At 35.3% G+C, this 71,897-nt stretch overlaps 3 protein-coding genes and 1 long non-coding RNA gene across 4 annotated transcripts; 1 reads left to right on the forward strand and 3 right to left on the reverse strand.

Moving 5' to 3' along the window:
• Positions 1-677: 677 nt before the first annotated feature.
• On the reverse strand, positions 678-12,466 carry LOC105449490 (zinc finger protein 90-like). Its single transcript, XM_011688745.1, has 8 exons — positions 12,448-12,466; positions 12,120-12,314; positions 10,467-10,676; positions 7,588-7,778; positions 7,468-7,529; positions 4,730-5,031; positions 2,367-2,591; positions 678-922 (listed from the first exon to the last, which is right to left on the reverse strand). Exons 1-8 carry the CDS (start codon positions 12,464-12,466, stop codon positions 678-680), a joined length of 1,449 nt encoding a protein of 482 aa, XP_011687047.1.
• A 20,680-nt stretch (positions 12,467-33,146) lies between these two features.
• Positions 33,147-37,886, forward strand: LOC105449233. The gene is made up of 2 exons (XR_974315.1): positions 33,147-33,360; positions 33,458-37,886. It is a non-coding gene; the product is annotated as an uncharacterized LOC105449233 (long non-coding RNA).
• A 6,877-nt stretch (positions 37,887-44,763) lies between these two features.
• Positions 44,764-51,205, reverse strand: LOC105449491 (zinc finger protein ZFAT-like). The gene is made up of 6 exons (XM_011688746.1): positions 51,124-51,205; positions 49,954-50,169; positions 48,046-48,418; positions 47,067-47,260; positions 46,487-46,597; positions 44,764-45,122 (listed from the first exon to the last, which is right to left on the reverse strand). Exons 1-6 carry the CDS (start codon positions 51,203-51,205, stop codon positions 44,764-44,766), a joined length of 1,335 nt encoding a protein of 444 aa, XP_011687048.1.
• Positions 51,206-55,407: 4,202 nt separating this feature from the next.
• On the reverse strand, positions 55,408-55,956 carry LOC105449492 (zinc finger protein 524). Its single transcript, XM_011688747.1, has 2 exons — positions 55,800-55,956; positions 55,408-55,757 (listed from the first exon to the last, which is right to left on the reverse strand). Exons 1-2 carry the CDS (start codon positions 55,954-55,956, stop codon positions 55,408-55,410), a joined length of 507 nt encoding a protein of 168 aa, XP_011687049.1.
• Between the last annotated feature and the right edge of the window lie 15,941 nt (positions 55,957-71,897).

A 71,897-nucleotide genomic window follows, 5' to 3' on the forward strand; every position in this document is an offset into this window, starting at 1 on the left:
TTTTATTGCATATTATATCGTTTCTTATATATATTCCGAAAAATGAAATAATAAGTGTATTTTATAAAATGCAAAGAAAATTTATATTTTACACGATCTTCCCAGAGTACTAAACATTTTTATTTCGCGATACATACATTATTTTTAGAATAAATGTAAATAATTATTAAGCCAAATCGAGCCCAAGCAAAGTACTCGCTCTTTCGTGTTCATTGTTTTAGCTAGAAAAAAAGCTACATATTTTTCCATGTAGAATATGCGGTTTACATTTTTTAACTGACAACACAAAAAGAAAAAGGAAAAAATATTATGCAATTGGTTTATCTAATTATGATTCAAGACGACGGCAGGAATTCAGAAAATCCTCGCATTTCGTAACGTAAAGTCCAATCAATTCCAGGTTTGTTTAATGTCACAAGAAAGTTTTTTTACTATTTATTCTGCAGCTAGCGTCCACATTTGAGAATAAATTCTCGGAATGGGGGAAAGTATAACAGTAAAATTAAATAAGAGGATAATTTTCCGTAGTACTCCTCAAATGATTACACAAATGAATACTAGACGTGAGAAAACGGACATCTGATGGGAAAGCATCGCTTAGGTTGCCGCTGAAACTTCTATTGGACAGAAATAAAATTTCATTTGTCATTTTTTTTCATCTTACTTTATTATCCGCATTATGCATTCATTGGTTTGCTCATCCAGTTGTGAACGTAAATCAAGTGTAGCTTGAGCTGACGGCTGCGTCGGAGCTTCGCATTGCACACCGGACACGTGTACTGCGGCTCCTTACCGCAATCCTCGCGTTTGTGCCGCGTCAGAGACGGTTTCCAAGTGTACTCCTTACCGCACGCGTCGCAAATGTATCTGCCGCGGTAACGCTTGTGATAATCCTGAGGCCTGTGGGGTCTGTCGTCGTAACCTGAAAAGAGAGCGCGATATTAGCGTGTGCCCTTGTCCGTTGCAACCTCAGTCAGATTTATGATCTTTCTTAATTTTTCGCTACGCCGCCGTGGCAATTCATCAACGGCGCGCTTTTCTATTTTCTCAAAGGGAATATTTTAGGTTTGTCACCTGGATTTTATCAATTGCAAGTCAAATTAATTGAGCTCCTTCGAAGGCTTTTTCCTAAGGACAATTTTATAGAATCGAAATATACATCAGATTCGCAATTTTTAATCTTTCGGCGGGAAGTTTAGAAGTTCGGGAATTTTAGAAGGAACATAGGAAATTATTATAGTGCAGAGTCGACAATCTTCACGTTTTATAACATGATTTTGTTGTTTACTATTGCATTACGTCCCTCGTATGCAGAAGAAGAAGATAACAGGTATACTCGTATTTTATGTATATACAGTTTTTATTTCGATTATCAGTCTCTCCTCTTTCCTCTCAATTATTTCATATAACTCGTACAAAAAAAAGCGTAAGGTCTTCTAAAGGAATGATTGACTAACAGTGGTTAAAAGACGCATGAATTTTTTACAATGTGATAATTATCTTCCGAACGAGTATGATGTATTCATTAATATCAAGATAATTATCAAAATTGTTATTCTCTTTATAAACATAGGTGTTAGATATTATCACAGAAAGAAATTAATGTAAATACAAATTTATATTAAGTGATAACTAGATGTTACGAAAATGCATATTATGAAAAGATCACACATTCGAGTTCAAAATTAGATTATCTTACTTTCTAAATGAAAGGTGATAATTATATACAATATGTACATTATAAAAATTATACTTATAATGTACACAAATACAAATTAATTAATTATATCAAAGATTATTTTAAACAAAAATTACTCTAGTATTACGGATAAAAAATTTTCATGTATAAACAATACTTGAACGAAATCAAATTCAGATAATAAAATTGTTTCCATTAAATTATGAAAACGACAAAGTTATTTTAAAAAATGCAGATAAAAAATATATTAATACTATATTTTTTGACACTATAAAAGTGTAAATTCAGCAAACTGCTGAAGAAGTTTAAATGCTATCGTTTAGAAAACTTTTCCATTATTCAAATAATGGAAATTCCAAATAATATATGATATGTGACATTGTTTTTGTCATTTTCCTTTACAATTTTTCTGTTAAAAAAATTGCTTGAGAAATGTATTCTTCAAAAAATATTAAATTTATATATATAGATGAACAATATTAATATATAATATAATATAAATGAATAATTAATATTAAAAATAAAGATAATAATATCAACATTCAGAAACAAAAAATGTAAATAAAAAAAAAAGAAAAATATGTGATAAAATTTTATCGGTTACATATATGATTGCGATATTATTATGTGGATTTTCTTGATTGTTGTCGGGCGTTCCAAATCTTGCCATTCGGAATCATTAAATGATGGACGTTGATCATGTGCTTCTTCAGCATCCATTTATGTCTAATTTTTGAACCGCATATCGAACAACTGTACTGCGGACCCTTCCCGCACTCTTCCCGTTCGTGCCTGATCAACGACTGCATCCATTTATATTCTTTCCCACATTTCGAGCAAAAGTGTCTGCCCAGTCTCTTGTAGTAGTCCGACATGCTGTACTGTGCTGAGTCTGGAAAAAATAATAAATTACACGTTAATGCGTTCGAACACCTATTGAACGCAACTGCACATTGATGTGGAATAAAGCATATAATTATCTTGTCGCTTTAGATAACGTATTAATTGCTTTGTATCACTAATTTATTTGTGCGACATAAATATAGTGTAGGACATCGATATGTAAATATTTTAATCGTTTTTTTCTCCTAAATATCACAGATAAATTAAATATTTAAATATTACCATTTTAGTTCCTTTCCTCTACATAATTATTATCTCTTGTTAAACCATTGAGATACCCAGACACCGTAAACAAAAATTAATTACATTTAAAAATCTATTTATTTAAAAGAGTAATTCAAGGGTTTAACTATATTTTTATTTTCATAAGTATATAACAAAAAAATACAACAAACAAAACTCAAATGAGCAAAATTATTTCTATTAAATATAGGAACGACAATGTTATTAAAAAAATTCAGATCAGAAAAATGTATCAATACTATATTTTTTTTTACACTGTAATGCTGAAGAAATTTAAATTCTATCGTTTAGAAAACTGTTCCATTATTTTACACGATTTAACGTGTTATCTTATATAATAATTCATTGCCACGTTGTCTTTTTAATAGCCGTAAACCGATTATTATGAGATAAACGTCTACGACTTACTTAGCGTTAAAAATTATTTTACAATATTGCTTATACCATAGACTTGGTAGAGTTTGTGTTACAATAACATTTGTACCACAGACTCGTTACAGTCTACGTTATAATATTGCTTGTTCTCAGTATGACATACACTTAATCCTTACATTCCGCATTCACTCCGTTATCTTTAAATTATATCGCATCAATCTATGTATCAATCAGTTAAATATTTTTCCCTGTAAAATTTGTGGTTTTTTTCATATATCTCTCTCTCTCTCTCTCTCTCTCTCTCGTATTTCAGCCTTACATTGCAATCCGCGACGTACACAGAATACTTATGCAAATATGACTTTCTCTAGGTAAACTTTCTTATCATGATACATGTGCCTTCTGCGACATTTTATAGAAAATACTAAATTATACAGGTACGAAAAAGCGTGGCTGATATCCTAGACAATTATACATTTAATTCTATACGCCATTGTACGTATCGGCGATAAAAAGCTGTAACTCTATATTCATTGCCTCGCGATTTTCCATTTAAGTATATTCGCGGTTACGAATACTCATATTCATAAAAATTACATGTTAATGTAAATTATCGCTTTTCAAAGCGTTGTTGATCTCTGATATTTTAAACTGAAAAATCTTTCGCACAGCTTATACATATATAGTTCTGATCTTTCGATGAAAAATTCTGTTACTTTCTTATTTTTAAATATATAGATTGTCCAGTTCTATTTTCTTTTAAATAAACAATGTGTATACTATATATATATATATATATATATATATATATATATATACACACAATATATAAACATTGTTTATTTAAAAGAATATATATATATATTGCGTTAATGTATAGACATCAATAAAAAATGTTTTCACAAAGTCAATAGTTCATAAAATGAATTTTCATAAGATTGAACGTTGTTAAAAATGTGTATATTTAATAAGATAAAAATGTTATGAAAAGGATTGCCAAGATATGAACTGATACTACCAGCTTCGTTGAATTATGATAAATTCTAGAAGAGACGCTACCACATTTTCTTACATACAATGATCAGTAAAAATGACTAATGTGAATAATTTATTTTATCAAAATATGCACTTTCTATACGATCATTTAATCATTATAATCTGCACCCTTTTCCAGCAGACCGTTATTCACAGTGTTTTCTTCAAAGACAATATATATAGATAGTCATTCATTGTCAAACTAATTAAACTATACTGTCTTTTCGTTTTGATAACTATTTTGTATATTAAAATAAATGTCCGATGTGAAAGATGATCGTTGAAAAATGTTCTTTCGCAACGCGAATAACGCGATACGCAAATCCTGAAAAGACATACAATATGAAATAATCTTCTTTTTCTACTTCAACGCAGAAATCGATCGTTTTCTTATACATGATCTTATGAGTAATTCGTATTTGTTTATTCGGATAGTCAAACAATATCAATTGTAGGACATGGTGGGCGGTTCACATCGTTCAGGTTCGCAGCAATCGCATTCTTCGAGACATATATAGGCTTGATTATTTTCAGTGACAAATTTCACTCGTAGGGGAGAGAATTTTCCTATTTGTTGTGAACGTTGTTCTCGTGGCGTAACAGATAATCCTTGCGTCGGAATTTCCTGCCGCAAACCGTGCAATTGTACTTCGGCAACACGCCGCATCCTTCGCGCAGATGCCTCGTCAAGGAGTCCGTCCACGTGTAACGCTTGCCACACTGGTGACACGTGAATGGCCGCTCGTAGTTGACGCGGCAATGCTCCCTTTTGAATTCTGAAACAAGTCGCAAAAAAGATAGACAGTGAGATAAATTTCGTCGGAGGTCTCTTTTAATTTTCGCACTTGACTCACATCGCAATAGGTAATACCAATTTACCCGAATCGATCGATTTTGAATAGAACAGATAATTGGCGAAGGCCAACGAAAAACATCAAATCTCAGCTTTTACTTTTTTTCTATATATTATAGCTCTAATTGTAATTTAGATGTAATACGAAAAATTTAATTCACGACACTATCGACAATACTCGTAATTATGTCTAGTAACAAGTTCTGTATGTTGCAATAGTTTATATGCACAATAAATAATTTTTATTATATATACAAATTTTGATAATAAAAAATTCGCAAGTCTTTAAAAGTGTGTGTAGTTGCGTGGAGATACTTCTTAATTTCTGAAGCAATTGCAATTTTAATTTTCATTGACTCGCATCTCTTCAGAAATGATCGATTCGTTATATGTTAACACATGCTAGGACGAATAGTTAGATAAAACGATAAAATAAAATAATCGGAGTTAATTAAATAGAGATTTTTAGTGCAATAGTACAATCACAGATTTTTTAGGATTTTTTGAAACACTTATGTGCGAATATCAGTGAATATTGTTTCGTCTCATTTTTTTTCTAAAAAAATTAGATAAACATTACTACTAGTTTTAAATTATTTATGATACAATTAATGCGTTTCATTTAGTTTACAGCTTTAATTTACATAGCACGTAATAAAGCTTTTCTCGCTAAATTATCGAATTGTTCCTCATTTAGATAAAACTTACATCAATCAAATAATAAATTGGCAATCCATAGTTGGTAGCACATAATTTGCATATCTTCCTAAAGGATTATCTTTAGTCGATATATTTCACTCTGCAAAGAAACTATTGGATTTATTATAATTGAGAATAACTGAACATTAAAATATGTGAATCAAGACGGCATTTCTTTTTCTTATCTCTCGGCGCGATTTCTCCCAAAAAATAGATACAATATATAGATTTAATGGGCAAATAGCGAGAGATTAAGGGTTAGTAATAATAAACTCAGTGAAACCATATTTCTATATTTTTATTTTTTCAATAAAATAAATCAAAATATAATGGCAACAAAATATTTGCTTCTACATGTGTCGGATAAGGACATTATGAATTTTTCTTGTCATAGGTAGGAAAGATATAGTTAAAGTAGATGTGATACAATATTGACGTTATATAGTAAAAGTATGTATAACGTATGTCATTACAATAGTAACATATATTATCTCGATGAGTTCATGAAACAATTTAATTTTTCTTTATAGATATGTATTTTTTCAAATTATGTATATTAGATTATCTACTTTAGAGAAATAACAAATGCAGAAGTAATAACTCGTCGTGCATGAAAGTATGAAAGTGTTCAAAGAATTAAACTAAGCTAACGGAGAAAACGTTACGCGTTTTAACAATTTAAAATACAACAAACAAATGTATTATTACATGATAAATAACACGTTAAAGAAATCAGTGAAAAAGATGTTTGTTCAACATTTGAATACGGTAAAGTGTATATAATTATAAAAATTTTTATCGACAATGACAAATATAATATATGTATCTATTAAAAATTTTCTAAATAAAAAACGATATTAATCATCGTGAGGCATTGAATTAACGAATACAAATTGCTCATTATATTCGTGAAGCTATGCTCGTGCTTTTATTTTCTTTTGTACAAAAGTAACAAGATTACGTGATGTGTATGCAGCGTGAATAGTTCATTAGTATTCATTACAATTAGAAATTATTCACTTTATCATCGGCGACGTCGAGTTCAAGACTATAACGCTATGTCTGAATAAAAATAGTGTAACGATAAGAAAATTAAATGTTCACACACTTGTGCACTATATCGATTATGATGCAGCTATATATTTGAAGATAAAAAGGGCTTGAGAGCTTAACATTCACACAGATAAATTGAAAGGCAAATTTTTACATATTGTTTTTACAATGGCACGGAAAGTTATTATGTTATTATTATCACTATTACTAAGCGGTATATCCTTGTTCTTTGAGTATGAGTATAATTCGTGTTTTCGATACTAATACCGAAAACGTGTTCAATATTCTAAAAAACTTAATCCAGTAATTGCAGAGTAGATGAATAAAATTGTCATCGAAGAAATTTATTTCTGTTACCGAGAAAACACGAGCACGATAAAATAGCTACTCTGCAGTTATTACGCTGTAATCAAGTCTGATAAAAAACAGATAAACTCGTTTTCCGAGAATAAAATTTCTTACAACAATTAACATATCTCGGTGATTTCCGAGAGTAAGGCTGCCTTCGAACATTTTGAATGTTCACAAATTTTGATGCATCTTTGTACGGAAAGAGATGCACTTTTTTTTTTAAATATACACCTCAAAATTGAGTAATTCATCTCACTTAATGTAGTTCTCAAAGTAGCTTTGAATCACGTATTTGCGTGGTCGATTGTTCGAAACGATCTGTGAATCAATCGTTATCGAGATTGAGAGATCACATGTATTTGTGAACCGTCCATACGTGTCGTTGAAAGTTGGATCGTTGATGAAACGCCTTCTTACAGAAAGGGCACAAATTTTGCGGAGTCTTGCCGCATTCCTCCCGCAGATGACGGTTTAAGGTGCTCTTGTTGGTGTAGGATCTCTTGCACTTGGAGCAGGGATACGGTTTGGGAAACGTGAAAGCGTTCCGCGGCAACCGCTCCGTTCTACCTGAAAGCAAAATTCAAATAGTGATTAACGCGCACAACGTACACTCAGCATTCTGCTCGTGATCTTCGCGATGCGTTATTTATGCGCGGATCAGTCGGATCCAATTCATTATCTTATCTTCAGTTGGTCTCATTTAAACTTCAAATTCAAACTCAGATTAAAACGCTTGATAATGCTTGTGACTGATAGGGATTAGTTTTGACTATTTATAGGAAATGACATATTTCAAATGACAAATGGCTGAAATGGCAAACTAAAAAGCGTTTTTACTTAATGACATTTAATAATTGGCTTAAATCGGAAAATATTTGTGTATTGTTTGATGTAAATATTTTCCTAATATTAAAAAACATATTTTAAGCATGTGATATTTTGATTTTATTTGCTTCGATGATGATTATATATTTTCCGAGAATGATCTTCCAAGTTTTCGTAGTCGTCATCTTCAGGTCGTGCTCTCGTTGACAAATCATCTCATTTACAAAACACTAATGATAGGACGTAAAACCTTCGGTTATTCAACTGTGCGTATATTATTTATAATATACATATAATATAATTTCATTATAATTTTTTATTATTGCGTACACACATATAAACTAGCAGTTATAATAAAATTATAATAAACTACAATAAAACACCGTAAACGGGGGGTCACATATAACTAAGGCCTCGATGAATGTTCCGCTTCAAATTACAAGAATTAGTCAACTTATCACAGAATTTTCTCGCAAAATCGAATTTAGCGAATAAAGATCTTCCAGCGATGCGGCTATCGATCTTGAGATCATTAGCTCAGCCCACCATTTGCGATTACAAGTCCCCATTTCGATTATTAGTGTCATGCAATGTAATCCACATGAATTCTCTAGAATATTCTTATATGCTAACGTACCTAATATTTTTTTATATAACAGTTCAATTGTAAGATCCCTCTACCAGTGATGAGATTACAGTGTACTTATTATGCGACCGCAATCAATGAATAAACTAGTGTCTATACATATAAGAACAGTGGCGGACTTATAACTTTGATCAAGGCTAACATTTGTCAGAAGGTGAAAAGATTTTTTATAAATATTTGTATATATAACAATTTTATTGTTATGTAGATATTTATTATAATGTACCAAAATCGACAAAAAAGATTGATTTTTTCCAAAAATAAATACAATAGAAAATAATATAAATTTTATTTTAACATAATTTTTTTATATATTTAATCAAATAATTAATGTAAATTTAAAAAATAAGAAAAAATTGAAATATCTTAGATAAAGAAATGATTGTCAGTACATATTGTGTGTCTTGACGTCGTGAAGCTATGAAGTTCAGGTTTCACTAACTTACCGCCACTGATCCGCTACTGTGTGCAAGAAAGGAAATGCTGATTATAAACTAACTGGATGTAATAGCATAATAGGGCAAAAACTATGAATTTCGCGAAGCGCCGTTCTCGATTTCCACGAAGGCTAAGGGTTAGTTAGTCACTGTCCTATTTTGTTTAAAAGCTCTATGCGAAAAGTGCATGTCGGTTGCAACTGCGTTCTTCCTAAGTCGCACATATTCTTATTATTTATTTCCCAATGTATCATCAATATTTATCTTGCAGACTCATTTCGATCTTGACGAATTATATCGAATTATGTTTTAAGCTCGCGAATTTAGGACGTCTCTTGAGCTGTCGCAACAATTTACAAAAAAAAGAAGAAACTTTTATTAATTCCGCAATCTTGATAAAATAGATTTCAATAATAATACAATTTATCAACAGTCAATCAGAAATTTAATTTTGTCTTCAATATTTAATTTCTCATCAATATTTTTCGATATTTAAGTAAAGCACAAAGAGTGTTTATCTATATATTGGCAATCATAAAATATGGCCAGCAATAATTCAAATCATTATGCTCTTAAAGTCAGTATATGTACTTTTAAAATAGCAATATGCGTATTGCTATTTTTCTTAAGGCTATTCTACAATAGCGTGAACGTAGTCGTGAGCCATAAGAAATTAATCAATCATAGTCGATTATTCTCTTCAAATTCGACTGATTGGTCAGTTTCTTGCAGCTTACGACTACGTTCACACTACTGTAGAACGGCTTTCAAAATTTTACAAAATTATTTAGACTCTAATCAGTTCGCCATTTAACGCAAGATACATCTTCCAGACGATCACATTTTCTTAGTGGACCCTCTCTGTACATTTTTTTGGAGTCCAGGGATGCCAATTCGGAATCTTCGGCAGCCACTGACTGCAAGTGGCTGCCAAAGGTTCCGAACACAGGAAAGAACGAATTTGTTGAAAAGTCTAAAAATTTTGCTAAAAACAGATCTGAAAATAATTTTTTGTTGAATCATCAAAATAATTTGTTGGAATGTTAAAACTGATAAGCATTGCTATAAAAGTTTTGATATTTCTAGCAATCACTTTGACTTTCGCACAAAATTTATTCTGATTATTGAACAAAAAATTATTTTCAGATCTGAATTCAGCAAAATTGTTCTTTCCGTGAAGTGGCATCCCTACATTGGACTCGCAGAAAAATGATCTATAACGTCAAACAGTAGGGACTATTTATCATCAAATAGCAAATCTTCAGGGTTGATCGCTCATCTTTGGAAACGCTGGCCAAAGTTCCAGAGAGACGGGTTTCAAGCTGCTCTTTATCGCGGATGAGGTACGAGGGATTTTAGGAGAGTTGCTGTGAACCGTGAAAACGTGACGCTGAAAGTTGGCTTTCTGCTTAAAACCCTTATCGCAGAGTCGGCAAATGTGTTTCGGAGGCTTGCCGCACTCGTCTTTCAAGTGGCGTTTCAGACTGCCCTTGTTCCTGTAGGACCTACCGCAGTGGCAAGGGAACGGCTTGAACAGCTTGAACGTCACGGTCTCATCTGCAATTTTACAGAACGGAAGTGAATAAATTGTTAGATCTAGTTGTGACAAGGCGAAAATGGAAGAGTAAGCGTGCATGATCTTTAAAAGCATGGACGGATATCTTCGAATTCGAAGCCCACGAAAGAATCAGAGTCACTACGTATGTACGCGTGTACGTGTGAATTAATATGTAAAAAATATCGGTGAGAATATTCCGTTAGTACTGTTAATTCTCCATATACTCGTATTACGACATATGATAGAAAGTTACATTAATAACAAAGAAGATCGACGATTAAAATTAACATAGTCTTCCCAGATGCTTTCCCATGTAGAATATCGCTCTCGCCGACATTCCAGCTAATCTTCAAGTGGAAGCTAATCTTCAAAGGAAGTAAATAGTACAATATCATGAAATGTGTGTTACTATCTCTACTATGCTTTTATTTACGAAATTCTTTCTTCCAGTAGATCTTCAATTTTCAATAAAATAAACCTATGACTTATGTTGAAAACGGAAGCATGACCGAGTCTTAAAAAAAAGTGAAAAATCAGAAATTGGAAATCAGATCATATTGTCGATGATCTTTTCGCGAGAACGTTCGAGATTTATTTTACACGGTAGATGCAGGATAGAGCTGGTTGTGTGGAATATTTTATGAAAACACTTCTTTGAGAAACAAACGCGGACTATCGGCTTTGATATCGTTTCTTCGTCTGCAATTTCCTCTTCGCCTGTAAAGCACATAAAAATTGCGAGTTAGTAAAATGAGCGTAATGAAAGAAATTATTTCATTATTTTTAAAATGAGAAATAGGATGCGTGAGAAATTACATTAGTGCAACTTTTCCACGAGAAATCATCAAAACTTACGATCCTTTTCTCTTCAAAGCGTCGCTTCATAATGCTTGAAAATTACAAAATCTTGAGAATCAGGGACGAATTTCGCGACTTTAGTGTAATTTCAGGAATATAATTTCTTTTCTTTAGAAACTCAAAAACAAAAAGAAAACAAAGAACAACAAATCAACGAATAATTCGTAACGAATGATTCGTACTTACTGTAATAAAAACTGTTGAATATCTTATCGAATATCTTCGCAAGCGATCTTTTAAGTTGATTGATCTACAGGTGACATAAAAAAGGATTAGGCAAAAATATTTGTATTTTTATTTGTATTTTTATAGCTTAAACGGTTCAAAGGTATGTTCACAATAAGAATATGAGAGGCAGTGGAAGCAATTAAAAATTCGATAAGTTCCTAAAAAATAGGACGATAAGAATAATTTATAAAATCCATAACAAATAAAAAAAGGAAAAGGACAATAATTTTCATTCGATTAAATTATTAATGATAATTTAACGTTTCTTCCCGATCGACTGATTTTAACCCTTCGAGTTTCTTTTTCCTTGTACTATTTCGTCCAATAGTTGACGTGCTGCTTCAAGTGTCGCTGACATTTCAAGTGTCGCTGAAAGCTGCTACGTTGCTTAAACAGCTTTCCACAGTATCTGCATCTGAACTGCGGTGGTTTACCACATTCCTCTCGCACATGCCGGTTCAGAGAGATCTTCCAAACGTAGCTCTTACCACAGTGTTGGCAGGCGAACGATTTCTGATACGCCGATCTGTCAGTTATTGTATACTTGACAACTGGAAACGATAAAGAGATTAATGACAATCAAATAAATCGTTTGACTGATTTCAAATCCGAAGGATTTTCGACTTTGTTGTAAGAATAAATTACGTTCAGCATTAACACACACTAATTAGTTGAAACGTTCACCGATCAATGAGTATGCCATCACCTGATAACTAAATGAGATTTATTTATTAATTAGATAACACAATGTTGAGATTCCCTCAACTAAAACTATGAAATGCTGAGAGAAAGGAACACTCGTAAACAAAATTCTTTGCAAACGTATACGTATTCGCTAAGCAAGCAATGAATATTTATTCTTTATCGTATAGATCTAAACCTAAAATATTATTTAAAATAGGATTAAAATGACTATACACTCATATACACTACTATTAACAAAAATTTTGCAAATATAAAAGTCTTTAACATTTTACAATTAATTAATATAATTATAATAGATATTAATTATTAATTTTGCAAGATATTTCCATAGAAACGCGAAATAAATAAATACCTATGTAATAAAGAAATAAAATAATTATTTCTACATATTCGTAATTTAAACGTGTATTCGCGTTATTTCAACTCTTTTATTCAGTGATTTTTACCTGTTTTTTAATAATATAGAATTTTACTGATAATAACCTATTAATAACATATACACATTAAAATCGGAAAGGGGGTTGAATAGACATATTAACGGTAATACAAAAACAAACGATTGTAAAGCTATGAAATCCATCACCGCAATGAATCATGTAAATTTCAACAAGAGGCGCTATTGCTATCTTCTTAACATATATCTTAAACCATCGGACTAACACGCATCTTTTTAATCGTGCATTCTCCTTAGTTGTGCATATAAGTTAGAAAATTGTATTTCGACGCCATACCATATCACTAGATTTTTAGCTATAAGATCGCAATATTTAATAGCATGCAGTTCAGTAAATTTTATATTTAAACATGAAGGAGAACATAAGACAAAGTATTTATTTAATTGCAAGTCTTAATTTAAATATTATACATACAATCAGTCATATATGTATATGATTCATCAGAATATAATGAGCAATATAGCTTTTAATTTTGAATTTTTGTCTATAAAAGACCCATGCAATTTTAATCGCATCGTAATTGTTGCGTAGACCTCAGGCAGATTTGTCGATGTAAATTCATCCTGCACCAAGCTGCTTTTCTGGCATGCATCACCTGAAAAAGAGGTAATCGATCGATTAGATCGGTTACTTCGCGCATTTTTTGTCCCAATTATCAAAGACTTACGTGTGGCATGACGAGAAAGAGCGGCACCCTAGTGGTCATTATCGCACGTAGACGTGTCACTCTGTATGATTGCGATATTTAATTTCGATCTTTGCAGAAATCATATAAATCAACAGTGTATAGAAAAAAAACTAAAGTTTAAGTTAAAAGTTAAGTTTATATAAGAAACAAACATATAAAAATAAAGGAAGAAATATACGTATGCTGTATAACGACGTTATAAATATTGTTAATTGTCCTAATGCCGTTAAATCTGAAAATTAAAAAAGTGGATTATAGTTCAGTCAAGTTTTAAGACTATCACGTCACAATTGATATTTCATTTGACAAACGTCAAACGAAACATACAGAATAGTTTACCGAAATCGAGGAAACAAATTTGCAACAGAGATATGAAGGGAGATGCAAATAAAAGCATGTAGTAGAAAGATATAATAGAAATTTGTGTTATATTAAACAAGAAATAAAATAATGAATATATTATTGTTTCACTTTTTATATTTGTATTTTATATTCGTACACAGACGTATTACTACTACAGATATTTTTATCACTACAATGAAAAGAAATGTATTTGAACAAGATCTATGCTTGCATTCGTAACAAATTTGTAATCGAATATACTTTGTCACCTTTTTTAATACAACAGACACTATGAATACATCATGATAAGTTAAGTAACAAAAAAATTTTGCATTTTATGTCAATTTATAACATTTAACACTCAAAAATATATAATTCAATTAATTTTAATTATTGCAATTTTACTACGTTATTTTTAAATCTTACGCTATATTAAATTTTGATTTGTGAAACTATAATTTTAATTTTGTCAAGAAAGTCATATATATATATATATATATATATATATATATATTAATCTATTATTCTGTTTTACAATCCAATGACTTCTTCTCTCTCTCTCTCTCTCTCTCTCTCTCTCTCTCTCTCTCTCTCTCTCTCTCTCTCTCTCTCTAATTTTTCTAAAAGTCATTTAAAATATATGTATAAGTACAATTTAATTTTTTTGTTTCAAAAATCGCTTATAAATGTTAAATCTTTTTCCAAAACATATTTAAATCAAACATAACAGACAATATATATATTTGTACATGTTATTATGTATGTACACATCGAATGCCTAGCATAATGCCCTTTTTTCAACTTAAAATTCAAAATAACTTAATAATTATTTATAAATAAAAAAAATCGCTTTAGGAAATCTTATGATATTCATATTAACAGATATGTGATAGTAATTCAGTTATTACAGACTTCATAATAATCAATAAACATGCTATCTCGTCAAATACTCAGGATATTGACAGTATCATGACAAAAAAAATATCGTATATCAATTTTGAGGCAGTATATCGTGATGTGCAATTTATACGAATGGTACAATATTACATATAAGTATATTATTTTACCATTCATAAAATTTACGAGCTTATCCTAAAAATTCAGTATAAGTAAAAGTGAAAAAATAGCTGAAATCATAGTATCAACGAATAATTGACTTATAATATTCTTTGGCCGAGATTATTAAATTTCTACACTTTCTTAAGGAATGTACATATATCTAAGATTAATAATTTTTATATTTTACAACAATGCTTAATAATTCAAGCATTGTTGTTTGTAGTTGTCTTCGAGCAGAAGACTTATTGTTTATTTTCACATATTCATCTATTTTTGAATGAATTAAATAGTTATGCTTATATAATAATCGTTTCTCATTTTTATATCTATGTAATAATATTTCGATCTACTATATAGATATATGAAAACATGTAATATATATTTTAATAACTAATGGCTTAACATAAAAAAAAATGAAAAACGTGATACAAATGTAAAAATCTGAACAATGAAATCTTTAAACAAAATTTATATTAATAGATTTTGCTTTAAGATCTAAAATAATTTGGATTTAAAAAGAATGATACGTTCATGATTTATAATTTATATGAAAATTAAAGAAAGAAAATGTAACATGTATTATTAGTGCTGACTTTAAATTTTGTAAAGTTATTTAAAATGAAGATACGAGTATATTTAAATGCTCTTTATTCATTCGTAATGTACGAAAAAATCTGTCACAACAATTAATTCTTCAAACATTGCTGTTGTTTTTTTTTTTACTACAGTTAAGGTACAATTGAAATTAAGATTTTTTTAAATATAGGGCTTATATAAAACTGGACCCATATTTTTCATATTTCCGCAGTCTTCCAAATGTTACTTACATCCCTACTATAACCTCATGCCGTTTGCGTCCACGTCTGGGATTTGTGTGAGTTTTCTCATGGCGAGTCCAATTCGATCGTATTTTCGTCTTGTAATGGCAATAGAAGCACTTGTACTGCGGCAACTTGCCGCATTCGTCCCTTTTATGGCAATGTAAGGACGTCTTCCACTTGTACCTTCTGCCACAGCGGTTGCAACTGAAGGGCTTGGTTATATCTTGATCATCGTGGCGACGATGGCGACGATGGCAGCGGCCTACAATCAAATAAATCCGTGCGCGTGAGAATAACCATTGGAATTTATTATTTAAAGATTTTACTCCTAAAATCGATCTCTCGATTTTAGGAGGTGGAAAGCTGCTGCACTACTAAAGAATTGTATGAAATAAAGTGTAAATTCAAATCGATGAAATCACACCTGATTTATTTGAAACATGTATAAATAGCTCCCACGTCGCTGCAAAATAAAAATAGATTTAAAAGAAAAAATCCAAGATGATTATCAGATATTCGATATTTTTCTAATCGAATATTATCGTTAAGCTAGAATCTTGTAATCCTGCGAAGTTCAATAACTTTTCGAGAAACATTTCAAAGTATTGTAAGAAGAAATCTGTTTTTCGCTAAGTTTTTCGTTTAAGGTACAACAAATATTGTTTTATTATTTGTATTGATTTTATTTGTCCGTTGCATCAGTATTGAGAAATGCCCGTTTGTCGTAAAATGTTGCTTGCAAATTTCCCTTTCGGCATCCCAAGATCAGAAAATGCCTCATATCTGAAAACTAAGGCAATTTCACATGCACAAATATGCGTATTAAAATAATAAATTTCATGCAATCGAGGAAAAATATATTATGCGATTCTCACATCGAGCAAAAAAAAAGGTAATACTATTTTCTCATGCGTGTCCCCTTCGATAAAGATTTCATTTTATATTCAGATAGATTCAATGTGAAGCGCAACAAGAGAGATATGAGATAAGTCTACGCGTTGGAATTAATTCGAGATGCAGACGATATGCGAATATTCAATATTTGACGTGAATTTAATAAGATATAAAATATTTCACAGGACAATTACAACGGTAACGGCTCGCGACCTTAGAGTCGCGTCTTTGTTTACGCAAGGTCGACGCTCTATTATTCGTAGGACGCTCGGGCAGACAGGTATATTGGCGCGTGCTGCTCCGTGTATCTTCGCGTTATCTTTCGAAGGGCGATAGCGATAAGGCGTCAAGCGTTATGTTCTGTGAACAATTGTCCACTTTTACGACTAACGCCTTGAAAGCGTATCGACGCGACGGCTACTTACAGACATTTCCCCTTTCGGGAATCGAGCCGATAAAAGATAGGAATTGTAAATTATTTCGTAGTGATGTTTATTACTTCGATGAATAATTATCTCGTTAATTGTTTCTCGAATCCGAATATGTATCGCGTCGATATAACATATGAAACCGAAACGATTCAAGTAACGAAAGACCACGACACATGTAACTGTTTATTAATAATTAATTGCAATCGCGTGACGCGATGAATACTTTCGATATTTATTTGACGGTTAAATCTTTCGTTAAATTCTTGCGAGTAGATTGACGGAGCTCTTTTTTTTGGAATATACCGATAACTGATATCGCATTCTTTTTTTACTGACGAATACCCTCCCGAGGGTACACCTTGAAGTGGTGGGAGGGCTCAGTATCTGGAAGGAATACCTTTATCCTGAAGGAGAAGCCAACGTACCCCACTGCATTAGTACTACAGTCCAAAGGGCTCACATGTGGCGAGCGCATTCTTCATGCGTTGTATTCGCCGTTGTACTAATGCAGTGTTCCGCGGTCGGTTCGTCGCGTTTTAACAAGTACGAAATAATTAAATACGGGAGAGTGCCGTGAAAAGTATCGCGCGTGTCCATCACGTTTTTATTAATTCGCGCATAATTGTAACCAGTATAAGTGTCTTCGCGAGTGTCGTGCTGTTGCAACGAAGTAATCTGAGAGGAGGCGGAGGTCTGGGTGACATCGGGCAACGACGGAGCAACTATGGGGTGAGTAATCTGTTAATTATATATTATTTAATATTATCTTGTTTCACTTCGATCGCTCGTTTGGTTTGATTCAAATAAGAAATAGAAGAGACTTTTTAAGATTTTAAGAAAGCTTTCATTTTAGAATAAGACCTTTTTCCAAGATATATCATTTTTGTAAAAATATTTAACTGAAGGATCAATGAAGAATATTCGCGTTACGCGTAACAATTATTTTCTTGAAATATACATTATTTGTAACGCTACTACAATTTTATATTTATATGTTACAGATCTCAACGTATTTTACAACTTCGCATCAAATTTGTGAGTGACAAATTAACTTTCACTTTATATATTGAGAAATTCTGATCTGTGAATTATAATGTGTGTATATCCTGTAAATGCATATATATATATGTTGTGTAAAATATATATATATATGAACTAATAGATAAATATAAAATTTCATAAATCAGTTTTTCTTTAAAGAATAAAACAAAAATTAAGTAAATTAATTAAATTAATATTTAATTCTGAAATACAAATATTCGAAATATTTTGTACATATGAAAATTCGTATACACACAAAGATTTTTCCTCTCCAATCAATCGTCTAAAATTCATACGGCTTATCTTGCAACTTAAGCAAATAATAGAAAATATTTCACATTAAAGTGATTGCTTAAAGCGAAAAATCGTAATACAAAATATAATGTCGATAACATAATTAAATCAGTCTTCAGAATATTGTAGTCTTAGGAGAAGAGGAAATATCTTGGACACAAGAAAGTTTTCGTTTTTTAAACAGAGAAAGAAACGATTATCGAAAGCTGTTTTTGAAAAAAAGTAAATTCCGAAAAACATCATGTACGAAACATCTTGCTTTCCGAAATGCTACATTTCATATTTGTGCAGTAGAAAAATAGAAAAAAGTTTTTAATTAATAATGCCGATAAATAATGAATATAGTTAAGCATTGCTATTTTTTTCCGTGACCATGAACGTTATTTATTTTTATGTATTTCTTTTATATGGCGGCAACACGCACTCAATTTTGGTGAGCTAAATGAGCAATATGTGCACTGATAATTTGATCCGCATTCGTATCGTAGATGAGAGTAGAAAGAAATAACATTCTTGAAACGGCGACGACAATTACACAGCAATCGACCTGAAAATACAGAATGCAAAGAACACGTCAGTATAATAACAACAGGCAGTAATATAATGTTATAATGTGAATCAATATGATAAAAAAAAGTATCTTTTTTAAAAATATTAGACGTAGCAATATTTGATTTACTCTATAAATATATGCATATATTAATTTCACGTGTAATTTTCTGATGTAATTTGCTTTTCGCGAAATAAGTACATTTACATAAATGTAAATACAAATTTACGATACTTTAAATTATCGGTTATACTAAATTTCTTTTTTATCGCAAAATTTTTCGTATATTTAGTATACATGTAATCACGAATCACATATGAGGATAACCAGGTATTATAAGAATTATAAAATAACAGGGAAAGATATAAATTGATGATAAGAAAGTTTAGCACGCCATGTGCACGGACAAAATCTATCTGGCTGAATAATTAAATTTATTTCTTTATTATTTGTCGAGTATTCTCGCTAACACAACGATTATTAATGATACACTCACAATTGGTGATAATTATGTATGATTTAAATTGCTCACAAAAATATAAATTGAAAAGAATATATCATAAATATCGTATAATGCGCGTAACTAGGTCGTATACATGTAAAGCAAAAGTCGGCAATAACTTGCAAGCCGCGTTTGTTATCATAAACAAGCAAATCATAACTTAAAATACACAGGTATTACATACGAGAAACATAAGTATTATTTTTTTAATTTGAGTAACATAAGTGCAAGTCGTATAATTCATGATCTAATCGGGATCGACTGAATCGTAGTTATATCTCAGACATATTACATTAATGAACAATATTACGCATTTTTTCTCGGCCGTTTATTCAATAATATTATATCGCCATTTTTTAACGCGAATTCTGCATAACACCATTTATATCGTATAGATTTGCGAAAAAGGGAGCGTAGAACGCGAAAAGTGTTCGAACATTTTAACGTGAAAGCACGTCGCGCGCGACGTTTACTTTTAAAACATAATATACACGAGAAAATTGCAATAATACAAAAATTATAATTTTCTACAATGCGGATATCAATTTTTTTTTCATACTGTCAAAGTGCCGCAGTGTGAAAAATCGTACATGGTGTTAGGTGGAATTCCCGTTATATTTTTTTTATCCTCTATTCATATAGTTATGTAACCGGAAGAGCTCCCAACAAAGGAGAGGAGCCAAAACGCTTACGTACTAATTATTATCATCGATCACCTTAACAACTAGAGGTATCTCTTTGGTTTCGCGTTGCCCCTTTGGACTTTTTTCGCCCGCGTGTCCAAAATCATACACGTATATGTATATATATATATATATAGATATATGTATTATAATGCATATTTACATATATAGTTGCGCGTGTGTTCTACGTGTATTCATAATTCATATACGTGTATATATATAATATATGTATATAGAATCTTTGCTTTTTTTATCTCTCTGTATAGATATATATATATATATTTCTTTTTTATCTTCTTATATCTATATGTAAGGTGACTTCAAAATAACTCTATAGGCATCTCGTGTACAGCCATTCTTCATTTGGCTTGCACGATGACTCGAGTATTGCATAATAGCTGGCCTCACTTACATTGGCACAAAAAATCGCAAGATCAACGCGAATGCGTGCGAATTAATTTCTTCTTCGATTTCGCGTCCCGCACGGCGACAGAAATTACCACTGATCTCATCAATGTTGTCATTAAATTGTGTCTTAAATTCGCTACGATCGCCATCGTTATTTTACTTGAAAGTAATTATTTTCAGATTTTTTTCTGCGTTATGTTATTAAACCTAATCGATCAAATTAATTTTAATAGATGGATGCAATGCAACGATGAGATTTTTTTTAATTATCAGAGAGTATAATCGTTAACATAAAAATAGCCAATATTCAGAACTTAAGACTCGGGGAGAGTCTTGTAAATGGAAAATTTCTAGTCGACATGCGAGAGGACAGTTGTAACGCGCAAAAATCGATAAGACAGTCGCACGTGTATTTCGCATCGTCCACGCGCTAGTAACAAATACCTCTCACTTCGCACTTTCCTTCCCACTTCTTTTTTTCTATGCTCAGTCTTTCCGTCACTGTCGCTACATCCCGTTTTGCTCTCGCGTATCTAATCGCAAAATCGCGCGAAATACAGAGTTTTCCTCTCCCTCTCGTGCTGCACTTCGGCTCTACTCTGCTTCGATATCATGGAAAACTTGGAAGACACACTCCGTTCGCTTTCACGTTTTCGTACGGGGTCGATGTTACACTGTATTAATCATCGTATATAACAATTGCATTTTGCACATATACGTATATGAAAAATTACAACAGATAAATGCTTATCTCTGTAATTGTTTTCGAAAGTTTTTCTGCCACATGTGAAAAATATTTTGTTATTTGCTTAAATTAATTAAAAAAAAAAACAGATAAAAATATCTGTTGCGATCGTCTATTCTGAACAAAAAAAAATACTGATGAATTAATGAAATACTTTCATAAAGCTCTTAAAATCGTTCGTTTCGTTCATACTAATTAAAAAAAAAAAACGTTTTTATAATAATTTTCAATTTTGTCGCACTTCTAATAAAATTATTATTTATAGCTCGTGTTTATATCATACACGACTCAAAGATTTTTTCATAAAATAGCAAATTCGATTATATTAATTTACAGAGGTGGTGGTAAAGAAATTCCCTGGACTCTCTAGGATGTCAAATATCTGTATAATAATTTCCGTTGTCCTACATACAGTAAAAAATTCTACCGTTTTGATTTTATTGCTGTAACAGATATTATCGAATAACTTGCTTGTTCGCTCCTATAAATTATTTCGTGCCGAATATCAGAATATTCGCTTTCTCCGAAAACGGAAGCAGATGATAATAATGCGGGGATCGTGACGAATCCCTGCAAGCACAACAAGAAACTTAGACGTTAAAAATACGACGCACGAGCGTCGCATTTTACAACAGCGTGTTTTGATCACATTTTTAGGCACATGGAGTCGATTTGGACGACACACGAGAATCCCCTTATCAGTAATTCGTTATTTTTTTTTTTTCGTAAGAAAGATGAGGAAAGGAAAAAATACAGGACGACACGAGTCGGCGGAAACGTAAGATCGCCCGGACGTGTAAGATCCTTTCGAAATTTTCAAAGTCAACGAGAAGGAGCACGTGAAAGCTGAGAGGTCCGCAGTTGCGCGTTCTTTTTTTTTTTTATCTTTTCACGAGCAATCCCAATCGATATTTCGCGCAAAGAATCCACGATTTCGCTCATTGAATCTTTCACCGCAAAGGAACCGACGATTCCAAATTGGCGCCTCGATCTCGTATCGGGAATACCGATCGGACGATCGTGATCGTGAAATATCGGACAATCGAGTGAGTTTAGTTCAGAGATAGTCGATAGATCAATGCGACCGCATGGACTGCAGATTGATCGTCGATGTGATGTCTACATCTAAATTGAGAGCTATTCGAGACTTCATCAAGATGTAGGAAAGAGCTTAGCTCGAGATTACGAATTCCTAGCACAAAGAGAAGAAAGGTACGAGAAGATAAATACGAGAGGAGAGAAAGACGGAGAGGAAGAGAGAGAGAGAGAAAGAGTAACACTCAAAGATCTTCTAGATCTGTAGAATAAATACGAGATTTTCAATATTCCTAAGGTTGTCTCCTATATGGTGCTCGCTCAGTTCTTGGTCGGGACAAGGCTTGACTAGAAACGAGAGTTCTTTGTTCGATCATTTGGTCCTCGAGCCTACGTTCTCTCGTTGGAAGCTCATACGTTAGGCTCACGCGCGGATTACTTTGCCAAAATTCTCGTAAACTTCTCGGCTACAATTTCTGAAACGATGCCTTGTGTCGCCTCGTTATGTCGGTATTTACATCAATTGTAATCGATCGACATTTTTATTATTAATTATTAAACTAATATACAGAATGAAATGAATAGCTAATTTCATCAATTACCCATGACAGACGGAATAGAAACTGTATCCGTTTTGCCGAAAGAAAAGGGAGGTATCTTCATCTTATGCAAGATATTTCGCGTTTATCGAACTTCTTATATGTATGTCTAAGAAAATATTATCCTATGTCCTGTCCAGTAATTTATTTTTATCTAATTTATAGAAGTTTTCGTTATTATTCAAGTTGTGCATGAATGTCGAGTAACTTTCATTAAATAACGGTTAATTAAAATCATTCAATAATTAATTGCAATAAATTGTCATTTATAAAGTTTTAAATCTTCCGTTTGAAACGGGTCTGAAACGAGTTTAATGGGTAATTTGTCCCGACCAAGAAAGACACTCTTGCTTTAATTACAGAGTAAATGACTTACAATTCGTGTCGTAATATATCATCGCAAATTATCAGTATTATGTCATACGTATAATATGTATGTATATGATGTATATAATACATACGATATATATGTACCTTTTTGATTTAAATATATTCTCTATCTGTAGTAATGTAGAGTAATGTAGAGTTTTGTGTATGCATGCGATCTGCTTTAGACCTGCACATTTTTTTTTTTGTTAGACTAGACGACTCTAATTCTGATAGAAAGACGCGAACAAACACGACTAATGAACTTCCCACGTATTAAATAGAACTCTTCCGATATCAATTTCGTCTTTAGTTTTCAAAAACGTCAAATCGCCAACAATTATAGGTTGGACTGCGGGAAAATTTTTTTCTCTTTGACGTATCTATTAGTTCGCACAATCTACACACAATTCTACGATAGATAAGAATTATTTAATCCTGTCTCGGGCGGTAACAATGAGTGTACTTTCGATACGCAAATATTAGAAATCTTGGCATAACCCGTGGAAGAAAAGGTATCAGTGGAAGGAATAAATTGCTTTATCTATTGCAAGGGTAAATTGTACCTTAGTACCTTACAATTGTACCTATTTTTCACTGCGTAATTATTGCAAGTGTTTCCGAGGATTTAGACTTCGTTAGATTACGATTTCATTAATAGCCGAGGTATAGTAATATTTATTAGCCAATAAGTATCAGTCCACGAGCGAGAAGTTTACTCACTCGTCAAATGCGTACGTATGCATATATATATATACACACATACACGCTACCAAGATCTCTCTTTATCGTTCGTAGACGGTCGCCCGAAGACAATGAGAAAACGCAGACTGGTCTTGACTAGACTTGATTAACAATCCTTAAGCTAGACTCAACTGGGATAGCTGGGATCGGTAATCTACGTGTGTCGAGGGAAGGGGGTATATTTCGTTGCGCCGAGAATTTCGCCCTGCTTAACTGACGATTAAGGTGGGAGGCCACCTTACGTTCAGATCTCACTAGCGACACTCGTATCACTTATAATTAGTATAAAAATAATTGGGCAATTTAGCAATCTGCAGTAGACTCGAAGATGTCCCAAAAAAGTGTCTTTCTTTCGAATAAATTGCTTTTAATTGCCGTGTCTTCAGATTGGTTTGAAAGAACAAATAGAGAGCGCGTAAAACGCTCAAAGAATGAAGATTTGTCCCGGCAATATTTGTTGCCGTGTATAGATAATTCATGTCGTTTGCGACAGTCTTGTAGAATTAATCGTTGAGAAGTGCAACAGGTGGAAGGATTTTCTCACACTTTTTTGGCACCCTTCTGTAAGCCTGCAATATTCAACAATGTTCTTATTCGACTTTTTATCCATTTATATATCGTTAAACGGGAACCAACAAGTACTAGCCTCGCGCCACGATGGCGGATCACTAATGTTTTTTTTTTAACATTTACTTTATCATTTTCTTAATGAAAACGCTCGTTTCTCCTTATCATTTCATTCTATAATATCGTACAGGCGGCAAATAACCCTCGCCGCAATTTTACTCCGAAAAATAAACATTGAACAAGGGACTTTTAAAATCCTAGTACAATATTTAGCGGTTGAAATACATATTGTCTTATGTAATGCACATCGCTAATGTTTCAGTGCCAGACAAAAACGCATCCTTGATATAGATTTCTCAAATGTCCGTCTTACTTCAAATTACTTGTCACAAACACGATACCACGCAGAGTAATACCTTCTTAAAAGCAATAAAATAAAACATGATGAAATAGGCAACGTGAAAAAGAAAAAGAGAGCATAAATTGAAAGACTTAATTAAAATAATTTTTTGGCACTCACTTTGGCTGTAGGATCGCGAATAACATTATGTATTTTAAAGTTAGCTTAATAAGAACTTAATCAACATACTTACGGAAACTCAGTTCGTCGTACAACTTTGCACGACTATGCGACTAATTAGTAATAATATGAGTGGGAACTACATAGTTGTTTATCCATTACAGAAATAATAAAAGAAAATAAATCAAAAATCTGAATTAAAAAAAATACCTTCCAAATTTCTTGCAAATATCCTTTTCCAAGATGCACAAATAAAAATTCGAAAATTATTTTCAATCGACAGGTTTTCAAAAATAACAAAAAGCTGATATTTTTGAATCCACTAGGGATTCAATGTTCAAAACGAAAAATACCATTCAGATATTCACACGAGAAATTTACTATTCTTCGCGTTCGTCTCTAAATATTACGAACTTTTCATCTCGCGAATATCTGAACGACAGTCGATATAAATTCGACTTAAATTTTGACACTCGGATGTATATTGGCATGTATCCTCAAGTCTCCCAGTCGCGAATTGCGACCGCGACCGAAAAAACGCCATTCCCGCTTTACATCGCGACCTCGCAGACTCTGACGAGTCACTCCCTGCCGTGCTGATGACGCGTTTCGCGCTGACCGACGACGATACCCGGTAGCGCCGGCTGCAGGTCAACGTGCCGGTGATTGATATGCGCTTTGAGATTGCGCTCGTACTTGGAGCTGAAAGCGCAGTGCGGGCAGCTGAAGGACGGCGCCTTGCCGCACTCGTACAGCAAGTGCCGCTTCAGGATGTACGCGTTCTTGTAGCTCTTACCGCACCTCGAGCAGTTGTGCCGGCGATCGTGATGCATCAGGCCGCCGCCGCCACCGCCGCCGCCGCTGCTGCTGATGCTGGGGTGATTGTTGTTGCGGCTGGCCGCGTGCCGCGACGGACAATGCAGCCGGGGACGACGCTGCGGCGTCAGCGGCGCCGGGACGTCGCTCGCAGCCGCCGCCGACGACGACGTCGTCGTCGCGGAGTTCGAGCTCCTCGAGACGCGCCGCGAGCCGTCGCCGCCGGTCCAATTCAGGCCGGCGAAGAAACCTGCAAAAGACGCAAGCAGACGTGCCGACGGTACGATTAGTATTGGCGCTCCGCTGACTGTACATGGCCCCCGTTCAGACGGGGGCCACGCGTGGTTACTGTACTCTTTTACAACGGCGCGGGCCATGCCAACAAAAAAAAGACATTCAAGATCTCAAGCTTAGCAACAACGAGCATATGGCGTCGGGAGCGGGATCAAAGGGGTGGGAACTCTCGACGGTGGTTATGATTATCTACTCATCGGGGGCGGGAAGGGGGGGGGACCTTCTCGCGGATATCGAGCTGAGAAAGTCCCTGGCTGAACGTGTGTGAAGTGTGAACCGGTATGTCGTGATCTTTTGTAAAATCCATCGGAATATAACACACTCCAAAATAAAATCAGATTTGAATAGTAACTCTGTGTCAAAATGAATGAAGATTTTAGAGTCACCGAACATTGGATTATTATCTTTAACGCTACATGACTCTAAAATATTCCTTCTTATCTAAGATGCAAAGTTAGTAATTCTGCTACTGCTTTCTTTTAGCACACCGTACTGAAGAGATTCTAGATTGATGACAAATTGTAGGGCTCCTTTAAGTACACCTGTCTTGCCGGTTTCCTTCGACGTCACGCTTATTCTCTGAAACTCATAAGTAATTTTGTTTGCTTTAAATAAAATGTAATCAATGTTAGAAAAGCGACATCAGGATTAGGGCAATAAAATTTGTGAACGGATTTTCTTGTAGCTCTTTATTTCTAATCATATTTTTTCAAAATGTTCCACGATGCTCTCTCGTCGATTACACGCTTCCGAGACTTCGTGAATCTTGTTAGGCGGGGTCCGCACAAAAATTTACGCCAGCACCTGCAAAAAATTGAACTAGTTAGTATGCGGAAACGGTAACTAAATGATTCCGAAAAGGCTCAGCGCTCGTCCTTATAGAGAAGACTGCGAATTTGAATATCACCACTCTGCCATTATCGCAGATGTCCTGCAAAGGCATTTTTGTTTTTATATTTCTATTTTTTAAAGTAAAATAGACTTATTTTTAAATTACTGAAAATTTATAAATTACTATGCAATAATGCTCACAAATTAAAGAAATGAGAAAATTAATATATTAAAAATTACAAATTGATATAATACTTTTAATTACGAATGATAAATTATTTTATTTTAAAATTTCTATTATACTTTAAAGTAGAAATGAAATCAGACGTCGTCCATTGAATTTTTAATTAGATTTTTAATTAGAATCATTTTACTATTAAATCTATCCAATATTTAAATGTTTAATATCACCGACTAATAAAATTGCTACGAAATTGACCGTACACGAGATTATTATGAATCTCACGTCATGTCAAATTTCCTGAAAAATTCCTGAGATTTGAGAATTACGGGGGATGTAGAAAACGCGGCTGGAATATTGCCTTTCTAGACTTTATTTTGCTCTAAATTGAATACAAGGCGCTCTACAAATTGACAAAAAAAAAGAGGGAAACAAGCGTTTTTGGAATGTTCGAAAAATCCAAAAGATGATATGTGTATACAGAAAAAACAAACGGAAAGGAAGCACTGTAATAGAAAGACAGGACTTGAACGTTCGGTCTGTCGCGATTAACGCGGGATCTCGCGAGTCTCTCCTCGCGATTAACGGATTTCTCTTCCGATTTCTTTACAATTCCGGCGAACGAGAGATGAGTGAGCTCCCAATGCGAGTTCGAGACCGACCCAGCGTTCCCTGTGAGTTTCCTTAAGCAAGCGACTCTTCTTACGTGATTACAAACGAATGCCAATAAACGGCGACGCGACGATGAGGTTCGCACTCCGCTAAAAATCACGTTATGTTACCGTAAAGTGGAGTGATCTTCGTACGTGTGTTTTACAAGTCTTCACATATCGGTATTGTACGTACCTATATGCACGTGACGTATACGTGCGTAGTATGTATATATGCCTCTGTTTGTGTGTGTGTATGTATGTATGTGTATGTATGTGTGTGTGTCGCTGTGAATTCGTCGCAAGAGAACAAGCAAAAAAGTATCTAGAAAGATTATCGTTATCATCATAGCGTAGTCGTTAATAATTGTTGCTCTCTAAATAATATTAATATAAAATGAAGGCAAAAGGAAAAAAAATAATAATAAATCATTCGTTCGTTGGCAAATACATGGCGACAAAGAAGTTACGATTACAAGTAGTACGTTTTGCGTTTTGAGGCGCTGAGCGGAAGTTGTAGTGTTTCACTTTTTACGTGTTCTTCTTTCTCACTCACTCACACTCTCTCTATCTTTTTCTCACTCGCTCACACTCTTGCTCATTTGCTCTATCTCTCTTTCACTCACTCAATCTCTCCCTTTTTTTCGCTCTTTCATTCTACCTATTTCTGTACAGTCGAGTACTGTGCTTGTACTAAAGAGTATCATACTTAAATTCGAGTGCGGAACGTCCGTCGAGGGTCCTCTTAAAAAGTAAAGACTTACGATAAGATTTACGATACCTATCTGCGGATGAACTGATTATGTTGCACATTTAAATAAGTCGGTGTGTATTGCGGGTATACTGATCGAGACTGTTGTCTTCGATCAGATCGAAGCGAAAATGAGACAGAGTTTCGGACGCAGATCGATGCGACGTTCCGCACTCGGTGCTCAAATCGCGCGCTCGTGACGCGATTTAGACCTCGCTATTATTTATTACAGATATAATTGTACTGTCAATAAAAGACAAACGAAATAAAAAAAGTCGAAGTGCAAAGGAACCCGAGGAAAGTGTCGCATACCCGTGTCTCGTAGAAAATAATGTTACAAGAACAATAAAGATGCGTAAGAAACATGATTTATGTAGGCAATGAATTAAAAACGGAACTGACATGTAATTAAATTGCAAAAGATCACACACACATGTATTGCGGTTATTGCGAAAGTCAGGAAGGGGAGAAAAATATCACGCGGAGGGTTGATCATGTGGACCGAACGATGGTTGAGTACGTCCTAAACAGATGTATTGGCAGTATAAAGGCGAGTGATTGAGATTAAATTCCGCTTTCGTCAGCATAAATAAATAATTTCTAAAAAATATCACTGGTCTCGAGATGAACGCGGAACATCGCCGGAGATTTCGGCCGATGCAGCTACTCGTCGTAAAAAGTACTCTTATGTCGGTTTCTTTTTTTAAAAAGTGTCATTCTTAAAATAAATTCTTAGGCCTCTTTTTGGACAATAAAAATAAATGTAGAAAACAGGCATAGTAATTAAGTTTTTCACACTTGTACATTCCATTAATCTGTCGTAATTTATTCAAATGACTATGTAAGACTCATAGCGTTTCTTATTGACGGTTTTAGGGCACATTTTGTTAAAATTTTTGGGAATACTCTCTTTCTCTTAATAACTGAAAAAAAAGTGAAAAAGAAAGGAGTCAAAACTTTATATCGGTTTTTTTTTTTAAAGATACACGTCGAGTAGCTTCGCCGCGTGCCGGAATCTTGTACAAAAAAAAAATTGGCGACGCCTGACCGAATAATACCGTAAAAATTCGTTCACAGCTGGACGCGCCCAGCGCCTCTTTTGTTTCGTTTCTTCTATAGCCTAAAATCTAAGTCGTACTTTTGAAGGCACTTAACACAAGGCTCTCTCGGTTCAAAACCTACTTGTCTCGACTTTCTCGTCTCTCCCTCGTACGCGCTATTTGCTCTTGTTTCGCCATTTCCTACTAGCTATTCGCTTATTTTCCCGCGATCATTCCCTTCTCTTCTCTCTCTCGTGTTCTCTGCGAAACGTCTCGAAAAATCTCTTAAGGGGGTTCTGCGATGGACGGTCGAACCGTAGCCACAATCGTTCTCTCGTGTCGTTCACCTTCCATCACTGTCGCACCCCTGCATGTTTCCCTCTCATTCGCACGACACTCTCTTTTCTTACATTATAGATGTAACATACCTTCGAGCTGATTAATCGATCTAATTGCAACACTTTATTCTCTTCTTTATGCAATAGAGTACGCTCGTTATAGCGAATTGGTTGCCCTGCGAAGACGAGTCATCAATAATGATCGACAAAGATCATTGAAAAAAATCATTGAAGTATTATGCAATGTTTCATTTAATATTTATGTTTCTCTCGCGAAGATCGGATAGAGATCTTTCTTTTTTTTTTTAAATTGCATTTCTAACACTCTTCGGTTGACCCAAAGACAATATGGACGTGCATACTTCTATAATACAATATAATGTGCTCGATCGGTGACAAAAATTAATGTTTCCTAAAATCGTTTACCGTCCATTTTGCCGCGCCAACATTGATTTATCAATTTCGACTAGATTGAATAAAATCGCAGCAGCGACTTGCACGTAGGATTATCGTTTCTATCCGATCTTCGAATTCGCGAATTCGAATCGTCCTTCCGCGCGCGGGATAATCTACCAGCGGCTGACAATATAAATATGATTAATAGATTCCGAAAGAAAGTGTATACATAACAAAAACGAAAGCTCTTTTTTTTCTGTCAATGAAAGAGGCCCGCAAAATCATCGCCTCGTCTTCTGTCTTCTCCAGAAGCGGCGAATCATTGTGGGCTCACTCTCCGTGGCGTTGCGCGCCGACGCAAGTTTTAGACATGCCTGTCTATAATTTTCGTAAATAAATCTCTTTTTATGCCTACATAACGCCTTAACATCTAAACGCCGAACCCGATCGCCGAAGAACGTCGATTCTCGATCGCAGGGCCACGAAATTCGCTTCTCCAACTATCTCGCCATTCGAGCCACGTAGTTCCTGCAACTGATGTAAAATCCAACGGCAGCGATTTTCATCTAGTAATAAGCTCAAGTATACAAACTGCTTTGCAATTATATTGTTTGCATAAAATCCGTACTCTTATATTCGTTAAGATTTATTCATTGGAAAATTCAATGGACTTTTTCCATCACTTGGGAACTAATTGGCTCGCTTTACATTCTTTCCTTTGCCATCGCAAAATCTCTTAGTAAATACATCTGCATTTTTCCGATATATATACAATATATATCTATCATATATAGATTTTTAGAATAGAACTTTATCGTGTTTCACTATTTCTTCTCTCGCTTTCTTTCTTATCTCTTATATCTCTTTCTGTATCTCTCTCATTTATTCAGTGTCATTCATTCTCGCCTTCAAACTAAACGTAATAACAGGCTTCCTTGAAAGTAGTACGGCCGAAAATACGATAAAGCTACATGACTGTCTTCAAAATAATCAAAATGCGTCGCATGCATTTATTAACCCCAGAACGACAAACAGATGGGTTTATAAATTAGCTGCCTCATTTCTCGCGATCATTTCAATACTGTTTCCTTAATAATATCGAATAGATTCGAGATATGAACAGTATGCAAAAGAGAATTTATCGATTTAAAATTCCACCGATAAATTCTTCGTAAATTATTCACTAATAAAATCTTCGGTGTTAGTGCAATATCCACTTTCTCGTAGAATTGAATATGAAAACATCGAGAGATATGCGCTGGACCGCGACACGTGTGTGAAGAAAAGCTTTTATCAAGCGATTTGCCGTTCTAAGGATTAAAATTTTCGTTCATCACATACTTTCACCAGGATGCCCAATCACGTCCGTTTTCGCAACTTAAACCAGCATCTGTCCGCACGTTTTGAGAAACGTGAATGCGTGACGCTTATAAATTTTCTCTTTCCCGCTCGCAAATAGAATAATATACTTCTATATCTCTTTCTTTTTCAAAAAAATAAAGCACTGTACTTTCTAAATACCTGGATGGCATGCATGTAACACTTCTTGCGTTCCGTTATTATACCTCATCACACGTATATAAAATCTTTTATCCATCATTTCAATCTCCTCCCTCCTCCCCCCCTCACTTTCCCATTCCTCTCATCACTTTTTAGCCCAAAGACAATTTTTGTTCTCCCTCAAAAAGTGCAACACACAAAAAAGGGCGGCCGATCGTCTGCTACAGGCACTGCCAAATCGGGGGAATTCTTACGTCCTAAGGATACTCCTATAATATTCTACGTAACTTTCGATAAACGCATTGTTAAATAAATTTTTAACGATAAACGCGCCGCGTTTAATACCAGAGAAAAATAAATCTTTTGTTATCTATACAACGCCGAATCGTATTTTTATCCTAAAATCGCGAGTGTCTGTACCGTTCGGACGACCGACCTGAAAAGAAATTTAGCATCTAAATATCACACGTAGCGCATCTCGTAAATCGTTACAAATAGCATAAAACTTTTCTTTGCATTCGAATAGCGTAGTATGATAAATTAACAACGGTCCGATGATGTGCGATCGAGTAATTCAAACTGAGAAAACAAAATCGAGCTATGCTGGAACGAATTTGAAACAACTAATGCCATTCTATTGCTTGAAATCGAGCGACAAGCGGCACCTAAAGTAACAGAATGTATAATATCTATTCCAAGACAGAGAATAATACGAGTTGTTCTAGTTCCAAGCTGTAGATGTATGTATATTGTCAAATAATCTGGTATGTTAAGGAACCAGTCATTGCAAATGCTCTTGACGCAACATACGATTATTATCGCCTTTACCGAGCGCATTTATTTTTTATATTTAAAATAAAAATCGCCAAAATAATTCAATTAACGAAGCGCTTTGTAATTAAGGTATCCAGTATAAAATAATTTTAAAAATATAATTTAGAATTTACTGATTAAAAATTATGGAATTAGATCTTTTATTATGATAGATATAATATGTAATGTAGTATAATATACATTTAATAATATATTTAATATATAAAATAGATATATGTGTATATATTAATATATGCATATATATGTTTTGCCGAAATATGTAATAATATACCAAACGCAAAATGTCTTTTATAAAATAACTTTAGAAAATTATTTTAATATTTTTATTATCTGTTTGGATAAATATAATATATATGAGATTAAAATCTAAAAGAAGCAACCAAATAACTCTACTCTTATTTTTGTTTTATCTCAATAACATTATTATATCACGTTCGAAAATTATTTTGTATTATATATTGAAAAACGTATAACTTCATATATCCCATTATGAACTACTTTTCTTTTAGACAAGAAGGCGATATATCACGTTCGAAAATTATTTTGTATTATATATTGAAAAACGTATAACTTCATATATCTCATTATAAAATACTTTTCTTTTAGACAAGAAGGCGATAATAATTAATTTAATCTATCGCGTCAAGAACAGATTCAATGACATGCCTTGAGAGCAGAAAAAGATATGTCAAAGTAAAACAGCCGTGAATGCGTTTCGCCTCGCTTTCTATCGAGCTTCACCATGATATCTTAGTCGACTTTTGTTCCTTCGTTTCGGTTAGAATTTTCCCAATCTCCCAAACCGACACCAAAAAGAAAAAAAGAAAAAAAAACAATACGTACGTATCTAAAACGTATCTAAAACGCAAGGAATTCCTCGCTTCGCATGGCGCGTCGCCGCGGGCGCGAATCGCCGTAAATCGTAATATATAAAACCTAATTAGAAAGAGATTAATAAGCCCAATTATTACGCGCAAGACTCGAGTTAGACCTGATTAAAAGCTGTATAAGTAAACACAAAGACCGATTCGTAAAAAGCATTTTAAGACGCTTCACCTACGTACTCTTTTGTGTATATATAATCTATATATGTATACATATATAATATTTTTGCTTACTTATATCCCAAATCTACGAAATTTTTATCTCTCCCACCCACACGCTTGTTCTCTTTCTCTCTCGTATGGTCACGTTTCTCGACTTTTCATCTCGTCTTTTATTTATTTTTTCTTCCTTTTGTTTCTCATAAAGTTTTTCGCATCGACGCGGCGGACACGCGAGTCTACGCGTTTCACGCGACAGCTTCGTATAGTCGGTCTTGTCTCTTCTCGAATTCTTTTGCTCCTTTTTCTCTTCCCTCATTTTAATATCCATTACTTTTTGACATATCTCTATCTGTGTGTGACTCGCTATGATCTATAATCGTGGCAGCCAGCCGAATGATTTCGCGCAGACGCTCTGCGTCGCCCTCCCGTTTATCGTTGCCGCGGCTTTCGCGAATCATTCGGACGATTATAAAGATCCTCCTCCGTTCCCTCGCATTATCCCCAAACCCTCTTTCGTTCCCCGTCTCTGTTTCTTCTCCGTGTTATTTTTGTGTTTTCACGCATTTTAAATCGTTTTTTCAAAGGCACATGTATATAATGAATTACAAATATCGTCAGCGCGACGCGGTCGCGCCGTTTTCCCTCCATCATATCGTCGTCGTCGTTGCCGTCGCTCGTCGCTTCTCTTTTTATCCTTTTACCTTTTTTTTCCCCTTTTCGCTTAAATTTTGAACAGAGCTAAGCGAGAGTGTGCAAGCCGCCGTAAGTGCGTGCAGACGTATCGAACGAAGAGAAAACGAGTCGAATATCTTGAAAGAATATACAACGAAGGAAGAATATCCGCGGTTCGATCAATATCCATCACATTCCTTACCTAACATTCTTTTTTTTTCTTTATTCCTACTCATTAATATGTAATAATTATATTCACTTAAATCCAAATTAAATCCCATTAGCGAGGGAAAATACAATAACGAGCCTGTAACGTAGTCAATATTTTTTCCTCGATCACATGGTATAACGTTTCTTATAAATTTCTTCATTATGAAAATAATCTGATAATAAAAATTCGTACAGTTCGTAACACATTTATTTCAAAAATTAAAGACACGATTTGTTCAAGAAACAGTTTGATTTAAAAAATATTAATTGCACGTATACAATCAGTTAGTTATTTATATAAAAAAAAGTCATTGCTGATGCATTTATATTTTAGATTTTTAATAAGTGAAATTTATTATTGATAGTCCAGATATTATCTTTCCTGTTAAATTATAAAAAATTAGAGGATCTTTTTTACCTAATTAAAGTAAAAGAACAACGCTATTCATGGATCGGAGTATTTTCGATTAATAAGCAAAGGAACAAGCTCGGCTCCCAGGAGCAACTTACAGAAACTTGGCACAGCAGTTACGATAACAGGCGACTTATCAACAGGATGTAAAGAAAAATGAAAATGTGACGTCTCTTTATCTTCATACTTTTCGATCTTTCAGATCTGACTCTAACCTAATTCTAATTCTTTTCGTAAGAATTCGTGAATCTCGGCAAATTGGTCAAATCGACGGAATCGTAGATATTAATATCTTATGTATTTTTAGGATATAAAATGGACTAAAGATCTTAAAGAGAACTGTGTTCTTCTAACATACTTCACGTGTAAATTTTAATTCTGTCTTTCTATTTCCATCTTATTTAAAATTGGAATTAAAACTTGAATTTGTAACGTATTTTAATTTAAAACTATGAAAAACTATATCTACTTTTTAAATTTCTTAAATTGCAGTATAAGAAAAAGATTCGTTCACCTTTGTTTGATTTTACACTTTCAAAGAAATATGTGATTTTGATATTATTATATTTAAATCAAGTAAAATGCGCCTTAAATTCAATTTTTGCAATTAAAAAAATCCTTCAGCTTGACATGCATTTCAAGTTTAATGACTGATATTGACGAAAATTGCTTGTATATGTATTTTAAAAATACATACTTTTAACAATCCAAAATTAGATAAACGTTATTTGTGTCGAAACGTCAGTACGTTTGCCGTAAAGTTTAATTGTAATGATAAGGCACACGAGGTCTCCTATGAAAATAAGGTTTCGATGCACGATCCGCGATTTTTTTTAATTCGCCGATTTAATTGTCTTATTGACGAAAACTTGATCGATTAGAGCCAAGCGAAAGATAATATCGATTTCGGACAGAAATAACCGTGTCGCGTCGCTATCTGCAAGTTTCTTATTCCCCACATTTTTTCCCACACAAATCACTTTTGCCATTTTCTTTTTACCGAACGATATCTCACTCCTCTCCTCCGATTTTATCACTATAATTATCACTTTCGTTGCTGTCCACACGACAATTCTTTTCGCTGGCACTCTCATTCTTGCCTTCGATCTATCTTCTCTATTTATATTCCTTTTTATATTCTCTACACACCTCTTCGGATCGGCGCGACCACAAATTCTCGCGGGAAAAGAAAAACGCCCTAGGCGCGCGCTCCCTTCCTTTCCTCTTAGAAAAAACATAGAAAAAAGAGTCGTTAAGAGCTAGGACCTACCTAATAGTACTCTTATGTTACTAATAATCTAATAATCTCCGTCGATGACGGCGGTCCGTTGGCGTTACCCCTCACGAGACACGTCTCGAGCACTGCAGTGTTTCGCTTTTACAGCCAGTTTCCAATCCGCTTCTTAATCGTACTTCTCTCTCGACCGCCGCCATTTCATCAAGGCCTCGTGAGGCAGTAGTATTATCAATTATCATTCAATAACTATGTATCATCGATCCATAATCATATTTATCAATTAACTTCTATCGTTTACCATGTCACCGCTCTCTTCAACTGCTACACGTAAACGTCATCATCGTCGACCACGTCTCATTCTTCTCTTCTCGTCGTCATCAACATTATACCCATACGATACGCTTCACGTTATTTATCAATTTACGATCTTCGGCCCTGGCTCTTCGTCTGTCTTTCCTCATTAAACATCCAGCAATCGACGAACGAGTGAATGTTGACACCCTCGATCGAAATCGTCTCGCTCTCACACACCCTTTCTCTTTCTCTCGCTGAGATCTCCTCTTACTTCTCTTTCTATTTTTCTTTTCTGATGCCTTAATCTTTTTGTTCGCTTACTATATGATACGCATCAGCATGCGGCCACTATCGATCGACCGGACGAAGTCTGGGGAGTAAAACACTATCGTCGATGATTTCCAAAAAGAAGGAAAACCACGCGGATCGCGTCGGTTCTAGTAGCTCGGGACCGAAAGGATAGATTAGTAATAGTTATTGCACTTGGACGGAAGATGAGTCCTTCTGGCCTACGATCTGACTCCAAGTTGTGGAGCTGATACCATCCAGGAAGTCAAGTCAAAGTTCTTCCGCTTTCATACGGCCAAAGAAAATTATGTTAAATTTTGTGGCACTTCTGCTTCTTTTCCTATTTCGACATACATTCAGTGTCGAAACAAAAAAAGAAACACAATTGCGAATCAAATCTAATTTTTTGTTATCAAATAAAATACACATCAACAATTTCCTAAAAATCCTAAAGATTTAGTGCGTTCAATAATTTATTATTATTTTCAAAAATAAAAAATATCTTATTTCTTCAGTAATTAAAACTCAAAGACAATCCGAACTTATTGAAGAACTTTGTTAAAAATTTAAAGCATTATGAGTTTCCTGGATGCGTATTATTGTCTAAGGATTCCTCCGTATGAAGTAGAGAGTGCAAGGACTGTAACTGATATTGTCTGTATATTAAAAAAAGTTCAATTTTGAGGCTAAAATATTATACAATATAAAACAATGTATCTTATAACGTAAATCTAATTTATAAATTTCTCAAAAGATTTGCAAAGCATAGAAGATGAGATATTTTTATAAACTTCAGATAAGAGAGTTGCATGATTTTGACAGTGTACTGAAAAATCCATCAAAGCAATGAATTTCTGGACTATAACTAAAAATTCTTAGAAATGTTAGACATGACTTAACTAGATCGGGACATCCAGTTATTTTAAAAACACATGCAAACGTGTTGCTCCGTATTACACAGATATTGTTTTTTATTATGTATCTTTAGATACTAAAACCATGGAAATGAAAATATTAACGCTCACCGTATCATGATACGGATACCGTGCATACATACAAATAATATCAGTTACAGTCATTTCTGTATGCATTCCCCCACGTATGCGGGGATTATCCTCGCACTCTCATGTAATCCGGGAAATTTCGAGGGACGGGAGTTTCACCTTCTGAGGTGGTGAAGTCACCCGCCGTTTGACTGGCTCGAGACTTCGTCACGATTGTTTGAGGATCGATCGCGAGCGCCGCTCGCCGAGGAGCGCGCGATCGCTCGCACGCCCACAAGAAAAGGAAAACTAAATCTATCGCTTCGCTCGCGTTTCAGCCGTCGCGCATACTTAACTGTATACATGAGTTACGAGTAATAGTAGCAGTAGTAATAATAGTAGTAATAGTAGTATAGTTTAGCTTGTCTCATAAATATTGTCTACAGTATGGAAAGTCGGGCGGCCGTGGCGCGCGCATTTGGCGTGGCGTAGGAATACGGGACCTGGTGCCAGATAGCGTCCGAGTACGGATACCTGGGTTCGAGTATTTGATTATATTGCAGATTTCAACGAGCTAAAAAGCCCAAACCGTACGTTCAGCACTAAACTTTCCCAATTTTTATTACGGGTTCAGATGCCGATTGAGATTAAAGTCAATTTGGTAGATTTTAACGAATTAAACATAAGTGATGTATTCGTAAAGATTCCAATTCAGTTGATTTAATTTCAATTCAATAATCCAATAGAATTTTTCTTAAAAAAAAAAAATAAAATGAAAGTTTGACGAACTGATTGAGAGTAAAAGTTGGAAATTACCAGCTTTCACTAATTAATACTCAATTCTTTTGCAAAACATCACAAATTATTTGAGCTTTAATAAATCATCTATTTAACTAACAAAGCTTAGTTTTATCTATGATCGACAATTATGTTAGTTTGTGTTATCACGTTAAATTAAACAAAAAATTAATGAAAAAGGGAAATTTAATTATCATTGTTGAATTAACGAAGAGGAAAATCATAGATATGGCTCAAATAAATAAGCATTACATTTTTATCAGAAATAAAATGGAATAATTGTTTATTCCATTGTATAGAAGTGCTCTACCATTTAGGACCGTCTCGCATGTGTTGCAAGAAGTTTGCGGTACCGTACTCGGTACACGGCCGTTCGTCATGCCCGTCGACCCGATCGCGCGCGACCAAAATGTGGAAGAAGAGAAAATAAAGACTCGTGTGTGTGAAAGAATACGCGAGGGGCCTTAACGAGGACGCTTAATTAAAAGGAGTTAATCATACGCTTTACATAATATAAATATATATACTCTTAAATGCATCATATAGGAATCTACGTTTGTGTATCTGGCAGTCTGGCGATCACAATGCTGTAGGAATACCTCGCGGTAGTGTGGGCAATATATCTATATGTATGTATATAAATATATATGTGTATGTATTGTGTAAACGTGCATGTACGGATGCGTGTGCACGCGTATTCGCACCCACGCGCGAGTTTGCGAGTGTGTAGACATATACGTGTGAATACGTATATGCAGGGGATGCCTCTCTCGTCTGTCTCTCTATCTCTCCTTACTTAGGATGCGGGGTATGTTCGAATATGTATGTAGGAAGCATAACGAAATGCGGGAGACAATCCACGCGAATCCCGTGCCTAATACTGTGTTTGCTTGTGGTTGCATCGCTGCGAGGAATACAGTGTAAATGGCTGTCTTGTGCCTGGACAAGACTGTGGAAGCTTCTTCACCGCTTTCAGGCCGTCAGTTTAACAGGCGGCGTTCCCGTCTTTCTGCGTGCAATTTTTAGAATATCATCTAAATCTACAATTAGTAGTACGAGTGACTAATATTATATTAGTAGTATGAATAAATTGACTTAATTTACAGTAATTGTATAATATATATCCGCGTATTATAGAATTTTAATAATATAATTTCGTCGCGAAAATATTCTCCGAAATATAACGAAATGATTTAGAGTTAGGAAAATTAAATGGATAAATTATTAACACTTTCATGAGAATTTTCTAAAATATAACTTACGCGCGCGAAACGTATATCACTCCGCAATAAATATTTTATATCTACTATACACCAAAAAATAATTTCGCAATAAATTTCGTAATAAATTTTACCGTACCTCTTTCTAATAATAAACATAAATTTTACCCTAAATATATGCCAATAAACTCAATATTTTATAAACACCTGCCTGCAAGTTTCATAAATAAATTTTTAAATAGAAAAAAATTTCAATATATATCTTTTTAGATATATTAATTAGGTTTCTAAATATATTAAAAAGAATCTCTAATAAATCTCTCACTGGGTTAAACGTGTATGTCCCGTAACGACGAGCGAGTAGATTTGAACGGTAAATGAAAAATTGAGAAGACATTTTGCAATTCGCAAGATTCTCTGGAAATACGATTTCATTAAAGGAAATTATATTGAATGCAGGAACTTGTATTTCACCTGCGTTTCAAAATCAAATCGCGTCAAAATAAAGAACTCACACTCCAACAAAAAGGAACAATAACTATTTATACCGACCAAAAATAAGCCAAGATCGATGATAGACAGTGTGAGTCAGCGATAAGATTTCCAATTTTCGCTCACTTTCGTTCACCCCGTAATGTCATTCGCACCCGCCGTTACTGCGTAACGTGAAATTAACGGCATGGCCGCTGGCCTGGCCTGAAAGAGGTGAAGTTCTGGCTCGCTTTCGAAGATCAGCCTCTGAGGATTCAGGGCCGTCTTCTGAGCGACTTTATCGTCGTTGATACTGACGTGACTTCGTGGCTTGCAGTCGTACGTTATCGATGTATCGCGCGAATATCTGTAATGTGTATCGGGTCGACGGACGTTTGCTGACGTGGCCGCGTTTTCGATCTCTTCGGAATAATCGCTTTCTCTCACCCACTCTCGCATCTCTTTCCCCCCTCTCTTTCTCGATTTTTTTTTTGATGTCCCCAGTGAGCCACACGCGCACGGCTGCGCCCGTTTAAAAATATGGAACCAGTGTGACCAGAATGGTTGCTATGGAAGAGCTCCGGTTTACCGGACGGTCTCAGTCCGACCCGGAGCGGGCCCTCGGAAGAAAAGAAGAAATACGTTGAAAAAAAATTCTCTCTAACGATCTAATTACGCCTCGAGCCCGCGTTTGCCACGAGATCGCTTCACTACCTTAGATGTCATCGAGAACGAAATCGCGCCTGAAAGCGAATTCCGTTCTCGTGATTTCATCACGTCAATATCGCGGTTCAAGCATAAAAAAACGACGTGATGAGCAAGCGATCCGTCGGGCACGAACCGATGAACAAACATTTCCCGTCTCGACGGGCTCGAGGCTGAAGTTCCTGGGCCATACGAGGTGCGCCCCGGGCGGGAAATCGACGCGTTCTCTTGTTTACACGCGGCATATATCTCGTTACGTAAAAATAATAATTAATTAATTAATTAATCAATCAATTATGTGATTCACATAATAATAAACCTTAAAAAAGGATAAAAAAAATATGAATCCAAGATCGAGATGAGGGGGTGGGCGGTCCCCTCTCCCGAGAAGCAGAAGTCTCGACGCTCACTGTCGTCTTTAAAAATCAATTACCGTTCTCATCTCAACGTTATTGTACACCAACTTCAAATCCTTCCCAAGTTCCTTCTTCTTAATCCCCTTCCCAATTTCGCTCTCTTCGAAGTCGTATATGCCGGGCGTCGATCGTGCGCGAGAGAGACGCGTCTTCCCTTCTTCGCGCGTATCACTTCTTCCGTTCTTCCTCTTCGTTCCTCCCGTGGTCTCTCCCGCGCGCGATCGCGCCCATAAACGACGCCGACGACGAGCATTGGTCATCCACTCTCTCTCCCTCTCTTCCCCCCTCCCCCCCCTCCTCGTCACCTTACACGAGTTCTTGCTTGTAAATCTTCTCCTTGTGCATTCGCTCCATATGCCGCGCGATATGCATCTTCTGCTTCGCCTTGTAGACGCAATGAGGACATTGAAACTGGGGCTCCTTGCCGCACTCCCACTTCTGATGGTTTCTCAGGCTACTCTTCAGCTTGTAGACCCTGCCGCAGGCCGGACAATTGAAACCCTCCGGATTAGACGAGCCGGAGCCCAGGCCCTTGCCCAAGCCAGCCCCGGACCGCCACATGATCGACGGCACGCTCCATCGTTGCCAGGCCGCCGCCCATTTGAGACCGGTGATGCTCAAGTCCTCGGCTGGAACACAAGACCCCCGGCTTTATTAGTATGTGTCCCGCGCGAACGCGGTTGAGGCAAAATCTTTATTGCGTTGCCAAGCGTTCGGGTGTGGGAAACGCGACCGACAGTACCCGGTTCGTCGTTCCCCGGCTTTCGACTTAAGAATTAGAGCTTAGCGGCTAGGGGACGGGGCTTTATAGATCGATGTCGACGGCTCGCTGATTTGGTACCCTCCGACGTGCCTCTTCGCGACCTCGTACACTCCACACCCGCCTCTTCTCTTTTCCCTCGTTCTCTCCTCGGACGGACCCTCGTTCATGTATTTAAGAAATAGTTCAGAGGGGAGTAGATAGAGATCGAGGTTGTTGTCGGGAGCGGAGGGGGGGCACCTCCTCGATGTATCCTAGAAAGAAAGCCATTTCGAAGAAGAGCCACGCTCCAAGGATCGCTGGATCCTTGCGAGCCTCGCGGCCCATCCTCGATCGCAGGTGCATCGATGGCAACGACCGGCGCTGATCACTCGTCAAGGAGGATAGAGGAAAAAAAAATGCGTGTCCTTCGTATCCCTATACTTTCGAGCCCCAAGCAGCTAGTTATGAGCTTCGCATACGAGGAAGGAGCGGTAACTGCATGTTACGAAAGTAACATTCACAGATCCGAGACCAACAGTTCGTTTAGGCAGTTCTGTAAGATTTTGTTTTTTTCGTCAGAACTCCAAATGGTGCCAGCCGAACGGTGAATGTTCCTTTCGATGCGCAAGCGATGAAAGTTCGATAAGTGGCATTTCTATATACAAGACTCGAGAAAGGTTAGTGCGCATGCTACTCCCCTGATATCGTACAGGTGGAGAAGGCAGGAGAAAGAGATAAGAGATGCCAAGGGTGTACTCAATTGCTTAAGTAGCTCTCGCAATGATGCTTGAACCAACCGAAGATATGCAAAAAGATCAATTATTTACAGAGGAGAAATTCTCGTATAGCGGTTACTATTGAAATTTGTTTAATTTTTTCATGATTTATTTATAACTTGCTCGCATAATTCTTTATTTTTGATTATTCCTATGAATGCTAAACTCTCGATTCAGTCGTCGACTGATAAGATAATCCATGATCGTATTTCAACTATTTCGCTTGTAACAGAAAATTTAAAGGTAAATTTACTTTGAGGGAGTTATTGTTTTTTTTTTTTAATTTAATCATAGGTGTATAAATTTTTATATCGCTAATTAACCTAGGATATATATTATAAAATACGATGTAATAGCGTATGATTGAAAGCTGTAAGGGTAAAGTTGGGTAATAAATAACCTTTCGAAACGCAATATGTCGATTTTACAAGCTGGAATTACGAAGTGAACGATAATTAAATTCGCTGTAGAACACAATTCTTCGAATGCGTAAATTGATTATTTATGGAAACGAGATAATCACTGGCTGACAATAAGATGAGTTACGGGATAGCTCGATGATACAAATTTATTTTCTTTAAACACACAGGATAGATTTCGAATACAATATCTCATTCAAAAATACATGATCAGTCGATAATCGAATTAATAATAGCGGCGTGTGTATTTACGCTTGTTGCGAAATGCAACAATTCAGTCTTAAGTTCACTTATTACGTGTTTTGGATTAATGTAGAAAAATATTAGTCACGGTACTTACAAACTAACGATTTAAAACTAATCCCCTAACACAGAATTAATTGGATTAATGTAAAAACACAGCATTTTTCTCATCGACGTAAGAGAAATCTTTCTCTACTGGCACTTATTATTTTAATAACTGAATACTTCACGTCAAAGGCACTTTGCTTAAAACACAAAAAAACACTCTGGCTCGTTAAATTGATTAATCTATTATATTATCAATCAAATTTTACGAATTAAGAAATAAAACACACATTAAATAAACACCACTCATTAATATAATCAATTAAATCATTTTTGGGTGCAAAATTGTAATGAATTTAGCAAAACATACGTTCTGTACATAAAACTCGTTTTAATTGTAACTTCTAATGTGTGTGTATGTGTAAAAAAAGAATGTGTGTGTGTGTGTGTGTGTGTATTTAAGTTTCTCATTTATGACGAGTTTATGTACAGATAAAAAAAGAAATATAAAGACAAATAATATTTAGTATATCTTCAGGAAAAAAAATAAAAAAAACCATAAAATATTTACTTCAATACTTAAATTCCACAAGATTTGTTATTTAAGATGAAGATTCTTTATCGATAGAAAAGATTTTTCAGACTACTATATGTAGAATTACTTTTGATGAGATTTTGATTTATCTTTCATCTCGCAAAATGTTCTCAAATGTTTGAACGATAATTATTAAATATATCTGGTAACATTCTGGTAAATTTTTATCAAGAATATCTTCGTAATCTGCAATTAAAAAAAAGTCACTAAAAAAATATCACGCATGCATCAAAAACTTTCTTCAATTTTTCTTTGCCGGATACCGAGTGGTACAGTCCTCGGATTCTTATCGCGCGATTTTACATTTGAGAGAAATCACCCTTTGCTCCGGCATCGAGTCGGCCGAGATCAATCGATCTCTATTCTCGACGTGCTGGAGCCTAGGTACCTCTCCATATCCGCTTTATCCTTGTGCTGGCGACGTATATGACGCTGCCAGTGTGCTTTGCGCTTGCAACGTTGCGGACAATATGGGCACACAAACTGCGGCTCCTTGCCGCACTCCCACTGCACATGGCGTTGCAGCGAGTCCTTCCGCCTGTACGAACGACTGCATTTGCTGCAGGTGAATCGACCCTGCGGTTTGTTGACGTAATGCCAAGCTTGCGGTATTTTCAGCTCGGCGAACGGCATCGCCATTTGTAGCGGCAAATCCATAGATTCGTCCTCCGATAGATTGATCATGCCCCTATTCTCCTTCGCCGTACCTGCAAACGGGAGAAAAAATAGCTTTAGATCGGTTCCACCTGTCCTACGTGAGGCTCCGTGTCGCCGAAATCAAACGTGCGACTCGTGCTCATCCTCGATAACTCCTGGAATATTGTTAGCGAGAAATCTGTGGGGTATAGTCTTAATGTATATAATTGAATATAAACCGAATTCGGAAGCGGATCTGAAAATTAGTTGTAAATACTGTTAATTTTGGAAAAATTTTCATAATTCTGAAAAATTATAATTTTGTGACTGCAGAATTTTTGAATCTCGTTAAAGAAAAAATTGTAGGAAGGATTAAAAAAAAAACTTAACTCACACAAATGACAGGATAAACATAATCAGGAAATAAATCTTAAATTAATTACAAACATTTCATTGATTCCAATAATTCGAGAATAATGATTGTAAGTGGGATCTCGTCCAAAGAAAAGATCCAAAAGAAATTTGTTATTTATATACATAAAATAAATACATATACAAACAAAACGGAATTATTACAGTTTATTTTTAATTAGCGAATAATAATCCTTTTAATATAGCATTATAGTATATTTTTTAAATCGATAATAAAAAGTCGCAGAAATTTTTAGACATAATTTTTTCGGAATAACTACAATTAAGCCATTTCATAATTTTTACTTATCTGCTTATATAAATCAGATATAATTATTAATATTCGCTTTTATTTTCTAAAATTTTACGTTTAAATATTTCAGAAAATTACAAATAATATATACTGTTTTTGTCAATTTCTTCTTGTTAAATTTCATTTTTTCCATATATATATAATCAATTTACACAAAATTATTTGCATCATAAAAATATAATGCATAAGTTAGACGATAGTATCTTACACCTTGGGTGCATTTTTAAATTAAATCACGTGTCGCATATAAATTAAATATATCTAATATAATCATATTATATTAGATATATCACAATATAATATAATGCTAATTGTTAATAATTAACATTACATAAATTATATAACGTTATTTAACTGATTTAATAACTTGCATTGCTTAATCGGAATGAAAATTCAAATAAACAGAAAATTTAATATACGTAACTTCATATATTAAAATATGTCAAATTATGTTGTGTGTTTGAACACTTTTATAACAAATATGTTATATTTGCATCCAAATTGACCCTACCTCAATTTTATTGTCAGTCTCTAAAAAAATCTTTACGTTTTCAAAATCCGTAGATGAGTGATTAATTCGAAAATCATCGACTTTTTGCTTCAAAATTCGTAGAGTCACCTATTTCTTGTTAGGCACTACCGAATGTAATTTAGCGACATATCGAAAAATATCCTTTATGAAAGCGATAATTATAACTGGAACTTCTTCACCTTGCCCTGGCGATGAAAGCGAGCCGGATGTCTTGACGTATTTAAAGCATGGTTTACATAAATCCTGGCGCGGAATGATGATCATCTTGTTGTGATAACCAAGCCGCTTACCTGAAAAAAACCGAAAATAGATGAACTACTGTTCGACTGTCTTCTTAGATATGAGTATTGTATGTTGAGTTATAAGAGAGACTGCAATGAATAAATTGCTCCAAGAAGCTTACTTGCCTTTAGACACCCTCATCCGCGGATAACTGAAATGACATAAAATTTTGATGCGTAAATGGCATAGAGTTGATAATATAGGCAACAGAACCAAATTCCATGAATGAAATATTACGATTGTGAATGAGCGATGGGTCTTGTTCAAAATTTTACGCAATTTTCGTTTAAATCCAGGAAAATCCCGTAAATTTTATACCTCTGCAGGACGGAAGGAGGAAATAAAGTAGCGAGTTATGGAAACAAGGTCTAACCTTTATTTCAAATATACAATAGAATAGATAGAGTCGTATCCGGGGGAAGAGTATTATGGTCAAGTGTTTTGTATGCGCCCTTACTGGACGAAGCGATAGTGCACCTGCATATGTCTGAGCAGGTTGCTTTTCCTGCGAGACCTGTAGCTGCAGAAGGTGCAGGCGAAGCTGGGTTCCTTCCTGCACTCCATATTCCGATGGTACTTCAGTGAGCCCGAGCTCCTGTAAATCTTGCCGCAGAACTCGCAGTTGAACTTCGCGAACGATGAAGGAGCCGAGCTGCCTCTGCGATAATAATCTGCGGAAATACACGAGAAACGAAACACGACTGTTAATAAAGGAATGGCAATGTGCTGGTCGAATCATTTCTAAGAAATCACTTCTACTCGCAAATCTCGTGCTCGCATCCATTCTTTATTTCGTCAAGTAACCATAATATTATAAAGATTATATAAGCCATTATAATCGATTATAGATTAATTACTTATATTTATCTCATATAACATTAGCTACATAAGATAGCACGCTCGATACACAATACCTACTTATACCGCAGATTAAAGTTCGTGAGAAATGAAAATATTTAAAATTAAACTTTACACGCGCGTGTTACTAAAATATAAAAACAATTTATTATATTATATTATATGTAGAAGAAACTAAATAAGAAAATCATATTGTCGCCCAACGTGGAATTGATCGGTCGAGATCAATATCGTCTTAAAAGATTCGACAATTGGCCTTCTCTGCTCGCAATTAAACTGTTATCCATAAATTTATTCAATTCTTAACTGCAAATAAAAAGATCATCCACCTTTTACTAGATCACTAAAAATAAAAACATCGAGATGTAATTTAAGAGAACGTAAAAAACAGATACAGTAAAAATAAAGATAAATAACGAAAAATAAAAATAGGAAATTAGAATGAGGACGTATTAAAATCCTACGACAAATTTAGACATCCTTTAAATTTGGATGTCCTTTAAAAATTCTTGTCCTCAACGTGCTTTTTCATCCTATTTCCCGGATTATTTCTCTTGTATTTTATCATGAATATCATTGGTCGGAGTTTAGCAATTACACTTTCTTCCGCAGCTTTGCCATGTGTTTTATCATAATGTGTCTGTTCATGTTGAATCTTTTTTCGGTCTTATAAAAACACTTGCTGCACGTATATTTGGCTCCGTGTGTATTCATAATGTGTCTGCGAAAGGTGTATTTCTTGCCGGTCTTATAGGAACACTTGCTGCACGCATATTTGGTTCCGTGTGCATTCATGATGTGTCTGCGCAAAGTGTATTTCTTATTGGTCTTATAGGAACACTCGTTGCACGTATATTTGGCTGAGTCGGACCAAACCGCCTCGATTATAATCGAATTGTCTGCAGAGGCCAATTTCACTTCAGTTGTTTGTGTCGATGCAGTGTCCAACGCACCATAACTCGGGTAACACCCTGAAAAAGAAACATGAGGATTGTTACTGAGGAATTATTATGGGTAACTTCAAATAGCACAAAGATATCGGACATTTTACAAAATTAAATTGTAAAATTGTAGCGACAGTTCAAATTAATTATGATCATTCGTTCCTAAATTTTTCATCCAATTTCCAGCATAGTTTCGTTCCAGCGTTCATTTATAATTGAGAATTTAATTTTCGTAAACGCTAAATTTCCTAAAATTATTTCAGTGCGCGATACACGTCATATATTGTACAGTAATTTATATATACATAAATATACAAAATAGAATATTAACGTCGTTGAAAACTTTCAATAAAAATGAAATAAAATGTACTCTGAGAAAGTAATGCAGAAAACTTTAATGAAATAAAGGCAGTTTGCTAAACAGATTCCATTAATTCTACAAAATCTTTAAAAAGATAACAATAATTCAACGGGAACATAGAAATATATTTTGTAAAAAAACAAAGACTTATGGTCTTTATTGTACATTGAACATTCGTAAATTTTCTTCTTAACATTTACATACAAGATCGAAATTAACGCATCGAAATCAGGTATGACGAGAAAAGATAAAAAATGTTTACTAGTGTTAAAACTAGTGCTAAAACTAATTATGATTGTGAGTTATAATATCACATTGAATCGACTCGAAATGATATGCGCGCTATACTTGAGATTGATTTTATGATAGACATCCCATTTCGAGTGATTGTTTCAGACATTCTAATGCAATATTTCGAGTTCGGTAAATCGATCTAAAACTGCGGTTTTCATCAGGGAAGAAATTTATCTGGAAGAGAATAGACATCGATTAATCTAATTTTTGCAACATGGTATGTATTTTTGTAAAATGGCGCACTACAAAATTCGATAGCTGCAATAGAATCTCGATTCCCGACTGTATTTAAAATATTGCCAACAAATATATAATAATTAATAATTAATTAGCACTTATCAGTTAGCATCACTCTTCATATTGTTGTAACATTTAAAACAGACATTAATAATTCTTAGGAACCACTTTATATATTATTATTTGGTATATATTGTAATAATTTTTTAATCACGACTATTATGTTATTTCAACAAGAAAAAAATCTTTAATTACAAACAATGTTTCTATTAGTTTAACTCTGTATTCTAATAAAGTTAGAAAATACTGCAAAATAAGTACGGAAGTAACATATTCTCTCTCTCTCTCTCTCTCTCTCTCTCTCTCTCTCTCTCTCTCTCAACAAATTCGAGCAACTAGTTTAAAATAATGCATCTAAATAAAATTTATCATTGCCGTTTAGTTGCACAATTGTCTGATTTATAAAAAAAATGTAAAGTATCTAAAAGATCTTTACATCGATCATATCTATCTCGAGTTATTCACGCGAGGGAATTAACGCATAAATTTTATATTTCTGCTGTGTTTCGAACTCGAAACTGTTCAGCGATTCGAAAATATCTGGTGTCTCCCCGTGACTGAGTTCTCGCGAGCCTCTGTCGTTTTGCCTGTCAAGCGGAGTTCTTCTCGCCCACAAACGAATTCTTCATGTCGAACATGTGAACGTTGTAATGCCTCAGTAGACTGTGCTTGTGCTTGAACTTGGCATGGCACATCATACATCCGAACTTGGCCTCCTTGCCGCACTCGAGTCTCTTGTGACGCTGCAGAGAGATGATTCTTCGATATTGCCTGTCGCAGGTGTCGCAAGGGTACATCGGGGCATCGGTGCATTGCTGGTAGATCGCTGAAAGCATACACATTCGTTGGTTAGATCGATATCAATTAAAATGCTGATTGCCACTCGTGAAAGAAAGTCACACACGGAGACACCTTGTAGCTTGCAAATTCGTAAATATGAATGAACTAGAAAAGTAAACATAGAAATTATCAAGAAACAGAGATTTAATTGATGTACTTAATACTTTACGACTACACAAGAGGACATCTCATTCGATATATTTTTTACATTTTTTCAGTATTTTTTAACGTTGAATAATATGAAATGTCATTTCATATTATTCATTTCTGATACATACTTTATTTAACAGCATAAGATAATTAGTATAATAACAAGATTTCTTTGCAAAGAAATACTTTATATAAAAAAATTATTTTTGACATTGATTAATTTTACTTTTTATAAAGCCTATAAAATTTTCATACATTTTAAGGATGAGATCTGAAAAGTTCTTTTAATTAATTTTTAACGTAGTTGACTTTATTTCTGTAATAAAATTGTCAATGATCAAAAAAACTTGCTGACAAGTGATATATATAAAATTGTTATCGCTAATAAAGAGTGAGAGGTGAGTTTCGGGTGAAAAAAATGAACAACTCGATTTTAAAAAATAACCCGAAATAAAGAATATTTCTTTATTAATAATATTAATAATAGTTATAATATTAATATAAAAGACCATTATATGATAAACATTCTTCCGCTCGATAAACCTTCCAAATAAAGAAAAGAGAAAAAGAAAAAATAGAACTAAAAATATTAAATTAAATACCGAGGTGCAACGAAGGGGGAAGGCGTTGCGATATTGGTTCAATCAGCCCCCCTTTTGCCCGTTAACGCTTAAAAAAAACCTTAAACGAGGACTAAAAAGAGAGACGGAAAAGTTGGCGAGAAAACGTATAAAACGTGTACTTAAATATTAAGCGATAAGGATTCGGTAACAAGAGTCTCGGAGTAAACGAGGCCGATCTCGGCCGATCAGCTCCGCGTTTGGCGGACAAAACTCCGCCAGAATCGGATCGGCGTCCATGATGAAGATCATGGTTAAAGAGCTATGGGTAGAGATGTGCAACGAATATAATCCTGCACCATCTCGCAGGCAGGCAGGTAGAAACGCGAGCGCGTTCGCAAATACTGATATCAAAAATACTGACGTGCGACCCGTGGCCCGGACGCGCGTCGACTCTCGACGTTACTTTCGTTCTCTTTCTTAGCATCTCTCTTTCTCTCAGCGTGTCTGTTTACATGCACCCGAAAACTGTTGCCATTTCTCTCGAATAGCTGCGGATTCTCCGACCGATCCAAGAGAAATTTTCATTGCCCCTTGGGCAAGCTTCCTTTTTCTTTCGGTGAATTTTGAATTACCTGAGGGAAATATTAGATTTTATCATTTGCCAGATCTGCAAACTGAATCACAGAATAAAGATCAAAGTTTTTTGAATGATTCGTTAAAAAATTAATAGATACTTCGATGTTGATAAACTTTAACTTTGAGGTGTGTGTCAAAGAGCCCGCAGATGAAAGAAATCGCAATAATTTGGTGAATATCCTATATAAATATTTCTATATATATATGTATGTATATGTGTATAAACATGTATAAAAAATGGAAAAGATTTATATAAATCTATGAGTATGGTCCCGCGCGACCGGCAGGTCGATCCCGTCGATCCGTCCAGGAAGGTTGTGCGAATTAAATATTAAGTTAAATAAGTAAAAATGCCAGAAAGTGGCGAGAAAGTGGAATGTAAATATCAGAAACCATTGCCACACGTACAAAGAAAACGTACATATTAAATAAGAGACGGACAACACAACCATCCGGGATCGCAGGACCAACCTGTTCGCGCGATCGAGCTCTTTGTAGGCTGCGCTAGTAAATTCGCATAAACGTACAAGTGATCTTTAACATTATACAATGTGTTGATCGTATTCTCCGATTTCGATGTTGACTGTGCTACCAATCTTCCTTACGCTGTCTACAGCCGGACGGACCTATTGGCGTGGTCCTTCGTGCATCCGTTCAAGTGCAAGTTATTCGTTTTCGCGCTTGCTTACTTAAACCCGGACCCGGCTCGAGACACGCACGAAGCGATTGCGAAATATGGATCTTTGTACTTTATCGGATACGCAATAACGTAAATCTTTCTGTTTCGCGTTTGTTGGATATTATTCATTACATTACATAAATATATTATATAGAGGTGTTTTGGTAAAAATTGAATCTTTCTAATCTATCGCCAACACGCCATCCTATTAAAAAAAAAAAGTGTTAACAATGGTCAACGAGTCAATAGTAGTCTCCCTGCTATGTAAGATATAATAATGTGCGAAAAGTCAATTCTCACGTCCGTATTCGCGATCACGGGCGAATTATCCGGAATAATAGATAATTATTGTCTATCATAAGCGCCTAAATGCTCTCAGGTAACCGCTCTTCTGAAGATTGTTTCGCAAACACCACCAGTAACGAAGGCGCAAGTTCGGTTTGCATCTCCATTTGTCGATCTCTCGTCGAAGGCACTTCAGAAATCCTCTGTTTATCATTCGAATAAAATTACCTATATACTCTTTAAAAGTGAATCAGTGGAATCATCACTGATTGTCAGTGTGTCATTTTCCAATGACATACTTAGAACTGTGATAAACAGTGACTATTTCAATGTCGTTTCAGTGATAATATATACTGATTTAAACAGTGAATATCACTGAAAGACAGTGAATTTGACTATTTGACAGTGAAATTCACTGTCTTTCAGTGATATTCACTGTTTGAATTAGTATATTATCACTGAAAGCGACATCGAAATAGTCACTGTTTATCACAGTTCTAAGTATGCCACTGGAATAATAATATACACTGACAATTAGTGATGATTTCACTGATCCACTTTTAGAGAGTAGAATCAGGGATGTCGGATGATAGTTATATTATGAAAAACAGATCGAAAAGTTTTGATTTTTTTTCGGTGCTTAACAAAGATGGTATTATCAAGTAAAATCGTTTTTAGATCTACATACCTCGTGGTATGCAAAAAATACTAACGAGACGCGGTACATTTGATCGATAGAGTCTTAAAAGTCTAAGTTTCACCGATGATATTATCGGGTCGTTCCCGGTATGTATCTTTAATTAATATTATATTGTGAACTTTTCCTCATAATTGTATTTCTTCAAATCTCGTCGTGTTTCACCATGTATTTCACGCGAAATGTGTCAAGATAAATCATAATGTAAAAGACTGTCGAAATTTAAAGAAAACCGCTTCCGAATTAAACAAATACTCTTTGTACTTTCATGTGTGTAAAAGGAAACAAAAAAAATGAAATTATCTAACTTCGAGCTATATTATAGTTTGCTACTATTGGAATGTACTCGCGATCTTTGAGAAACAGATCTCGGAATGCCTTAGTCGTGCGATTTCTTTGGTGGCATAGACATATAGTGCGAAATAAAATTATAATAAGTCTAATATTCTTATCTATTTGTCAAGATTAGTGTAAAGAAATACGTTTATGTATGTTTTTAAGAGAGTAAACAGTATATATAGGTACATATCCAATATCCGTGTCTCTCTAATATATATTATTTATATATCATATATTTATGTATGATATATAAATATATGATAATATATATTATATATGTATGTATATAGTATATAAATGATATATAATTTTCTAGAATATATTTATAAAGAATAAAATAAATAGGAACCCTAAATGTGCTTTTCTTCAAAAGGTTCTTTTAAAAATATATGTTAAGAATTACGCATAACGTATTCTTACGCAAATCTTAATAAATAGATAAGAAATTAATACTATCATTTTTTTTCCTCTCACTATAAGTCTTGTGCAAAACAACTGCGACGATACTATAGCGTAGCGATAGATTTTAGATGACAAATTATTCACGCCGTGCACAGTAAAAATGTGATCACGTGGGCTTACAAATCAAAGCAGCAGAGTTACGCGAGTTATTAACTTAAAATTTATATCACCAACCCCCAGCAAGTAAAATTAAACCAATACAATGCTCTTCTAAATTCCTTAAGTAACCCAATATCTTACAAATAAATTGAAACGCTTTGGCCCGTGCGTTTCTGAACGTATTCAGAGTCGTAGCTGTCCGTTTCTTATCTTACAAAAAAGTTATTTAACAAAACGTTAAGATTCAAAATCGGCCACGTTCGCGCTAAGCGCGGCGTTAAATAAGAAGTAGATTAAGAGATTAAGAATAAGAAGTAGAAAAAGTAGACGGGTGTTTGTAAATGTGTGTACCATGTAAATTCACGTAAAAATCTTATGTGATGAGGTAAACGAAAAATTGCTGAATCCTCTTAGGTGCGATTAAAAAAAAAGTATAACGCTTTAAAAAACTGATAATTCCAAAAAATATTTGTTCGGACTTTTTTTGCACAATTTTCGGAATTGTTTCCGCGAGGCTTATTGAATAATTTGTATATGTTCCCGCAAATATTAGAAAACATGATGTGTCTTAAATCTCTCATTTTACAGTAGTAGCTTTAAACATTAGCAGATCTATAACATGAGTCAATATGTTGTAACATATATGTTATTAAATTCTGTAAAAAAATATGAAAAAGTGAACATTTTAACGTATTGGATCGGATTTAATATATGCAGCTTTGTAACTTTAACCCTCTGTACGGATAACAGTCCAATTGAATAATGTTAGAATTAAAATATGATAGAAAAAAATTCTCGATTAAAAAGGTTTTAATCAAACCATTTCATTTCAAAATAAGATTCACAAAAAATGACTAAAAATATGCTGAATGCGATACATATTTCATCGCACAAAACGATTGATCTATTTCTCTTTATTGTTCAACAACAGTACACTATTGTGCTGTTTTCTCTTAAAATCACAAGTCAGAAGCCAAAATGAGTATTTAAATTAATTGTAAGTATCCGATTAACCTCAGAATTTATTACAGTTTAGAAGTTTAATTTTGCAAATTGCTTCTCAAGTCGAAATTATCGAAGAAACATTAATTGTATATCTCGTGCGAGATATCCATCGATAAAGTTCGTGTGATCTTTAAATCGCAACGCCGTTCATCATAGAGTTGGAATCGGCTAAAAGAGGGTCAAAGAGAAAAGCCGCGAACTCGAGGGACTTTCAAGATCCCTCGAAGGGCCTGGACCTCGCACATTTGTTCAATACTCGGGAAGTATCCTTCCCTCCCCCTCCCCCCCCCTGCCCTGCAATGAGAATGCTTAAGACGCCGAGGAGCCTTCGTCGTAGCCCATCTTTTGATGATGCCGCTTAAAATGTACGGTCAGATTACCACGTTGTCGCGCTTTGTACGGGCACTGCGGGCACTGGAAGGCCGGCGGCTTACCGCCGCACTCGACCATCTCGTGGCGACGCATCGTGCTCTTCCAGCGATAGCCCTTGCCGCAGAAACGGCAGCGGAACTTCCGCTGCTGCTCGTGCGACACGCCGGTCATGAAGACGACGCTGAGGTCGTGCGGCTGCGGCAGCACCTCGAACGAATCCGGAAATACGACCTCGCGGGCGGACGCGGCGCGGCCGCCGCTGCTGTCGCCGCCACCGCCACCGCCACCGCCGCCGCCGCCGCCGCCGCCGCCGCTGCTGTCGTCGTAGCTGTTGTCGCCGCCGGCGATGTTGCTGTTGCTGGCACGTCTGTTCGCCATGGCGATGTTGGCCCGCGTCGTCATCGTCGGCGCGGACGCACGGTAGCCCTTCTTCGTCGACGGCTGCTTCTTCGGGTCGGAACGCAGCAGGGTCAGCAGCGCGCCCATGCCTGCAACAGGGACCCAGCGCCGGCGGAGGCGCGAAGGTGGTAACGAGATTAAATCTTTGAGGGAAAAAAATACAGTTAGCTTGTGCTGGCTCGCTCGCCCGCTCGGTCTCGCACCGTTACGGAGACGGTCCTCGCAGCGCCACGCGGCATCGGGGGAAATGTGGGGAAATGTGTTCGCACGAGGAATTAACGCTTCCGTGGTGACGCTTCCGCCGATTCCGCGTGCCGAGTTCGCCGTTATTATCGTCGTTCGCTTCAGTCAAGATCATGCCTGTGACGACGTAGCAAAATTATTCCGCTGTTCTATTAAAATTGTTAAATCTCTTCTGTTAAAGGCTTAATGTGTATATAAACACGTCTTCTTTTGAACCATCTTTTTCGTAAAATAGTTTTGTCACGAGTCGGGCATGATCTGACTCGAAAACCGTAAAAATAGCCGTGGATAACGATTTCACGTTTGGACGACGACAAAAACGCACGAAATGAATAAGGGAAGACAAGGAAAGAAGAAAGGGGGGGGGGGACAAAGATGTTTTTCAAGATGTATGCGACTGGCAGAGATCAGTGAGATTAAACCCATAACCAACCCAACACACAATGTATCAGCCAATAGCCCGAAGATAAGTGCGCCCAGGATCAAATTTCGCCAAGGATACGTGGCTGTGTGAAGAGGCGTGAAATAAACTGCGCGAGGCGGGAATGATGGACAAGAGGAGGCTTCAAAATCACTACATTTTAATTCACGAACGGTACTCTTTCACGATTCACGGAAACATATATTGCATATACAAGCGATATTCACGACGAAAGTAACGACGTGATGTTAACCAAACGGCAGATTTTTCTCTCGCGAATTACGAACAGCCCCTCCTCATGCTCCAGCCTTTCCACCTCGAGTGAGAAGACACCAGTTTCCCCAACCCTCCAAACAAGATACCCAAAAAACAAGATGCGACGACGTAGAACGACCCCGCGTTGTGAACCACCAAGTCAAAATCGAAAGAAGAAACGATTGTTTTTTTTTTTAAATGTACATGTGATCTCGAAGATTTATATAATACAATGTGATATATAATGTTCATACACGTATACATTCGTATATGTATGCATAAGAAAAAGTATATATCGACAACTATACATATATTATACATAAATTTTGGAGTACCCGTGAAAAGACGAGATGTGATGAAATAACAAAGATATAAATGCAATCTATTTATTTAACTTGTTTGCGTCGACAAATAAAACGCAACTAAACTCAATCTATCGATGCTCAACGAACGAATATTTCTCAACGAAAGAAAATCTCTCTCTTTCTCTGTATTGTCTCTTTCTATCTCTCTATAACTCGTTCAAATCCCGTGTATGACGCGCATGTGCTTGGGCAGGCTTCTCTTCGTTAACACTCTTGTTTGGCAGATCGGGCATATAAATTTCACATTCCTGCCGCACTCGTACTGCATGTGGCGATTCAGCGAGCTCTTATTCTTGTAGCTGCGTTCGCAGTGCGTGCAGGGAAAGGGCTTCCTGAGAGGGATGGCGGGCCCGACGGCTTGACCTGAAACAGAGGGTCACAGACGGCATGTTAGTGCTTGTTCTGACAATCTGTGAGCGGCGTTCGATAGTGCGTAGTGCGGAGTGCGGAGTGCGTATTGGCCTTCGATTAGCTGAGTTTCCGCTGGTTGAGTCAGCTCCTGCCGAATCAAAGATTTAGAATAGGAGAGGAGATGCACTGAAGGAATCATTATGTCAATGTTAATAATTTTCCAAGCGTTTTCAAGATTCAGGCTCGGCGAGCAATTTGTGAAAAACTGTCGTGTCAATAATAACGTCTTGTCGGGGGAATGACGAAGATAGCGTACAGGAGATGTAGCGTTTTTTCTTTCTTTTCAGTTTGTTTTCACGGTTGTCTATCTTGCTGTAAAAAGACTTTTCAATTAAAGAGAATTAGGATTTAATTTCGCCATTAAACATGTTAGAAAGGCTGAGGCATTAATATGTATTTACTATTATCCTAAGGGATACGATTAAATATATATTAAACGTGTCCATTAGGACAGGTATATCACCTTATATAAACATAACAGGAATACAGGAATATTATACATATTTTTCTATATGTATAACATTTCAGGATTGGGAAACATAAACTACGTGGTTTTTTTTTAACATAAAATCGCACTAGCCCTGAAGAAAATGAAATGTCATAATTTAAATTATCTCCATAGTTTTATGCGTTATTGTGCGTATACAGCAATGAATAGCATGAACGAAAAAAAAATTAATAAATTAATGACACACTTTCGAATTTAGATCGTCGGTCAAGATTAAATAATAAATACGGTATAAATAATTAGCAGTTAAAAATTAAGAACGCTCTCTTCTTTTACATGTAGAATATATTCTATACATGTATCCATATGTATAGAACACAATTCTTAAAAAATTGTTTTATCAAATTATTTCTTTGTGATTAATAAAACCTTCGGGAAAAGGAACAATAATAAGAATACTGTTTCATTAATAAATGACGACTCATCCGTTTTCATGCTTTCGCAGATGAAAAGTAAGATGTAGCAACGGCGTAATGCCACAATAAAATAAGATTTATTTTTATAAAAAATATTCCAAATATAACAGTAAAGACATTCGGTCAGACGGTCACTTAATCGACAGCGGTCGCAAATTCGGTCCTTTCAGTTCTTGGTGTTGCACAACATCCTGTACCGGATCTGCCGAATGAACTCGCCGTTGCCGGAAGTGAGGAGGATCGGCCAGCATTCCGGGCTCTCGCGCACGTGCCGGTGCAGCGACTTCTTCCATTTGTACGACTTCGAGCAGGCCAGACAGGTGTTGTATTCTGAAAAAGAAAGCAACACGTAGGTTCGTCAGCGACTTCGATCAGGACACGCGAGGAACATCAATGTCTTTCAGGCAAACGTGAACGGGTCTCGGTTCGATTTCTAATTTTCATCGCACCGTGCCTCCTGTGTACATAACTTGATCTCTTTTGTCCGGCCAATAGATCAATAATTTAGGTCGCAGAGCTAAGTGCACAAATAACAAATAATCAGTTTTTAAATGTACGGATACTTTCGAACTTCAGTTACAACACTGTGGGATTATGCAAGTTTAATTGGGGACGTCGGCTGTTTCTATAAGGAAACGATACATTTTTTTTTTTAATTAAAGGCGCATTAGTATAGATTATATTGGATACGATTAACAATACGATAAGTTCAAACAATAGAAACGATAATAACAGGTGTACATAATCAATATATTAGCTTTATTATGCATGCATAATCCCGTTTTAGTGCCGTTAAGAACAATATAATACAATAAACTTGCTCTTACAATCAACTCTTTAATTTGGCAATTAATACATATTTGGTATTCTTGATATAGCGATATATCAGAAAATCATTATCTTTCATAGAAATAACAATTAGTTTTTGATTCGTTTCTCAAAAGGCAAAGATCTCGTAGATCAAAAATAGAGTATAATCCATATTTATATAATTTATATAATTTATATAATTATCCATATTTTTTTTACAAACCATTTGGCACTTTAGTTAAATGTGTGAAACAAAATTAAGTTTCTCGAAGCTTAAGTAAATAATATCGGTTTTATACAAATCGGAGTGAATAAATATTTATTTACAAAGGCATTTGTGATATTATTTGCGATATGCATGCAGTCACACAGAAATTTACACTATTTTACAATCCGCGTTCTTACGAAAAATTATGCCAAAGGGGTTGATACAAAAGAGCGCTCGACATGCGAACGTAACTTTCGTAGAATTGTCATCTTTTCAACTTGTGTTTCACGCTTGGTAAAATTACTGGACGATCGTAGAAAAATTGTTATCAATCTCGTATATTTAGAATTCAACTTTGGTCTCGTCCCCGTCCTGCCGCCCTCCGGTGCCACCATCACTCCCACCGTCCATTTCCGGAGCTCTCAGCCCTGCTCAAAGCCGTGCTTCGTTCGCATGTGCTTCAACAGGTTGCAATGTAACTTCGATCTCTTTGGGCAATAAAGGCATTGATATTTCGGCGCTTTTCCGCATTCCTCCCGCATGTGTCTCGTCAACGAGCTGTAATACACGTACATGTTCCCGCATTTTCTGCAGATGTGCAGGTCTGTGCAGTTGGTCTGATTCCCAGGGAGATAGTCTGCAAAGAAAATTACATATCCGGGTTAATACAAATTGTTTAGATTGGCTCTTCATTTCGATTCAGTCCCTGATATTCGCCAGGCTATTTTTTCACGAGTTATTTTTACGGACTTACAGAAAACAAGTCAATTATATTTTTTTACGATCATATTTTTGTCACGATTATTATTAAAAATAAAATCTGATAATTTATAAAATATTGAATATAAACTTGTCGCACTTGATTTTTTTTATTAAACACAACAATGCAATATAAATTCAATTATGAATATAAAATTCAATAGAAATTATGTATCACAGATATTATCCCTATAGATATTTGTTTTATTTGGACCAATATTTATGGCAGAATTTTATTAACATTCAGTTTTAATTATATTCAGAATTTTAGAGGAGATGGATCAAAATTTCAAATAGCTAAAAGTCGAATATCAACGACCAATCCTCTCATTGTTACCCGTATGTTAATGTTTGTCTCGTAAACACTGGGGGAGAAGAGCGCACACGGAAAGCCTGGATCTACGCACCTTCTATCTATTTTTACGTGTACTTTCTTCATATTCTTCTTGCAAATAGTCCAGCCATTCCTATCGGCGCAGACCGGGTTATGTAATTGTTAAAGACGAAGACAGAATAAGCACGAAACAAATGACAAAGCGAAATATAAACTTGCGATAAACATAATCGAACTCTCTCTCTCATGCACTCATTAGTATTCCCTTATTAATAATCTTGACACAATTACTCCATCCTTGAATACTTTGTCACTGTGGACGGTTATTCGTACGCTATTTAACTAACAGATCTCTTGTAATTCTTGCGTATGCAAAGTAGTTCTCGTTTCGATGTTTTTTGTCTTTTTCATGAAAATGCCAAATACCAAAACACTTATTTTTGTTAATTGAAAATCTGTAACTTCCTAAGAGTCTCATATCGCTCGCTTTAATGCCCAATCTGGATGATATTGAAAACAAGTACAGAGTTATTAAATTCTACAAGTGCCTTATAAATTTTACAGAAAATGATATTTCGTGTTGATTGAATAAAACATTGATAATCATTCGCGGAATTTTATTAGTCTGTAAAAATAAGAGCCTGTCATAAGAAGTTACTCTCGTATTAATGAAAAAAAAAAACTTAATGGAGAATAGAAAGAGAACACATGTCAGCAAAATCAATTATAAATATAAGTAGTATATTAACATTCCATACTTCAGAAAGACGTGTATTATAATTTCTACAATATTCTATCATCAAAAGATATGACTTAACGATACTTTTGCCTTAGACAATTATTTAACAGTATAATCTATTAACGTTGCGTATTCACGTCAATGATAAACTTGTTTCACATATAGCAAAAGGTGCTGCACAATATATGGACTTTCGCGGCACAGAGTATCGAATATCTCTCGAATTCATTTTTAACATCGTAACCGTAAAACGCAGTAAGTCGAAAGAACACAAATGTTAACTCTCAATCGTTCACAACTGTTGTACTGCAAACAAGTGTCGCAAGTGTTCCGGCGAGGACCGTCGGACTTGAAAAGAGTTTTTTTTTCGTCTGTTCGTAGAGAAGCAGCGTTAATCGATATCGTGAGAAGCGGATAAGAGAAATCGTTTCTTCGCCGAGAGTTCACTCGAGTTAAATCTTAGCAACCGTGCTCCTTCTTCAGGTGATTCAACAGATTGAACTTCATTGGCATGATGTTGCGACAGTACGGACAGGTATACAAGATTCTGCCGCATTCCTCTCGCACGTGCCGGTTCAGGGCCATCCGCGACTTGTACGTTTTCTGGCATTCGCAGCACGTGTGGAAACCTGAAACGGAAGGAAGAAAGCCGTCTTGAATAATCGTCTCTCGACGCACTCTCAACGACAATCAACAATGCTCTCGCCCCGACAAAAGCGTTTAGCATCGACATTAGCATTCTGCGTGCGCGGTACATATCCGATTTTTTTTCTACGCCGTACCGGGTAGCTCGCTAAGATCTTGCGATCCTGCCGAATCCTTCGGGCGATCTGGAACAGAGAGCGCACTCAATTATCTGTTAGTAGCGCCGCGAAAGATTATACTTAGAGGAGAGCACAACAGGGGCGTCGGTTCTGAAAATAACATCGACGATGAACATAAATTTTACATTAATAGAAATCAATTCTAAGATTTTGTGGAAAACATAATTAAAAGTATCTTTAGTAGAGAAAAGATTTATCTTATTAAAATAAAGTTTATACTGTTATTAAGTAAAACTTCAAGATCAAACGTTTCATTTTTTCGCCAAATAATTTAAGTGGAAAAGGGAGATCGCCATACTTAATGTATCACATTGGCTTGCTAACTAACAATGAGAACGAGACTATCGTTACGCTTTCGATGCTTTTCTGACACTTTATTGTTGGTATTATGAAAATACATGCATTTATAAATACTACGGATTATACGGTATCTTCAGGATTCGTGTTTGCGTAAAGCGGCCGGCACGACACCTCGTGCTGGGATAAAATTTTGAGACTGATGTACGCAGCGTGTGAAAGAGAATTGATAGTTTACAGTTGGCAATATCTACCATCAGATCTCAGTACTGATCCTCGGTGGACAAAATATTCATTTATAGTATACTTTGTTCCTTCCAATGTTCGGCCCTCGAGGCGAACACTGTCTACTCCTGCAACGGAATATTGCATCCCTTTAAGAAGGAAAAGATGCGTGATTCGAAGCAATAAAGAATTCAATAATATTTCAAAGCATGATACGGATGTGAGATGACGCATCTCCTAAATCTTATTATTGTCATTCAGTCTTCTTTCCTTTACGGTTCACCGTATTGGACTACGCTAATCGTTACACTGGAATACAAACTATATCATATTATATTTCTGCATATCTCGGTGGCGTTACCGCGATATATAATTACACAATAAAGTGTTAGGATGAAGAAAGATATACTACAAATGATGATTTCTTTTATTTCTATTCTTCACTTATAAATTTGTCCGCACCGTCCATCCGTGAGATCTGATTTCGTTTTATAAAATGCGCCGATCGCTGATTACTAACTAATGCAATATGTCGAACTATGTCCTATATGATAACGACTCGAGAACTACCTCATCGACCATTGCGGTGAGTTTAGGAAAAATATATATTCTTCGGAGAGAACGGGATTCTTTGTCGGGATTTCTAATCGGGACTACGTAGAAAAAACGGTCGTCGACGTCTCGAAAGTGAGTCGCTCATAGATCCTTGCGTTTCGGAGCCGCCAAAAATTCACGGAGTTTGATAGTCGAACGGTTTTGACAGTCACGGCAGTATATATGGCACACATATGCCACGAAGAATCTCGTAACGACGACTAAGGCAATTTGACAATTCCTCCCCGGATCGCGATAGATCGTTTTTAAGTGTTCGGCGAAGTGACTTTAAAGTGCTGCTCCGCCTGATGAGCGTGCAGGATGAAGGCCTTGAAGGCGGCGAACGGGCAGAGCGGACACTTGAATTGCGGCGGTTCGCACTTGTGTTTCAGATAGTTACTCCACATCTTGTAGAACTTGCTGCACATAGTGCAAGTGTAGCCGAGAACCTGATCGCCCATGTACATCTTCCGGTAAGCTGGAAACAGAAGGACCAAGTTAGTTAATTGCGGAAGCCGCGCGACTGCGTTGCTCTCCTTCTCTATCTCTCAAGCTTCGCGAAAAGAAAAGGATTCAACAAAAACAGCAGTATCAGGATAGAACGATGAAAGCACTCGCGGGTATAGATACTTCTAAGGCGACGATCGATTTGACTTATGAGATATGATCATTTCACGTTTGTGAACACATAAATTCGGCTAATCTTCGAATGAAGAAAAGACAATTCATTCATATGAGCGTAGAAACAATGCGTTTAAAGAAGTAAGACTTGACTGTTCGAGTTTGCAAAGAGCTGTTTGAATTAAAACGAAACGTGAAGTTAATTAAACTCACGATCTCAATGTAATTACGAAATCTCATAAATCAAACCAAAGATTCTGATTATCTTAGACGGATATCTCTTCGCCACAAGAAAATCGGAAATTTGCTCTTTCCGGAAGCTTGATGCGCCCCTTAGAATTTAAAAGCCATCCTAAAAATCAACGAAAGCTCGGAAAACTTTGCAAATAATTCACACAAGGACAAACTACTCTATAAGTATTCTCTAAGTTCTAGAAGGAGCCTGATTCGGAATTAGGAGGATTAGAAATCAATTTACCAAGCCGCCAAACATATTTCTATTAAAGCACTCATTGCTGAAATAATATATACAAACATTATTTCGCTTTTCGATATTCGTACGCATTCCTAAATTCGTAACAAAACTTAGCGGCTAAAATCCAAAAATTAAACTGGAAAAAACTTTTGCGTTATTAATATATCTATTAATTCTTAAATGATTTTTTCTAACTTGTATTACATTGAATTTTCTCATAAATTTCTTCATTATAGGAAAAAGAGAATTTATGATTATATTCTAACAAACGAATAAATCTCTCAAAAAATTTTTGATAGAATTTGCGAAAATGCAGACCAAGGAATAACTGAAAAATGAAAATATCAAGTAGCTAGAAAACAACGACTTCTTCAATTCTCTTTTACTTATTTGCTTATCTATTTTATGTTCAAAGCTCTATTCCTACTTTTTTTCAGTTTCTTCTGCATTCTTGCAACTTCTCAACAATTTTTATTTCCATAATCTGGACTCTAAGACACCTTTGTTCATTGTTGTGGAAATATATATACCTGAAGGAAAATTTTTTATAAAATTATTAATTGTTAATAATAATTTTTAATGCATATGTCTTAATAATTATTGCAAATACATATATATTTTAACGTAAATGTAAAGTGTCACTAGAAGTCCTAAAAAACAAAATAATAAACATTAAACCTGTTAGAAAAGGAACCTTTAGTTTATTTCACATTTAAATATTACATAATAATAATTCAGTTATATTATAACATACAATTATATAATACAGTTGTAATTTATAAACCATATAAGAATACAATTGCTACAAAGTTTCGACACAAAACAATACGAAAAATTTTAAGGAATAGTCTGTTTATCCATATATATATTTGTTTAAATAATAATAACATTTGTTTAAAAAATAATAATAACGGATGAAACCATATACAGTTCGTTCGGTTTCTTTAAGCAAAACGCAAAACACTTTAAAGCATAAAATTTTGAAACGTTTAAAACATAAAATGATTAATAATGCATAACGCATGCGTAATGTTTTAATACTTAAAATAAATTTTTAAAATATTAAAGCATTTAAATATTTGAACGCTTTCTACCGATATAACAAATGAAACAATTCCATTCAATAATGTTCTTTTTCGAAAAAATCAATTTGTCAATATATCCGTTTCATATACGGATATTCTAACAAGTATAGAAGCATTTTCTTTTTTTAATATATTGTAATCCTTCAATAATAAAAATTAACTAATTAAAACACTTTTCCATTGTCGCAACAGAAAACAACAATAATACTTGAGACTACCAACCTGAATACTAACTTAAGAATAATAATATATTGTATTACTCTCAAATTAGGCTGCTAATTATTATATCAGAGGATTGTATTTACACAAAGGTTACAAGTATTCGTTCGAGACATTGAGGTTGCTTCTACCGATTAGAGATATAAGTTCTTTTATCGGCATCAATCAATTTGCAAAAATAGGATAATTATTGCGACATTCAGTAATATCAATGTCAAGACACAGAATACAAAAAATTTTATATCTTACGTTTATTTATATAATCCGATACGGTCTCTCATACAAAAATTTTCATTTCGTATTTAATACGCGAGGAGACAAATTTAAAAATAGCACGAGAGATACTGGCGATCAAGTCGAATCTAAATTTATTTTCATGTGCCATGTCACATGTCGCGCTAAATTCTCCACTTATCTGGATAGTAAAATAAAATATCATAAGAAATTGTTTTCTCACGAGAACAACGTTCGAAGTCGACTCGATCGTGCTACGAGCTTTTAATTGGAGAAATGATTGTAAAAGATGCCGTGATGCTTCTTCCTGTGTTTGTCGATGCACCACTTGTGCGGACTCTTGTACGGGCACACGTCACAGCTGAACCTCGGTTTCGCATTCACGCACTCGAACTTCCGATGCCTCCAGAGGGATCTCTTCACCGCGTAACTCTTGCCGCAGTCCGCGCACACGTAAGTCCTCTCGCGCGTTTCGTAGACGGCACACCCCCGTTGCTGATGTTGCGCATCGCCGACGTCGTACCCGGCGTGCACCCTTTTGTAAGACCACAACGCTGAAACACCAATGCCAGAACGGTTAGTAGGAGCGACTGGCGGCATCGGGCACAATGGCTCGAACATCCGGGCTTGAACATTAATTTCCGAGAAAGGAAATCTCATAGGATATATCGTTATTTCGACACCAATAACGTCGCCGGTCGAAAGAATTTCGTCAATATTGCAAATATATTGTGCTAAGACAATTCGATAAAAAAAGTCGTTAAGAGTGCGGGGGTGTAATCGAAAATTGATTTTAGAAGGTGTTGCGGGGATGTCTCTTCCTGTACCTGTCGACGCGTACGGACGAAGTTAAACCTCGCGGCCTCATTCTTTCTTACATTCGTACTTCCGATGTTTCGAAAGTTTTATCCTCAAAGTGAAACCTTTGTTGCATTCAGTGCACACGTAAATCCGCTTGTGTACTATGATGGCAGGTCTTTTCTGTTTGTGCAACGCCTTGTCCCTGCCGGTGTTGAGTCTATCAATTTTCTTGTGAGAAGAAGAGTATGTGTGCCATGACAAGACTGAAACAACAACGTCAATAATCGGTTAATACAAGCAACTTGCTAGTATATGTAATTGCAATTACTGTTTCATCAATTTTAATTAATTTAGTATTAAAATTAACAAAAATATCGCTCATGTATATAATTCGTAAATTTAAAAAAGATAATTAAAATAATTAAATACGAAAATATAAAAATAAAGACCAATTCAATTCTAATAATTATAATAAAATATTTTTTAGGAATATCAAAATTTAATTTAAACTTCAAAAATTTTAGAATTTGATTGAATATATTACAACAGACGGGCATGAGACAAGAAAAATAAAAGTACTTGTAATATATAAAATATACTGCTCTAATTATATTGAATAAGGAACATGAACAATCTTTTGCATGCAATTGTAATATCTATTTGTAAAAATTAATTTCGACATTTAATATTATGCGTGAAGACGCTTTGAAGTATATTGACTTTATCCGTTAATGATATTTGAATATTAACGAAGGATTACATTGTATCACACATTTCTCACATTATATAAAATCACTCTATTTTCCGTTACATTTACATTTCTAGAGCATATTACAAACTACAAATTAAATATAATTTAATGTATGAGCTTACTTCCAATCTTGAGTTCAAGAAGTTCTCCATGCTCGGAGAACAAACTTCCAGCAACATATTCAAATCAATTTTAAACTAAAGATGGAAGCTACAAAGTAGGTCCATACATTAAATATAAATGTATGTGACGTAGAACAGAGATAGAAATAAAAAATTTAGTAGGAAGAAAATAATAGACGCATGTGTCGTTTGTAATCGTAAATTTATATTTATTATAAACGTTACGTAATTATACGGATGTAGATGTTAGTGAAAATACGTTCGTCACGCAATTGTTAGGATTTACAATTTCCTTTTCTTCAGATTTTGTAATTGTCACACGCTGCGATTAATTGTCATTATTAAATTGAGTTACGATGGCGTGTGCGCGATTGTACATAGATGATAAATAAATTTTGCACTTGAATTTGCAAAAAGATAACGTTTAGTTCATCTATCTTCTCTGTCGTAATTTGTTTATTGGTCCGACATTTTTAGATACAAGGAAGAGCCGATCTCTTACAAATATATACAATATCAAGTCACATTATATGCAATATCGAGTCACATTAATACTACCTCCAAGATCTGAAACATGCGAAAAAGTCCGATCATCAAGAACTCATAAATCGCTATAATGGACATTTTTCCGTCCATTTATTCGAAGACTGAAAAGGAAGAACCGATGTAACACATTTTTTTTTTAAGAATTCATTATACAAATTAAAACGATAAAACAATAACTTAGGAAGGTATCCGTAGTCTATTTCTGAGATTCGTCCATGCGATGGAAGGTCTTTATGTGTCTGCGGACGCAGAAGGAGTAATTGCTGCGGAAGTTACAGAGCTCGCAGTGGAATTTAAGGGTGCCGGTGTTGTGAACGTTTCTCACGTGCCTCTCCATGTTCGCCTTGTACGTGCTCTTGTATGGGCAGAAAGTACAGGAGAAACAGTTCGCGTTGTGTGGATTCATTTTGCAAGAGAACTGCATGTGCTTCTTTAGCAAATTCTTCGGCGCGTAGAATTTCTTGCAGTGAAGACACAGATATCGCTTGTTATTCACGTCAGTGCGCAAGTTCCATCCGCTGCTGCCTGAAACAGACGAAGGAAGCTACGATGTAGCCGTGCTCGCCTCACAGGGACAATCGCAAACAATCGTCCGCGTAAAGCTGGTTCTAACATTCAGTCGCATCGCAACGTCGCAAACATTGCGAGCCAATCAACTAGCTCGACGCCGATTGGATCACAAGTGGATCGCAACGTTTGCGACGCTAACTACGACTAATGTAGAACCAACTTAAAAGGGACCTACGATTGTCTGATCGCCATGAACTGTCACGTAGCGTGCAACCGATCGGTAGCGACCATACGTTACACAATTGATTAGGCCACTTTTTATATTAAAAGTTCAAACATTGCAGCCTCGATTTAAACAGTCTCAGCTTTTGCGTAAGATAAAAATAAAGACATTGATGTGAAAACGTGTACACAGCACAAACACGTCGCTGCTAAGCTTAGAATCTTATCCACTTAACATTCTCTCTTTTCTTCTTGTGGGCATTATATATGAGACCTAAATTTCGCCAGAGTACAAATCGAAGCAAAGATTCAGGCAGATATGCAGAAATCTCTGACAATTGTCAACTTTAAGAGAACAATAGACCTTAATTGTTTAATTATCAGTAATATCAGTCCCTATGTATGTATGTATTAAGAGAAGGGTTGCCTCTGTAAAATATAAATAGGTACTAAAACAACAACAAAAAATCGAAATCAAATGAAGGAGGATTTGAAAAAATGTCTACATAACTCATTAAAAATCGCTCATCCACTCTTTATAACATATTTTTTATAATTCTTTATAATATACTTAATTGAACTTGTAGTCTGTCAGAAAATGCACATTAATGTCTAGTAGACTAGACTTCAGACATAGGCGTCAAATAACGTTTAACACACGTTTCGATTGAGGACGTATCATATTTCACATCGCGAATTTCATTTCGCAACGTGTTTCGAGGTTGGGCCATTCGCGTAGGAGATCGGGACGTGCGTTTCCTCTACGTTGCTGGGCTACTGCGGATGCACGGCCCGCATATGCCTGAAGAGAACGTCCTTGCGGCTGGTCTTGTATCCGCAGAAATTGCAGAAAAGCATGGGCGGCGTGCCGCACACAGTGCTGAGATGACGCTGGAGGGTCGCCTTCCACGTGTAGCCCTTTCCACATTTCGGGCATACAAAAATGGGCTTGCCCACGTACTCCCCGAAATCCTCGGATTGCTGCGCTGCCGGACCGAATCCTACAAATTAGACGTAAGAATGTTAGAATGGTCAGAGATCACCTTCGACATTATTGTGGAGATCTTTCGACGTTCTCCGATAAGATTTGGCGAAACGCGCGGGGAAACACAGCGAGATACAGCGACGATATCACGTTGTGCACGCGAACGTCGAATTGATCTCGTTGCGAATTGACTCGTAATATCTGAAATGGAAAACAGGATTTTTACTTTACCTTATTTTCCAATGTGATCAAAATCGACTTAAACTTTGAGAGGTACTTGGGAAATGGAAATTGGAGATATTTTTATTAATACAATTTATTGATAAATAAGAGTATCAGTAGTAAAAATAATCGAGATTAATCAAGAAAATCTCTCTTGCTAGAAAATGCATATCAATTTATTACATCAATACAATTATATCCGATTTTACCACATATTAGTGAAGACAATGAGTTCGACATCCGTTAGAAAAGAAATCTTAATCTACAAATGTCGAAAAGAAAGTAATAATTCTCACATCACTTCTTAACTGTCTTTAAAAATACGTAAGATAATTCAGATATATAAGTATAAAGATAAAACAGTAACAATATTTGCACAAACACATCGTAGAGCGCATAATAGTATGGTATGTAACAAAATTTTAAAAACCATGATATAAACAACAATGTTTCGGGCGAAATATCTTATATAATTATTCTCATAATTGCAACATAAGACATATTTAAATCGAATACAAAAAAATTTTGATTTGATTGCACTTTTATGAATCGCAACCATATTAATACAATTTCATTATAAACAAACTACAATATAACCATAGTGTTATAAATATAATTGCACATGCATAAAATAAATAAGATTTCTTTTGGAGAATAACAAACGTTTTATAGTTTATTTATAATAATTTAACGCACGTAATGTACCATTTAAATTTAACAAATCAATATAATATTTAGACTGTTTTTTTATTACTGTTTTTTAGACTGTTGATTTATTAAAATTGATTAAAATTTAATAACTTAATAATAGAAGAATTAACTGGACGTCTCTTATAATTTTTATTTCTCAAAAATATAGAGCAAAACTTTTGCGAAAATCTCGAGTCAATCTCATCTTAATTTAGTAAAAAAAATCTTACCAGATTAAAATTTGCTTTGTTTTTCTAAAAAGGCCGGGATTATTCGCAAAATATTCGAACGTTCCACATAACCTTTCGATAAAATGGATGTACTTTCGCGAGAGTTCGATTTATCGGAAATATATTATACACGGAATCCTTTCGTCTTATTACGATCAAAATTGAGTTTTCAATGCGTAGATATCTTAATTGACGTGAGGGCATGTTCGCGAACCAAGTGATACTTCAATAGGGTGGGTATCCTGGCTCTGTGGGAGCAGTACGGGCAGGGAAAGAGCGGTTCCATCTGGCAGAAGAAGTTCATGTGTTTCTTGAGGCTGCGCCAGTCGCTGTACCGTTTCCTGCACTTGAGGCATCGCAGCTCGTCCTTGCAGCGTCTCCAAATCTCACGCGGCAACTCGTCGCAGAAGAATCGCAGCTTGGCTGAAACACGATCAGAGTCTCATGTAAGCATAATGACAAACATTCGCGGAACGGAGAGAACAAAAATTGGATTATAATCGGGCTGCTCCTGCTGTATCATCTGACTGAACTTTGATAGTCCTTCCAAATCACCAATATTGACTCGTTACCTTGTTCATTCATATCTGCTAACAAGAGAATTCCCAAGCTGACCGAACATGGTTACTAAGAACAATGCCAAATATCACTCAAGAGCTTCAAAGAAAAAAGAATATGAGTAGAAAAGAGACATCGATTTGGAAAAGCCAATTCAATCTCAATTACTCTCATAAAACTGTAACGCTTCTCTCTACTTAATTTTATATTCGATGTGCTTCATATCTCAAAACACATGGTACATTGCAGACAATGATGCAAATAGATCGAACATGACACATCTCTTATCGATAGGATTTTCGAATTGAGAGAGAGAGAGAGAGAGAGAGAGAGAGAGAGAGAGAAGGA

Source organism: Wasmannia auropunctata, unplaced genomic scaffold (assembly GCF_000956235.1).
Source record: "Wasmannia auropunctata unplaced genomic scaffold, wasmannia.A_1.0 LD336076.1, whole genome shotgun sequence".
Taxonomy (NCBI): domain Eukaryota; kingdom Metazoa; phylum Arthropoda; class Insecta; order Hymenoptera; family Formicidae; genus Wasmannia; species Wasmannia auropunctata.

Bases quoted from the DNA above. Each gene is read 5' to 3' on its own strand.
- LOC105449491 (XM_011688746.1), bottom strand. From the start codon at position 51,205: ATGATCTTCATCATGGACGCCGATCCGATTCTGGCGGAGTTTTGTCCG. The intron at 50,170-51,123 runs GTTTACTCCGAG...GTATGCTTTCAG, and splicing joins GATCGGCCGAGATCGGCCTC to CGATCTACCAGCAATGCACC. The intron at 45,123-46,486 runs GTGAAGAAGTTC...TCCCGTTTGCAG, and splicing joins GCTTTCATCGCCAGGGCAAG to GTACGGCGAAGGAGAATAGG.
- LOC105449492 (XM_011688747.1), bottom strand. From the start codon at position 55,956: ATGGGCGCGCTGCTGACCCTGCTGCGTTCCGACCCGAAGAAGCAGCCG. The intron at 55,758-55,799 runs GCTACGACGACA...GCGGCGGCGGCG, and splicing joins CATCGCCGGCGGCGACAACA to GTGGCGGTGGCGGTGGCGGC.
- LOC105449490 (XM_011688745.1), bottom strand. The intron at 5,032-7,467 runs GTGAGATGAATT...GACTTGTTTCAG, and splicing joins TACTTTGAGAACTACATTAA to AATTCAAAAGGGAGCATTGC. The intron at 2,592-4,729 runs GTGAACCGCCCA...TATTTTTTCCAG, and splicing joins TTGCTGCGAACCTGAACGAT to ACTCAGCACAGTACAGCATG.